This window comes from Serinus canaria, chromosome 24 (genome assembly GCF_022539315.1).
Source record: "Serinus canaria isolate serCan28SL12 chromosome 24, serCan2020, whole genome shotgun sequence".
NCBI lineage: Eukaryota > Metazoa > Chordata > Aves > Passeriformes > Fringillidae > Serinus > Serinus canaria.
This window is the reverse complement of record NC_066337.1, coordinates 6229823-6299464: the sequence shown is the minus strand read 5'-3', so window position 1 is coordinate 6299464 and position 69642 is coordinate 6229823. Positions and strand designations below refer to the sequence as shown.

The window sequence follows — 69642 nt, the reverse complement described above, 5'->3', positions numbered from 1 at the left end:
GAAGATGATTAAGCTTCCAAAGTTATATATTGAAAATTGAGGCAGCGCTGGGAGCGAGGGCTTGTTCCTCCCTCCCATGGCAGCCCAGAACAAAGGCTGCAATAATCCACCCAACGGCACTTGGTGCCTTCTGCTTTCCGTGGCCAGCTCTGGTGGCACAGCTCGGGTGTGCCAATGCCCCTGGGCACCTGTGGCATCACAGTTGTCACCTTCTTCTGCCAGGGAAAGCAGGAGCTGAAGGCAGAGCCCAGCTCTGAGTGCCTGGCTGCTCTCCCTCAGCCCCGGGCAGGAGCTGCAGATTTGCAGTGACAATAAAGGTGCAGTTTGGTGGGTAAATTCACCTGAAGGTCCCTGCAGGCGTTCCCTGCGTTAATTGTCATTGTTAATAATTGTCGCCGTTAATTGTCGTTGTTCTGTCGTTGTCGCAGCCCTGCAAGGCAGAGCCGGGCGCTCACAGCAGCAGCAGAGGCTGCAGAGCTCAGGGGATGCTGAGGGGCAGCGCTGGAGCAGCAGCCCCCAAAAGCTGCCCGGGGATGGAGTTTTGCTCCTCAGCTCTGCCCTGGCGCTCACTTTGCCAAGCTGGACAGAGCAGCTGGGTCTGCAGAGCATCACCGCCCCCAGAGAGCCCTTGGGCCCTGGTTTAGGACAAACCCAGCGTCTCCCGGGGCAGCCCAGCCTGCCGGAGCTGCGGGCTCCGCTCCCTCCCCAGCCCTGGAGCTGAGGCTGTGAAATGGCTCTATTGATCCCAGCGGGTCGTTACTGGTTAATGATGGCGTTCCTGTTAATTGCAGCTCCCGCAGCGCCTCTGTCACTTCTCTCCAGGTGAGGTTTGATAAATTGTCACCTCCTGCTTGACAGCCTAACAGGTTTGCAGTTCTTTCCTTTGGTTGTTTGTTCTTAAAGGATGGTGGAGGCATCAAAGGAGCAGAGTGAGTCTGTGGTGTTCCTGTGCCCTCCTCAGAAGTGCCACCTGTCCCTTTGGCAGCACTGGGGCACTTTGGGGTGACACTGCCCTGAGAGACTGCAGGACCCAGGGTGGCAAGAGAGCAACTGAGGTTTGGCAAATGAACGGTAAATAATTAAGGCTATGACTCCTACAGGGCTGATTTTTCACTGTCACATAAACAACAGCAACAGCAACAACAATAACAGGCCAATATTGCCAGATACCAGGGGGATTAAACATCAAATTAATACTTAGCAAGGTTAGGATTAAGGAGAAATAACAGCTTTATGATTAGAGCCTGAAACTGCCGCTGATAATGACTGATTATGCTCCTGCAGAGGAAGAATTACAAGTACTTAAGGACAAATAACCCTCCCGAAGTTGCTGGCAGCCTAAAGCTGAGAGGCACAGCCATAAATCGTCTGTGTAATGGGGCTGCAGCTCTGTGGACAGAGCAGGGAGGTGAGGGAGGATGTGAGTGCTTTCCAGGAGATAAAACACTCGCTTGTCTCCATGTCACCGCCACCAAAGTGCTGGGGAGGAGTTAAACTGAGCAAAAAGGGATAAAAAAAAAATCTTCTCAAGTCCTCTCTGCGTGGGATTTGGAGCCCTTGTGGCAGAGCCCTTGTTTCTGTGGAATGATTTTATCTGGAGCATGGCAGCGTCTGTCTGCAGTTTCCAGCCCATTAGGTTGGTGGTTCTGGAGCTCCTCTGCTCCTCTGGGCTCCTCTCCACGGGCTGGGCTCCCCTGGGCTTGATCCTCCCAGCCTGGGCACGGCAGCAAGGCAGGGACAGCACATCTGTGCCCTTGGGCAAAGCTGGGGATGGCACAGGGACAACCCTGGGGTGCCAGGGCAGTAACTGTGGTGCCAGGGCTGTAACTGGGGTGCCAGGGCAATAACTGTGGTACCTGGGCAATAACTGGGGTGCCAAGGCAATAACTGGGGTGCCAGGGCAGTAACTGTGGTGCCAGGGCTGTAACTGGGGCACCTGGGCAATAACTGGAGTGCCAGGGCAGTAACTGTGGTGCCAGGGCAGTAACTGTGGTGCCAAGGCCAGAAGGGAACTCTGTGCCAGGCTGGGGAGGAGGAGAAGCTCTTTCCCCACTTGCTGGTGGTTCCCAGCTCTGGATTTTCCAGCTTTCCTGCAGGCACGTTTCCTCTCCCCCTGCCTGCCTCTCCCTGATTTACTGCCCCCAGGACAGTCTGGCCATGCAGCTTGGCTCGTCTGGCTCCAGCTGGCTGCTGTCCCTTGGAGAGCTTCCCTCAGCCCTGTCCCTGTCCCCAGCTCCTGCCCAGCCCCTCCTGACCCTTCCCAGCCCCTCGGAGCTGCTGCTCCCTGCGCTGGGGAGGGAGGGCACAGGAGCTGGGAGGGCTGGGCTGTGTGCTCCAAAATCCCCTGAGCTGACACAAACCCAGCCTGGGGGCTCTGATTCCCCTGACTGATCCAATGAAAAGAGGAAGAATTAAGTCTTCAATTAATCTTCCCCTCTCCTCCCCGAGCAGCCTGTGCTGCTGAACTGATCCACAGCAATTTGCCAGGAGCCAGCAGGGACAGGGGAGCAGGCTGGGAGAAGAGGCAGCTCAGATGTTTGGCCTAAACATCAACAAGAAGCCAAGGAGAAAAAAGTCCAGGTTGGAACTAAACAGTTTTAATTTTAAAGTGATTTTTCCCTCCCCATAACATTAGTAGCTCTTAGGAGTTATTTTATAAGGATCAACAGCTCTGACCTCAAAATTTATTTTGGTCCTGAAGCTTGGCCAGCCCAAGCCCAGGTGAGGGTGAAGGAAGGTCGGTGGTGCCTGAGAGAACACCCAGATGTGCTGCCCAGAGAGGGCAGAAGGTTTGGCCAAAAAGCCAAACAGCACTTCCAGTGTGGGGGGAAAATGGTGCTGAGCCCCCTCACCTGAGACCATGGAGTATTCCTGTGCCTGCAGGTGGCTTCCCAGCTCAGGGCACTGGGGCTGGGCAGGGACACAGCAATGGGTTATCCTCCCTGTGAACCCACCAGGAACACAGCAAGGGTTATTCCCTCTGTGAACCCACCAGAGACACAGCAATGGGTTATCCTCCCTGTGAACCCACCAGGGACACAGCAATGGGTTATCCTCCCTGTGAACCCACCAGAGACACAGCAATGGGTTATCCTCCCTGTGAACCCACCAGAGACACAGCAATGGGTTATCCTCCATGAACCCACCAGAGACACAGCAATGGGTTATCCTCCCTGTGAACCCACCAGGGACACAGCAATGGGTTATTCCCTCTGTGAACCCACCAGGGACACAGCAATGGGTTATCCTCCCTGTGAACCCACCAGGGACACAGCAATGGGTTATCCTCCCTGTGAACCCACCAGAGACACAGCAATGGGTTATCCTCCCTGTGAACCCACCAGGGACACAGCAATGGGTTATCCTCCCTGTGAACCCACCAGGGACACAGCAATGGGTTATCCTCCCTGTGAACCCACCAGGGACACAGCAATGGGTTATTCCCTCTGTGAACCCACCAGGGACACAGCAATGGGTTATCCTCCATGAACCCACCAGAGACACAGCAATGGGTTATCCTCCCTGTGAACCCACCAGGGACACAGCAAGGGTTATTCCCTCTGTGAACCCACCAGAGACACAGCACTGGGTTATCCTCCCTGTGAACCCACCAGGGACACAGCAATGGGTTATCCTCCATGAACCCACCAGAGACACAGCAATGGGTTATCCTCCCTGTGAACCCACCAGGGACACAGCAAGGGTTATTCCCTCTGTGAACCCACCAGGGACACAATTTTGGGTTATTCTCAATGAATCCATCAGGGACACAATTTCGGCTTGTTCTCCATGAATCCATCAGGGACACAATTTCGGGTTGTTCTCCATGAACCCACCAGGGACACAATTTTGGGTTGTTCTCCATGAATCCATCAGGGCACTGGGTGTGCTCTGCTGGGGCCACCAAAGGCAGAGGAAAGGAATTTACAGGAAATACAGACTGGGCTGCTGTCAGCTGGGTTAATGAGGTTACAGGGAGCCTGGGGATGGGTGGTGCTGCCAGGGCCATGGGATGAGGGGAGTGGAATTAATCTGAGCCCACAGGGCCCTGTGTCTCCCACAGGGATTCGATTTCTCTGATCTTTGTCGAGAGCAAGGATCGATTTTATTAAAAATGATGCAGAGCAAAGCCCTTTTTCTCATTTACTGCAGCTGCACCCCACCAGTGAAAACAGCTCCCTGATCCCTGGAAAGTGCCCCGCTGGAACTCTGCTTTTGGTATTTGAACCAGTTTGGGCTGGATTAGCCAGAAACCCATGAAGGACAGTTTTCTCTCCCCACTCCTGGATTACCCTGGATAATCTGAATGTTTTCAAGCTGAGAACTAAAATGACCAAACCAAACGTCCCTGCACAAGCCTGAGAGCTGAGCTCTGCCTGGGGCTGGCTGCTGTTTAATTACTGGGCAGATGTAAAAGGTCTTTTCTTTATTTAATGACCTGTGTGTGCCAAGCAGGAGGGAGGACAGTCCTTGTGCCTTGAGAAGAGCTCTCCCAGAAGAGCTGCCAGCAATCCCTCCCCTGCCAAGAGCCAGCATCCCCATGCAGCTGGGTGAAGAGTTCTCCCTCCTGCCTACACAGCCAGGTAAACGTGGGCTGGCAATTAAAGTCCGGATTTCAAACTCTGAACGAGTTTGCCTTTGATTGCCGTGCGTCAGTCGCAGAGCACATCATGTTTATTCATGACTCTGCCTCCCAGCCTCAGGCAAGGGGAGCTGCTGCTCCCTCCACACCCCGAGGAGCTCCAGGGCACAGCCTGGCATCCCTTTGGGCAGCTGAGAGCAGCCAGCCCGGTCTGGCACAGCAGAGAGCCCTGGGTGGAGCAGGAAGGGGTGCAGCTGGGAATGTTTCATGTGCTTCCACCCCAAACCTGTCTGTGGTTCCACACTTCACAGAACCCCTTCCCTGTGCCCCTCCTGCCCGGGCCGTGGGGTGCAGCTCCTGCTCTCCTCACTCACTGCCCTCCATCCTCCCCAAAAGGGGAATCTGCCCAAGTGCCCAGGCAGAGGTGTTCCAAAGCCAGCCCAGCCCAGCTGGACATCTGCTCTGGGTTATGAAATGTGGTGGAACAGAAACCTGCACAACTGAACAGCCCTGGGCTCTCTTGTCCAGGCAATTTCCTTTCACAGGCTGCTGAAACAACTGCTGGTGGAAATTACCCAGGGCAGCCATGGGAAATCACAGCCTTGTCTTTCATTCATAGTTGTACATTTGGCTTCATTTCCTGGCTGCTTTTCCCTGTGTGTGTTTGCACCAAGGCCTGGGCACCCCACTTTAGGCATTTTCCACACCTCAATTCCCAGGGTGGCAGAGCCTTGCCTCACACTGGGATTTTTTTGCCTTCTTTGCACTTCCAGACACTAAAACAGCACCCAAGAGCCACCAGCACAGAGGAGAGGGTGGAGCACTGGCTGAGATCCATGGATTTCTCCAATATTCCTTTAGAGCTGGTGTAAAACAAAAACTAAAACCGGTTTGTGTGAAGGTCTGTGACAAGGCCTGAGTGTCAGAGGCAGTGGAACAAGCCTTGCTAGGAGTTTTCAGAGATCCCTCCTTTCATACAAATCTAAATTGTCAGAACATTTCTGAGCCATGGAAGCCAACAGAGGCTCCACTGGCAGGTTTAATCCTGGCCTTGGTGCAGCCACAGTCAGTCTGCCCTTGGATTTTTCCCCCCAATCAAGCCTTAGTCCTGATTCTCATTTGTGAAATATTCAGTATTTTGTGTGCAGGTCTGATGCAGTCCCTCACACCCGTGCATCACCCTCAAGCAATGCCCAGCAGAAAATCCACATTCTGCTCCATTTCCCTGCTGTTTTGGAGAGCCAGAGGAACAAAAGATGCATTTGAGGTTTTTATTTGCTGCAGGCCTGAATCCAAGATCCACAGAGCCCATAATGAGGAGATATCACCTCTTTTCCTCAAAAAATGAGGAAGGGATTTATCACTGGGGAGGTTTCTGATCTGTCTGGCAACACCTGGAGAGAGTGAGGAAGTTTTGTTTTGTTGTGGCACAGAGAGCCCCAGTCCTGGGTGGGAGGATCCTGAGGGCACAGCCCAAGGGGAAGCAGTGGACTGATCTGGGCAGTCCCAGAAAAGTCCTCTGCAAACCTCCCATGCCTTATTTTAATAACACACAAAAAAGTTATAATTTCTGTCATTTGAATTTCAAATCCAACAGAAAGATCTACCTGATGCTTCTATTTTAAAATGCAATTCTTTCTTCTCTTTTCTTTTCAACTCCTTTGCAGAACCAAACATCATGTTTCATCTCCAAGCACTGAGATTAAAAAAAGCCAAAACAATTAGTGGGGAGCTGATGAAGGTGACAGGGTCATAATTAGTGCTGTTCCTCTCCAGCATGTGTTTATCATGCTAACAGAACAAGTCACTCACAGTGCCAGAGTCATGAGCTGCAGGAGCACACATGCCTTGTGCAGCTCTCACACTGCTGGGGCTGCTCTGCAGGGGAAAAAAAGCCCAAATTTAATGTTCTAAAGGCAGCTGGAGAGGTAAATAAACAGGAGTGGTTGGGATGCTGCTGGTGGCTGAGTTCAACTGGCATTGCACAGCTTCCAGCTCGCCTCTCTCTGGTGTTCTGGTCCCTGCTGGGATGGGAGCAGCCCTGGGGACAATTCTGGGATGTTCCAAAAGGAATTGGGTTTGTACAGCAGAGACTCTGCAGCATCCTGCCCGGGGAGCACAGAGAGCAGGAGGAGCTGGAGCAAACCCCCAGGAGCCCCTCACCAAACTGGGGGAAATCTGTGCCATCAAACACCTTCAAAGAGCCTCTGGTAAATCCCTCCTTTGCACCCTCCCCGCTCAAACACTGCCTGCTCCTGGCAGGATTGTGCAGGGAATTGAACAATCTCCCCAAAACAATTTTGTCTTCCTGAATCCACAGCTGAGAATGAGCAGCAATTACCCGGGGAGGACATCCCTGTGAGAGTCCCTTGCTAATTAGTTCTTGAGTGATTAGTTCCCTTCTCTCCTGCCCTAAATCTCTGTGTTTTCCCCCTGGTGCTGGAAAGTCAACTGGAGAAAAAGCAACAATTGGTAACTATTGCTGAGGACAGGCAAACAAACGTCCAGGAGGAGCAGGGTGAGTGGGAAAAGGGAATTGTGGAAGCTGTGGGATGAACTTCCCATGGAACGGGAAATCTCGCTCCGAAATGGGATTAAAACCGGGATGATTTTGGATGATTTTGAAGAGATAGTGACACAAAATGGGATTAAAACTGGGATGATTTTGGATGATTTTGAAGAGATAGTGACACAAAATGGGATTAAAACTGGGATGATTTTGGATGATTTTGAAGAGATAGTGACATCTCTGCTTCAAGATCACCAGCCCTGCACTGAGAGGCCAAGGAAAAGCTCTCCCTGCACTTCAGTGCCACATCCCACTGGCACACCCCAGGGCCACCCCCAAACTGCATTTCCCGTGGCTGAATCCTTGCTCTTGCCCGGTGTTCCTGCATTTGTTTGGCCAAAATCTGCAGGAGAACGCCCTGAGCCACCAGAAACGGCTTCAAATCAGCCTGGCTCCTTCTGCCCCCCTGCAGGATGGCTCCACATCGTGGCAATCATAATTAACCCAGGACCATCATAATTAACCCCGGGCAATCATAATTAACCCAGGACTGCCTTGACGAGTGGGTGGCTGTCACTGCTGGCCCTGGTGAATGAAAGGTGCAGCTCTGGAGCCCTGATCTGAGAGGAAAGTGATTAATTGAGCTCTTGCTTCCCAAAGCCAGGGCACCCAGAGTTTGCATGGCTCAGCCTCATGGGGGTTTCTTGCTGTGATACCTGGGCAAATTGTAGTGCAAGAAAAGTGGGAATTGGGCAGCTCATCTTCCAGCAAATTCTGGCAGAGCTGGGGCAACCCCAGCTCCTCTGCCTGCCTGGTGTTTGCAGGGAGTTATTTGGAGCAGGAGCAGGGGATGCTCCAGGTTCTTGGAGCAGGAGTAGGGGATGCTCCAGGTTCTTGGAGCAGGAGTAGGGGATGCTCCAGGTTCTCCCTTGGAGCAGGAGTAGGGGATGCTCCAGGTTCTTGGAGCAGGAGCAGAGGATGCTCCACTCAAGGCAGGATCTGGTGCTGGGCATCCCAGAGCTGATCCCAGCCAGGAACAGGCAGATCCTGCTGGATTTGCTGGCCACAGACCCTCGTTTGCCGGAGCTCTGTTCCTGTCACCTGCCACGCTGGGAAGGCTCTTTGGAAATCCCATTGGGATGAGGATCAATACTGGGATCAATGCTGGGATCAATGCTGGGATGGATGGGGCTGTCTGACAGCCAGGGTGGGCTCAGGGTGACAGGAGAAAGCAGGGCTGGGGGTTTGGGTGACCAAGGGGAACATCAGGCAGCAGAGAGGTGGCAGGCAGGGAAAAGGCCTGGATAGATCCTGCAGAAGCATCTCCTGCTCCCTGAATTCCAGCCCAGCAGCCAGACAGGAGCCCTGCCAAGTCCCACAGCTTTGCCACCAGCTCCTAAAGACAGAGCTTTCCTGTCTGTTGGTTCAATAAGCAGCAGCCTGTTATCATATTTATTTGCTGATTGAATCTAAATTACACGGGAGCTGCGAGCTGCAGAATGGCTCTGTGGAATTAGCAGCTCAATCCTGCTCCTTTTAATAAGGATTCTGATTGCAGCAGTGATCCATGCTGCAGGCTCCACGGGCAAGCCTGAAATGAATTCAGAAGAAAAGGGAAAAACGAGAGTGGAGATAATCTCCAAGTATTAATTTGCCTTTTAAACCCGATTTACCAACTCCTGAACCAGCCCTTGGCTGGCAGCGAGCTGGAACGCTCTGGAGAAGAGGTTTTATCCCTAAATGAGCTGGGTTTAAACGTTTAACTGGGCAAAACTCTGGGAAAAGCCAGGCCTGGGGCTGTCAGAAGGCCGAGTCAGCTGCTGTCCCCTGGGCAGGGCTGCTCATCAGGCATGCAGAGCTGACCTTTGCTGCTGTTATTGCAGAGGGCTGAGCTGCTCCCCGGGGAGGGCTCTGGCAGCAGGTGAGCTCTGGGCAAACAGGTGAGGCTCCTCCTGAACTTTGCACAGCTTCCCAGAGGAGTGGTGAGCCAGGGATGAGCGTCCTGGCCCTGTAACCCCTTCAGGAGTGCCCTGGTGAGCAGAAAACGCTGCAAATCCAAGCCCATCCCCTGTTCCCTGTGGTTATTGGGAGGAGATTTCCTCTGGAAAAGCTCCTTCAAACACAGACCCACCAAAGGTGGCTTTCCTCTCCTCGAGGATGAAACAGGCAGGGAAAAAGGCACAATTTGTGGAATCTGCTTTGAATTTCCCACCCTCCATCCTGAGCACAGACTCTCCCCAGGCTGGCACAACAAGTGCCCCAAGGATACAAAGCCATCCCAATCCCAAGGAGAGGAGCTAGCAGGAGAGAAAGAAGTGCCAAGTTCACCTCCCTGCGTGTGACAATCCAAAGATGTCATTTCCATGACAGTTCTTCTCCCTAATTAGAAGTGTAATTAAAAATTACACTTGGGGAAAAAAAAAAAAAAAAAAAGGAAAAAAGAGCAGTTTGTGCTTTCCCACCCCACCCATTTAAGGGAACAAAATCCTTGGAGGATTGGGCTGAAAACAAAATTGAGTCCTTTGGAAACAGAGCGAGCTGAATGCTTGGGAATTCACCTCTCACTGTGCCCACTGCAGTTTGGGAGGGAGAGCAGTGGGTGGGCATTAACTCTGTGCCAAACCCTGCCCTTGTTTGCCCTTTTTCCTGCTGTTGTTGCCCAGAATCCCCAGGGCACAGGGGGATTCCTCCCAGAGCACAGCCCTCTGTGGACACTCCAAAACTCCACGGTGAGGGCACAAAGTGCAGGGAAGGAGGCAATTCCTGCTGCTCTTGGGCAGTCTGGGAGTCTCAGGACACTGAGCCTGGTGGGGTTGGTGTTGGTAAATGCAGGGAGGTTTTGGGCAGAAATGCAGGGAGGTTTTGGGCAGGCACCTGAAATGAAGCTGAAATCAAAAATCTGCACTGCAGGCAAATATCTGAAATTGAGGAGTTTGAATTGTCAAACCTAGCCTTCCTTCTCTCCATCCTGCATAAAACCCTCACTTTGGAACAGCCCTGGTGAGATGCCTCAGAATTTTTATTGATTTCTGCCTCCTGTGTGATGGTTTTACCAACAAACCAAGGGTGGAAATCTCAGACTTCAGGCAATAAAAGAGCCCGTGAGCGTTCACCCTTCCACGGGAGCAGCCCCATTCCTGTGATGACAGGCAGAGCTTCAGAACACTCAGCTAATTACAGGTGAGGGTAATTATTGGTATGAAACCGACGTTAGAGGCAGATGAAAAGTGCTGGTGTCGTTTTTAAGGCACAGAGTTGCAGGGCTCAGAAATGTCAAGTCAAAATTTCGGTTTGAAACACAATTCCCAGCCTCTTTTTGCATGTGAGGTGTTTGATCTAATGGCAAGCTGGAAGAGAAAATCACATTTCCAGAGGAAAGCTCTCAGGTTTTATGGATCCTGCTCCTTCCTCACGAGGGCACATCCAGCCCACCCCTCTGGTTTAAGGGAGGTTTTTGGGAATTATTTGGTTTAAAGGGGGAACCATCCTGTTGTGTGCAGGTGTCAGCCCTGCCCGGAGCAGCTGGGTCAGTGCAAGGAGTTCCTGCTTGGGAAATTGGAAGGAGATGATTTTTAATGTCCAAAACCAGCCTGGGATTCCCCACTTTTATGAAATCCTGCCTGTCCCAGCTCCTGTTCAGCCCCACAGGTGGCTCAGGGCTGCCTGTGCCTCCAGAGGCTGACACAAAGGACTCTCCATATTAATGCCAATTACACTTAATTAGTAAAAGGCAGTAAACTTTTGCTATAGGCAGAGAGATACAGGATGGGATGCAACCACACACACCAGGGCCATCTGCTGAGAGCCAGCCCTGCTCCAAACTCCATGCCTTGATTATGCAAATCAGGGCGATTATTCCATCCTCAAGTCTGCGGCAAGATAATTAGCCAGCAATAAATCACCCCGACTCCAGCGGCTGCAAGTGGATGCTGAGCTTTATGGCCATCACTGCGATTGGATGGGGGTGATGAACTGAGCACTGAGAGGACATCAGGCCCCAGAGATCCCCCCTGCTGCTGGGGAGGGGAATTGGAGTGGTTTGGCTTTGCTCAGCCTGCCAGCAGGCTGCAGAGGGCTCATTGGCAGGGAAAAAATATATATAAAATAATAGAAAATATTAAAAATAGAAATACATTAAAATATATTAAAACATATCATATATAAAATAATATAAAATATAAAATATAATACATTAAAATATAATAAAGTACATAATTTATAAATATATATTATATTACATATTATATATAATAATTATATATAATATATAATTATATAAAATATACAAAATACATATTATATTAAAATATATATTCGATGTACTATATAAAATATATCTAATAAATAATTATATATATTTTTTCTATCTATCAATCTATGGAAAATAGATAATTTTCTATAGATTCTCAGCTTCTCAGTAAATACAATTTTCACCTGCCCACCAGGCTGGTTTCTGCTGGGTCAGGCTCTCTCAAGGTCAGCAGTGAGGAGTGACCAGCAGGGGTTCAGCAAGTCCTGAGCCTGTTTTGTTCAAGTTATCAGCGTTTGGGAGGGAAAGCTCAGCCTGTCCCCTCAGCCTGGTTTGTTGGTGGTGACTCTCACCTGGCCGGAGCTCTCCAAGTTCCTGAGCATGAGAAAATAAACTCAGGTAAAATCTCAAACTCCAGCAAAGCCCAGCTCCTGCCACGAGCTCTGCAGAACAGAGGGAAATCCCCAAGGCACCTTTTACCATCCGAGTTAAGAATTGTCATTTTCGGCTGCTTCAGGCGGAGTTTTCTTTGGGAACAGCCGCATTCCAGGGGAGGAGGAGCCCGGCCCGGGGTTCCCTCTGTTCCTCGCTCCCCGTGGCTCCAACACACCAGCCAGCATTTCCTCCGAGGGTCATTTCATTTCCCTTCAAACAGAATCAATGGTATGGATTGAGGGCAGACATTTTAGGTGATAAAGGAGGAGATCAATTACAAACACGTTTACAAAGGAGGGAAATGCCTGTTGGCTCGGGAAATTTAGAGATATTGAAAGTATTTGACGTCTATATTAACTCCAAGCCCTAAATGGGCTGGGCTTGTTTACATTGCTGCAGTCTTATTACAGGGTGAATTTTACCAGCTGTCTTGCTGAGCAGTCATTTAGCCTTAAACTATAGTTAAAACTGTCATGGTTTTAAGCAAATTATCTTGCGTAAAGTAATTATTTCCCCAAGTGCAAAGAGGATCCAGGTAGCTGGTGAATCTCATTTCTGAAAAGGAGCTGGGGAAGCGCCCTGGGTGTGAGAGCCTGGACTGGGGAAGGGTTTTGTGCTCCAGGAAAGGCTGAGCCAGCTGGTTTGGGTGCAGGGCAGGCAGGAAGGGAACAGCTCCTGCTGGAGCAGCTGCTCCCTAAAGCCTTGGTCAGTGAGAGAGAAGGGAGGGATGTGGGACTCAGGCAGCTCTGCAGAATGCAGCTTATTGAAAAATGCAGCTTATTGCAGAATGCAGTTTGTTGTACCCAAGGTGTCACAGCAGCCCAGGGTGGTGGGTGACAGAGCTGTGCCCACAGCTGTCAGCTCCAGCTGCAGGCAGGCCTGGACACCCTGAGTTTAGGTTCCAGTGCATTCTGTACTTTTCTTTAGGTTCCATTGCATTCTGTCCTTTTCTTTGCTGAGCATCTTCACCCAGCAGACCCAATCTGTCCCTTCACTGTCACCTCCAGCCTCTCCTAACTCCTGTCATTCCCACACCCATGGCACTGCTCTCCAGTCACTCACAGTCAGTCCATCTCAGTTCCAGCCAGAAGTTGTTTTTCACTTTTCTTGCAGTGGGAAATTCTGAGCCCTTTTTTCTCCTTGCCACCTTTGTGCCTTGTTTGCCTGTGCTCTCTTTGTGCTGGGTACAAACACCTTCTGGTTTGGGGTGGGTTTGTCCTTTGCTCTGAGCCATAAAACCCCTTCTCACTCACACACCCTTTGCTCCTTGGTTACCCACTCAGGCTGGCTCAGCAATTCCTTTCTTCTCTATCAAAACTTGCTCCCATTTCTATTCCTTCTTCAGACTCCAAATTCAATAATCTTCCTGCCCAGCACTCATATCTGTGAGACTTTCTTGTCAAGCTCTCATCCTTCCCAACACTGGCCACTGACCCCAAAATTGCCAGGCAGAGCTGGATTCCTTCCCAAAGTGCTCCTGCAGCAATAAATTCATCCTGGTGATTAACACACACCTTGGGCCGGCTGTGGACGAGAAAAGCACCAAAGAGGAGTTTGGGGGGACAGAAATGACAGAAATAAAGGGCTGGGCAGGGTAAGGAGGGATATCCTTCGTGTTTGATCTGGCAGCAGCATGTGGAGCTTTCAGAGAACCCAAAAATCCCTTTCTATCCCAAATTAATGGGGTGAATCAGGCAACTTCCCTCAGAGAACCCCAAAAATTCCATTTCCAATCCATATTCCCTGTGTGCAACAGCCAGCTTTCCTCAGGGAACCCCAAAAATTCCCTTTGCAGCCCAAATTCCTGGAGTGGAACAGGCAAATTGCCCTGAGAGAACCCCAAAATTCCCTTTCCATCCCAAATTCCATGTGCAGCAGGCAGCAGTCCAGGATGTGCCGAGGGCCCCGGGAGCTGGGATGTGCTGGGATGTGCTGGGTATGCTGGGATGGGATGTGCTGGGATGTGCTGGGTGTGCTGGGATGTGCTGGGTGTGCTGGGATGTGCTGGGTGTGCTGGGATGTGCTGGGATGTGCTGGGTGTGCTGGGATGTGCTGGGTGTGCTGGGATGTGCTGGGATGTGCTGGGTGTGCTGGGTGTGCTGGGATGTGCTGGGATGGGATGTGCTGGGATGTGCTGGGTGTGCTGGGATGTGCTGGGTGTGCTGGGATGTGCTGGGATGTGCTGGGTGTGCTGGGATGTGCTGGGTGTGCTGGGATGTGCTGGGTGTGCTGGGTGTACTGGGATGTGCTGGGTGTGCTGGGTGTGCTGGGATGTGCTGGGTGTGCTGGGATGTGCTGGGTGTGCTGGGATGTGCTGGGTGTGCTGAGTTATTCTCTGTGATTATTCCAGGCTCTGTCTGGCAGCCTCGCAGCAGCAGCAGCAGCAGCAGCAGCAGACTGTGGCCCGTGGGTGGCTGTCCCTGGGGTTTTCACTCATCCCAGCAGTGCAGCTCTCCTGCCTGGCTCAGCAGCCGTCTTTCCCCGGGCTCTGAGCCTCCCCAGCTCCCGAAGTGCCCCCAGCCCCCACTCCCAGGAGCTGTTTGGTGTTTCCCTCCCACTCTGGAGATGTGTGTGTGGCACCAGGAAGGGCCCATCTGTTCCCCTCCTCTCTGCTCTTTTCCATCTCACAGTAAAAAAGGAGGATTCCAGCCCAGGATGGTCCCCTCCTGAGGCTGGGGCTGGAATTTGGGATTTGTGCTGCCCCAAATTCCAGCAGTTGAATCCCCATCAGCACAGAAGGGCAAAGCACCATCTACTGTCCAGAGTGGCCACGACAGCAGCCCACAATTATGTCAATTAGGGATTTTGAATGCTATTAAAATGCCTTTTTTCCACCCCCCCAGCAAGCCAGGCAGGTTATTTCTGCAGGTCCTTCTGAAATCCCAGCATGACAGAGGCACGAGGAGGCAAAATTCCCAGAGGCTGTGGATCCTAGAAAGGGCAGGAGTCAGCTCTGGCCTGGGTGTTTGGCAGTGAGATGTGACAAGAGTGGCTTTGATCATCTATCAAAGGGTTGTCAGCCTCCCCCTGGGCCCCGGGTAGGAAAAATTGCAGCTGGGGCATTGATCAGCTCCAGAGATCTGTCAGCACCAGCCTCAAAACCAGCAGAAAACAGAATGTACCTCACGAGGTGACACTGCCACCTCCCCCTGGGACCGGGCAGGGGAGCAGGACAAACTCTGCAGGGCTGTGGGGACTCTGTCCTGCTGGAATTTCCCATTCCCTGAAGCACCCTGAAGTCAGTGGGGGGCTGTTGCATCACCGAGCAATCACAATTAACTCTAATTACACGTCTTCACTGGCTGCCGAGCTCTGCGAGAATGACGAGGAGGCAAGAAAAGAAAACCAGCTCAGAGCAGGCAGAGGAGAGGCTCTTGCAACGCAGGTGAATTTTGCCGAGCTGATTGCAAACACTCAGGGCTCCCAAGGGCCTTTGTTAGCAGAGAGGAAGCACCAGACAAAGAGATGGAGGGAAGAGGAAGAGTCTTCTCCTTCTAGCTGGGAAAGTTAGGACCCAGCACCTGGGACACTCAGGTATTTTGGGGCCACCAGAGCCTGACATTTCTCTGCTTCCCTGGTGAGACACAGCTCTGACAGCACCTGAGCCACCCCACGGGTGCTGGAGCAGCAAGGAGCTGAATTCTCTTTGGTGAATCAGAATTAATAACCTGGGCTCAGCCAGGTGCTTTGAAATCCTCCTCCTCCTGTCCTTATCTGTCCTGCAAAATATTGCCTGTGGGGAGAAACAAAGGCCCTGCCACGGAATCCCTTTGAGCAGCACGTCCTTTATCCCTGTGCCCAAGAAGGAAATGAAGAGAGGATGGATTTCAGGCTCCACAGAGCTGCTCTGGGCAGGGGTGTGTGCTGTGCCACCCGGGGTGCCCAGCCCTGCCCTTCAGCACGGGTGAATCCTCACTGACCCTGCTCTGAGCTGGCTTTGCTCTCCAGAGAGCTCAGCCCGTGCTCTGTACACACCACCACAGCAAATTTTGGTTTATTTGAGTATGCACCGAGAGCATTTCCCCAGTCAGATCCTGTGGGGATTGCACAGGCCAATTCAGAGGATAAAAACAACCTGAGAAATGGCAATTGATTGAAAAATATCAAATATCTGTCAACCCCTCACCCATGGCAGTCCAAAACCCTGCCCTAACTTCAGGCTAAGACAGAGGAAAACCCAAAGTGTGCCCAGTGCTCCCCAGGAAACCAGGGCATGGGGAGGTCAGATCCATTTTCCAGCCCTCCCTCTCAGTTTAGAACTTTCTGCTGATTGCTTTTGGAAAAAAAGATAAATATTTTGAGCCCACTATTGACATTATTGATGGATGGGAGTAACAGCATCCTCCTGGCCCGTGCTGGGGAATGTGCAAGGAGAGGAGAATTCATTTCCTTCCCAGGGATATCAATACCAGCCTGGCCCTGCAGAGATCTCACACCAGCACTATTGATTTCCTGCACTTGGAATGAACTGGTGCAGGCAGCTCCAGGGCTGGTGGACAGGCTGGGCTGGGCTCAAACACACCGGGAATGCACTGGGAAAGACTGGGAATGCACTGGGGGTGTACTGGGAATGCACTGAAAATGCACTGGGAATGCACTGGGAACAACTGGCAGTGCACTGGGAATGCAGTGGGAATGACTGGGAATGTACTGGGAATGCACTGGGAACAACTGGGAATGCACTGGGAAAGACTGGGAATGCACTGGGGGTGCACTGGGAATGTACTGGGAATGCACTGGGAACACACTGGGAATGACTGGGAATGTTCTGGGAATGTACTGGGAACAACTGGGAATGCACTGGGAAAGACTGGGAATGCACTGGGGGTGCACTGGGAATGTACTGGGAATGCACTGGGAACACACTGGGAATGACTGGGAATGTTCTGGGAATGTACTGGGAGAGCACTGGGAATGACTGGGAGTTCTCTGGGAATGCACTGGGAACAGACTGGGAATGTACTGGGAATGCACTGGGAATGCACTGGGAGAGCACTGGGAGTGCAGCAGGTCTGGGGCACCAAATCCTCCCCGAGGGTCCTGGGGATGGGGTGAGGCTCGTTTGTGGGACACAATTAAAGCACAGCTCGTTTGTGGGACACAATTAAAGCACAGCTCCTTTGTGGGACACAATTAAAGCACAGCTCCTTTGTGGGACACTTCCTGACGGGCTCAGACACATCCAGAGCTGTGTCCAGAGCTGCATTTCCCAGGGCTGCATTTAACATCTGCAATTAGCAGCCAGCCTGTGCCAGGCCTGGGTGCTGCCTCTGGCAGCGCTGAGGAGCTGGGCACGGGCAGAGAACCATCCCAGAGGGAGAATCATCCCCCAGCAGCCAATTCTGCCCCAAATTCCCGGAGCCTGTTCTGCTGAGCAAGGCAAAGGCTCCCTCCCCACTCCAAGTGTGCACAGGGGGCTGGGAGTGCTGCTTGTTTTGGCAGAAGAGATGAGAAAACCGCAGAGCATTCGAGTTCAGAAGGCTCATTATGACTAATCTGCCTTCCTGAGCTGCAGGTCTTTTATTCCAGAGTCAGATATAGGCCTGCCCTGGGAGGGAACATCTGCAAGGGATGCTAATTTAGAGATTTGTGAGAAAGGTGGCACAAGCTGCAGCCAGATGAGTCTGCAGCAGGGCTGGGAGGGAGCACGGGGGGGAGAGGAGCTCTGCCAGCTCCCAGAGGGGTCTGCACCAGCATCCAGCTCCTGCTGCTGCTGCAGAGGCAGGCTGGGCTCTCACTGGGGAGCTGGGACTTGCATTTCCACCCTGAGTGGGATTTGGCATTTCAGATGCCACGTTTGGGCCGGGCTGTGGGTGCTGCAGGGAGGTTGGGCAGCCTGGGCTGGCTGCTGCATTCTCCCCACTCCCCTCCCCAGCTGCACAGCACTGACCCCTGACTTTGGGAGCCTGGAGAACTGGTGCTCTGGGGCATCTCCCATGAGATAACAGGCACCCTGCAGTGAGGCAGACCAAGCTCTGCACTGTTCTGAGATAGTTTTTGTGGGTTTCTGGCGTTTTTCACTTTCTGTGATACCTGAGCAACATTCAGGAGTGTGTGTGATGCTCTTGTACCAGTTAATCAGTGTTCAAGGGCTTGGGTGGGTCTGGTTTCTGCAGGAGGAGGAACTGAGTGCAAACTGAAGGGGCTTGCTCTGAAAATCTTCCCCATTTTTGTATTTGTTGAATGTTGGTGCCAGAAAGAGACAGGCCTGACACAGAGAGCAGCAAAGTTGTGATAAACTTGCAGGGAAATCAATTCTGCAGTTCAGGACTGGTCCTTAAAAGCCTCTGCCTTATCCCAGAGGTGTCAGAAATGTTTCCTCTTCAGCATTTGTGTCCAACTGCTCCTCTCATCAGAGGAGTCAAATCATCACTCAGGACCTCAGAGCTCTCTTCAAAGCTTTCCACACCAGCAGCCTGTGGCAGAGCAGCAAAAGAATGAATGATCTCACAGTCAGGGGCTGATATCCCACTGGCATTCCCCTTTTCTGTGGCGTGGGGCAGGGCAGGAGACCCCTGGTCCCCTCCAGTCCCCGTGCTGCTCGGAGTCTGCTGGTGCAGGAGCACAAAATGAACACAGGGTCAGGAAATCCTGAACAGTCAGGACATTGACCAATATTTGCCCCAGGAACAGCACTCCACCAACCAGAAAAGCCCCGAAAAGAAAAGATTTTGCTCCTTATGAGAAGGATGGACTCGTGGGTTTGAAGTTTCATTTTGTTTTGGCTTTGCTTTTCTTGTTATTGAGCTTTATTTTCTCCCGTGATTCATCTGACTCTAGGGCATTTATTGAAATCCTTGAATGCAAGGGAAATGAATCTCACTTTAAACTTCCTAAGGACATCTCCATCACCTGATTAAAGTCTCCTACAGTTTTTTCCAGCCCTTCCCATTCCAGACTCGGAGACAAGGTGCATTTCTGGCAGAGGCAGATGTGATTTGTGGCACACCTCCCATCAGACCAGCCATGATTTTAATCCATCGTTTTCCAGGGGAAAGAATAAATTCTTCTTTTCTTTAGTAGGGCTGAAAAAAACCCACACAGAGATGAGTTTTACAAGCAGTTAAATGCTGTAAATCAACAGGCTGAGGCAGATGGCAAGGAGTCAGTGAGACTCAGAGCTCGTCCATTAAACACCTCGCCCAGCTCTCAGTTATTAAATTGCTCCTCTCCCGACTCAGATTGGAGATGATTTTCTTATGGATAGCTGGATGGAAAACATTCTTGTGATCCAACTGGAAGCCCAAGGAGTCAAGGAGAGGACAGGTTCTTCTTGGCCTCAGAGAAGGAGTAAACATCCCAAAGAAGTCTTGGCCATCCATTAAATAAATATCTTTAGTTCGAGGCAAGCAAAGCATGTGAGAGCTTTTGCTGTCCTGCTCTCCAGAAGAAATAATTGTTCTATGCTGAGCTCATCTGGCTGCCTTGGCATTGCAATACTCACATAAATCGGAGAAAAAGGAAATTATTGCAGTAACACTTGGAAAGTTCAGGAGAATTCAGTCTGACTTTAGCACTGCAGATGACTCAGAAAGTCAAGAGAGTACACACAGCAGCTCAGGAATGCAACATCCCAGGAGATTTAGGGTTCCACCACCCAGAGAGGTCGAAAGCAGCATTTGAGATCCACTCATTTGGAGAAAACCCCCCAGAAACTGAATTTCTTTAAAGCCTCACCACAGAAGGGTTTCACTCTGTTCTCTCCTTGTCTGGGACTGTTTGGTGATACGAAAAATACATTCAGGAAAGGTTTGGAGCAATTACTGGAGAAATAGAGAGACCCTTCAGATGAGGGACTGCCAGTGCTCTGGAGGTGAGCTGCTGTTAGGGATATTAAACTATAAAAAGATATGAAAATATCGCAAGTGCGGCCACACGCTCAGGAAATGGTTTCTCTTGGTATTTGAATTGCAAAGAGATCTCTGTGCCAGCTCAGGGAGTGTTTAAACAAGGAGCGCAGCTGAGAATTCCAGCCGGGGTTTTTAGGGGCTGGGAAGGACGCGGTGCCCTGTTCCCTTACCCCGGGGCTTTACGAGCTGTGAACAGCGGCAAAAACAGCCCCAGCCCGCTTTTTACACAGAAACCCCCTCCTGCCGTGCTGGGGGCCACTCCGAGCTTTCCCTGCCGTGCTGGGGGGCCATTCTGTGCTTTCCCTGCCGTGCCACAGCTGTGCACACGCGGGGACAGCGCTAACCTTGGCGCTCAGAGGGTGCCAGCGCTCCGGGAGCACGGGAGCGTCCCTGGCCGAGCATCCCTGGCAGAGCATCCCTGGGCGAGCATCCCCGAGTGAGCATCCCGGGCCGAGCATCCCTTAGTGAGCATCCCTGGCAAAGAATTCCTGGCAGAGAATCTCTGACCGAACATCCCTGGCAGAGAATCTCTGACCCAGCATCCCTGGCAGAGAATCTCTGACCCAGCATCCCTGACCGAGCATCTCTGTCCGAGCACCCCCGGCGCTCACCTAGGAGCTCTGCGCGGGGCAGGGCAGCCCTCAGGGAAGGGCCGCTCCCCCCCGAGGGGTTCCTGGGGGTGGGAACCCATCTCGCTCCTCTCTCCGGGGCTGCGCTGGGGGCGGCTGAGCCCCCCCGCCCCCCCGGCCCCGGCCCCGCGCTCCGCCCGGCGCTGTCCCGGTGCCGGGGCCGGTGCCGGTGCCGCATCCCCGGGGCTGGAGCCGCCCATCCCCGCCGGGGTGAGTCCGTGGGATTCGGGGGAGGAAACTTCGCCCCCTCCCCTCCCCTTCCCTTCCCTTCCCTCCCCTCCCCTCCCCGCAGCAGCGGCAGCGGCAGCGGCGGGCGAGGCAGAGGGGGAAGCGCTGCGGGAATTCGCATCCCGCGGCCGGAGAAGGGAGCCGGAGTGGAAACAGGTTGTTGGGATCTGTCCGTGGGAGGAAGGGGCGGCTCTGCTCAGCCGCTAGCCAAGCCTGGGCTCCGGGAAATGGAGCCGGAGCTGCTGCCTCGCCAGCCGGCCGTGTGCTGAAGGGATGGACAGCGAATTGCTGCGGGGGAGCCTGGCCCCGGGGAGCTGAGGCATTCCCGGGGAGCCGAGGCATTCCCGGGGAGCCGAGGCATTCCCGGGGAGCCGAAGCGCTTCCCGAGCTCCTGAAGTTCCAGCAGTGCCCAGCCCGGGTTACCCACGGCGAGTTCCACCCGCCCCGCTCCCGGCTGGCAGGGTCAGGCAGGTGATTGCCTTTCTTTTTGCTCCTCTGCTCCTGCGTGGATGCTGAACACCGAGAAGTCTGCCCGAGAGCCTGGGAGAGCTTGGGAAAAGCCACGGTGGAGAGTTGTGGCGTTTTGGATTTATTTGGCACAAAGTACTCACACCTCTGCTCGAGGGATTCATATGGCTTGAAGGTAAGAGATTGGTGTTGTGCTTTTCTTCCAGAAATAGGGATGCTGTGAATGTCCTGGTGAGGGAACACAGACAGCGGCGGCTGCTGTGATCACCACAGCCGAGAGATGTAAATAAAGACAGGAGAAAAAGGAAAATATTTGTCATTACACCAAGAGGATCCATTAAGCTGTTCCCTTCCGCGAGACAAGAGGCGAGAGCGGGTTTTCAAACTGAAATTCAGGCTGTCTCATTTCTCATCTAAACCACTCACTGCAAAGCAACAAACAGTTGTTATTGTATGCTAAAGAGGCATTTGGAGTTGCTGGGAAGCTCGGCTCGTTTTTAGAAGTTTGATGTTAAACGTTGCTCTCGCACAGACACAATGGAGAGAGAGTGACAGGGAGAAGTGGAGGAGGAGGATGTGTGCAGAGGATACAATGTGGGTACATTCCAGCTCCCCAAGGAACGAGATTGTTCAGTCAAATTATTTGAGGGAAAACACTCTTTTTTCCTCTTACCACACTCATTCTTTTACATCTGGTAAAGCAAAGCTGGCATCCTTTCAGACTTCGTGCTCAGCTCCAATCCTGATGCAGAGCAATCCTCCCCAGTGGAGAACAGGGGATCTGTCGCCCTTTCCTGAAGAACCACTGGAGGGAAACCTCCAGAAATTCTTCTCTGAATGCTGCAAGCAGATTTTCTGTGAGGTTTTCAACCTTTGTCTCAATCTTAATTCTATTTTTCCCCATTCCCCCCCAGTTCTGAGTTCCATCCAAAGCAGTGCAAAGTGTGGCTTTAGGGCAGGGAACCCAGCTCCAGGCTGGTGCTGGGTCCTGTTCAGCCCTGGAGCATTTTTGGTCCAAGCTGTTGTCTGTAGGTTGATCACACATCCCCACTCTGTAATTCTCAAGTCTCTCTCCCATCCTGGCTTTCCCACATGCCAGGCGTGGAACTGCAGAGCTCCCAGCCTGTGTGTGGAGCATGAATCACTGCTGCTCGAGTGGAGCTCCAAGTTGAAAAGGAAAACAGCCTGGCTTGTTTTATAAATAACCAGGTGATAGTGGAGCTGGTCAGGTAGGTTACACACGCTGAGCAGCGTGGGCTGGCTCTCCTGTGTGCTCAGGCTTTCCTGGCATTATTGTTCTTACACTCAGTGGTATTCAAAACTCAAACCCCTGGGTTTATCTCTTTTGAAGTAATTGCTTGTAGTAATCTAGAAAAAAACTCTTGGCACTATTTCTGACTCCATCAAGTAAAGACTGCTGGAGTTTTTGTTATTCCCCCCTTTAACTTCTATTCCATGCTGCAGAAATTCTGTTACGTTCAAGCCTTCCTTCTTCACTTCTGAGCAGAGTTTTGTAAGAGAGTTTCCTACTGACTGATGAACCCTTGTGTGAAATCTGCTGTGCTTTCCACATTTCCACCCAACTTCAATGGGCACACACACTGTGTGTGGGGAAGAGCTTCCCTGCCCCACTGGAGAAGAAAATGTGCAAGCTTCAGGCTTTAGAGAGAAGCCTGTGACCCCACAAAAGCAGGAGAGCAGTCAGTGTGGGTTTAAGAGCTCCTTCCCTGTGACATTCTGCTCCTGTGTCACTGCCACCCTGCAGGAAAGGCTTGGCCAGGCTGAGGATGGGATCAGTGGCCACCCAGTGTCCCCTGTGCCCGTCCTGATGCTGCTCCCATGCCCCAAATCAGCCTGAACTGAGGGGGATCCCCCCCTGAGCCTGCCTGGCCGTGGGGATTGAGGGATTTGTCCCCACAGAGGTGCCAGCAGAGGCACAGGTGTCCCCTCTGTGCCCCCGTGCCAGGCAGCAAGACACAGGATGTTCAGAAACTCCTCCAACATATCCTTGGTGCCCTTGGTGTGCTCAGCCCTGCCTGGCAGGGACACAGCTCTGCCCTCCTGGCACCTCATGGATGTGCCTGGCATGGTCCCCTGCCCTGCCCTGGCTGCTCCAGGCTGCTCCAGGCTGCTCCAGGCTGCAGGCACCGGGCAGGGTTCACAGCAGGGACAAACCTGCTGGGGGATGCAGCTGCAGCAGCAGCAGAAGCTCAGTGAGCAGCTCAGAGCAGCTCAGAGCAGGCAGGACTGTGACAAAGCTGTTCCCCCTCTGGGGCAAGGCCTGGCACAGAAAGGGCCATTCCCTGGGTGCTCTTCTCCCAAACCCATCCTCTCCTCTAAACCAGCAAATCTCCACCCTCCCTCCTCTGGGTACTTCAGCTCTGGGGCTGCAAGTGAAGCTGATGGAACCAGGAATATCCTGAGCTGGAGGGGCCCACAAGGATCATTCTGAACAATCACCAGACACAAATTCCCTAAAACAGCAGCCAAAAAAAAAAAAAAAAAAACCCTTTGAAAAACATTCATCCTCAAGGTTTTGTAGCTCTCCAGTTGTGAGCAGGATGGATTTGGCTCACGCCCCTCACAATCCCTTCAGGATAACTCGTTTTCAATTTCACCCTCTGTGCACAAATTCCTTGTGAGCACCGAGGAAATCTGGGCCTCAGCTTTGGATTTCCCACGTGCCCAGAGCTGATATTCCATGCCAGGAGGTGCAGGACAGTGAACACTGAGCTGGAAAGCTCTGGCACTGATGTCTGGATGCAGAACGTTCCCAAGTGCTGGGGACCCTGGGGAATTGCAGTTCCAGGGAAAAGAAGTCCACAGATTGTTAATGCATGCACAGAAAGCAGGCTGGCACAGCACAGTTGGGTGATGGGGGAGTGTTTGCAGAAACACCACAAACATTTCTCCATTCTCACACTCCTGCCCAGGCAAAGGCAGAACGGGATAAAAAGATCCCAGACTGGAGGAACTTCGGCCTCCCAGGGGGATTTTTCTAAGGCCACAAGAGAAAATGCAGTGGGCTGAAGGTTAAAATGTATTGAGGATTGGAATATAGGTTTGGAAAGCTTTGTCTGGGATCAAACTTTTATAAATAAAAACTTTTAGCAGCAGCTCCTGAGGAGCAGGGGCACGGAGCAGTGAGTGCCAGGCTCTGCCAGCGAGATCCTCTGGGGAAGGGGGAGGCAATTGTTTAAGTCCTGTCAGATGCATCATCCCCTGTGCTGTTACAAAACCAACCTATATTCAATCTGAAGTGATTGCTAATAACTATTAACTCCTCTCCCAATTGTTCTGCTTCAATCATGTTTTCTCTTGCTGTCCTTCACCTGGGTATTTTTAGCATTGTAATTTTTTTATAATTTTTTTTTTTTGGAGATGTGACTGTGTGTTCAGTTGCTGCCTCTCTGTACATCCCTCCCAATTATCCTGGTGGGTATTTTTCTCTCAACCCCCCAGAATGGGTTTATTTCTGGTTTACTCTTCCCTGTTGGTTTCCATGTGGTTATGTGGGAGGCTGCACTTTCTTTATCAAAGCAGAGAGCCATGATTAGTCCATTCAGAAAATGTAAATGCAGCTTTATGTGTTCTGGAGCGCTGGGGAGAGGGAGAGGCTGCAAGGAGCAATAAAAGCTTCGATAACAGAGCACAGCACGAGCTCAGGCATGGCCACACTTCACACTTCACAGGGGCATAAATAAACCCACTGAGCTGCCTGGGGAAAGGTAATCACGGAGTCACCTGAATAAAACCCTCTGCAGCCTCTGCTGGGCATCCTCCCTCCTTTCCTTTATCCCAAATCTCTCTGCAGCCTCTGCTGGGCATCCTCCATCCTTCCCTTTATCCCAAATCTCTCTGCAGCCTCTGCTGGGCATCCTCCATCCTTTCCTTTATCCCAAATCTCTCTGCAGCCTCTGCTGGACATCCTCCATCCTTCCCTTTATCCCAAATCTCTCTGCAGCCTCTGCTGGGCATCCTCCCTCCTTTCCTTTATCCCAAATCTCTCTGCAGCCTCTGCTGGCATCCTCCATCCTTCCCTTATCCCAAATCTCTCTGCAGCCTCTGCTGGGCATCCTCCATCCTTTCCTTTATCCCAAATCTCTCTGCAGCCTCTGCTGGACATCCTCCATCCTTCCCTTTATCCCAAATCTCTCTGCAGCCTCTGCTGGGCATCCTCCCTCCTTTCCTTTATCCCAAATCTCTCTGCAGCCTCTGCTGGGCATCCTCCATCCTTCCCTTTATCCCAAATCTCTCTGCAGCCTCTGCTGGGCATCCTCCATCCTTTCCTTTATCCCAAATCTCTCTGCAGCCTCTGCTGGGCATCCTCCATCCTTCCCTTTATCCCAAATCTCTCTGCAGCCCCGGCTGTTCGATGTGCCAGGGTCTGCAGGCACTCAGGGGCTGATAAATGCACACAAAAATACAAACACTGGATCCTGCTCTCTGCCCCAGGCTGCCAACTGCTGGGGCTGGGGATGGATCAGCAAAATCAGCGTCACCGAGAGAGCTCTGTGCAATCTGCAGCTCCAGGGAGAGAAATGAACCCTTCACCAGCAGCTCAGGTTTTTCAATCAGCTCCCCTGAACGCTGCAGCTGCCACACTCCAGCAGAGAACTTGGAGCTATCACCTAAAATATGGCACCTTGCAAATGACTAGTCTAAACTCCCTCCTAGTTTGATATCTCAGGCAATCTGGAGCTCCAGCAAATTAGGATTCTCTGCAACAAGCACTCTCTGACCCCCAGCCCCTTCAGATCTGCTGATTTCCACCTTCTGCATGTTTGTATGACAGCTGAGAAAAATGTGATTATCTCTGGGATTACTGGAGTCTGCAATTAGGTGTCCAACACTTGATCTGTTCCCTCTGAACACCTTTTAGCTCCAGCCTTGTCTCCATCCTTGGGAGCCACCCCAGAGAGGGGCCAGGACACCTCCAGCCTCCTGAGACATCCCCACACAGATCTGGGAGGTGAATTTTAGTCACCCGGGCTTGAAAAGCCACAATTATAAAGAACTTGCTAATTTAAAAGCCCTTAAAAATAGAAACACCCCCCCACATTCACATCCATATTGTTGAACAGGAAGAATCACTCATGTCCCAGTACATGAATCATTCATCATCCCCATGAGGTTATGGATGCTCTAAAAATGTGTTTGTGAGAACTAAAGTGGGGATTCTAATAAATACTACAGGAACACTTCAGCCCACCATGTCCAGGCATGTGTAAAGCTCCTCATTTGCACTTTGGTGGCAAAACAGTGAGAATTAGAGGGAGTCTAACAAGGGAGTCAAAAGTCAACACCAGAATTTCCATGTGAGTGGAGTCCCACACCTTGGTTTATTTTATTTGTAAAGCAGGCTGTGATCCATGCCCGGGGCCTGTGCTGTAAAACAGGAGCTAATTAAAGCATGACAGTTATTACTATAAAGCATTGCCATTATTATTATTATTATTATTATTATTATTATTATTATTATTATTATTATTATTATTATTATTATTATTATTATTATTATTATTTAAATGGCACATAAGGTAGCAGTGAGATCCAGGCTGCTGCTTATCTTTCCTCTCTAGAGAACCTGACTGGAAGGGGAACCTTTCCCTCCAATTCAGCAATAGGATGCAGAGCAGGGTTTAATATTTCCAAGGATAGCAGGAAAAGGATCAGATCAGAGGGTCCCTGGCTCTGGGTTTGTTCCACACTGAAGCCAAGGGCTGAGAGTGAATTCCAGCCCATCTGGCCACAGCAGCTCCCACCACAGAGATTTCCACCCAGGAATTACTGCAGGGCTCCCTCCTGTCCTTACAGGAATAAATAAATCAAAATAAAACAATGTGGACACTCAACTTTCTAAGGTAAAAAAGAGAAAGTTTAATTTCTGATTCTGACATTTACAGATTTCCAAAAGTGACAGTGGATTGGAGGGTGACAGTGCCACCTCTCCAGTGACACTGGACAAACCAACAGCCCATCAGATTTCTCTTCTTCCATAAAAGAATGCAAACCAATGAGTTATTTACAGAAAGAACATCAACATCAGAAGGCTTAGAAAAACTTTAAAATCCCAGGGTGACACCATGCCTGCCTGCTGCTGCTCCCTGGATCATGGGAGAGGGTCAGTGTGGCTGAAACTGGGCAGGGCCAGGGCCAGGGCTGCCCGGGGCTGGCAGGGACCAGCACAGAGCTGTGCCCAGCAGGGAGGGGCTCAGGGCTGAGCTCCAGGCACACAAAGCCTTTCCCAGCCTGGCCTGGCCCCTTTTAGCTCCAGCCTTGTCTCCATCCTTGGGAGCCACCCCAGAGAGGGGCCAGGACACCTCCAGCCTCCTGAGACGTCCCCACACAGATCTGGGAGGTGAATTTTAGTCACCCGGGCTTGAAAAGCCACAATTATAAAGAACTTGCTAATTTAAAAGCCCTTAAAAATAGAAACACCCCCCACATTCACTCAGATATTGTGTCCCAGCACTGGGGTTCTACACAGGAGCATTTGGAGCTAAAAGGACTCTGAGAGCCCCAGGGCTGCAGCACGGCCAGGGCTCAGGTGGCACCAGCACCTCTGGAGCACAATCTGAGGAAATTGGGCAGATTTTCCTGTCCTTGCAGCCAGAGGAAGTGTGCACATGGAGCAAATGTGGTGGGATGAGGCAGCACTTTTTAAAATCCCTCTTTCTGAGAGCCCAGTGCTGGTTGTGGAGAGCTGACAGAGCCAGGCCTGGCCTGAGCTGCTCCCCTTGGAATCAAGCTAAACCAGCCTTTGCACCAAGTCTGCTTTTCTCAGGGTTCTCCTGCTTTCCTGCCCCTCAGCACCGAGCTGGGGGTGGCTCTACTCAGGGCAGGGTCAGGGTGCAGAGCTGCTGGCAGAGCTGCTGGCTGTCCCTGTCCAGCCCAGGGACATCCTGGCACTGCCCCTCTACCATGCCCTGCTGTGTCTGAGCGTCCCAGGATGAGATGAGAATCTTGGCTCCATGGTTCAGAGGGCTGATTTATTATTTTATAATAGACATTTCATTAAAAATGCTACACTAAACTATGCTATATAATAGTTTATAATAAGACGAAGGAGACATCAGCAGCTAGAAAGGAATGAATAATAAAATGTTGTGACTGACCAGAGAGTCTGACACAGGATTGGCCATTAATTTAAAACAATCCACATGGAACCCATCAAAGTTGGGGAGCAACCTCCAGACCCCATTCTGATCAATCAGATAATTATTGTTTCCATTTCCTTTTTGAGGCCTCTCAGCTTCTCAGGAGAAAAATCCCGGTGAAAGGATTTTCATAAAATGTGTCAGTGCACCCTGGTCCCCTGCCATCCTCCCTGGAGCCCAGCCTGCATTTCCTGGGAGATGCTTCACTAATGAGAGCAGAAATCCATGAGCAGGAACCCAGTTCTGGGGGAGGATGTTTGTCTACTTGTGATGTCTGGTGCTCTGCACTTGCCTTTGTCATCCTTTCCAAGGGGTATTTTTATTTATCTCAAGATTTCTTTTTTTTTTCCTCTTGGTGCAAAGGAAGAATCGATTAGGAAATCACAACCCTAACAGAAAATGACAAGGAGGGATAATAACAATAACTAACTAACTAACTAACTAACTAACTAACTAACTAACTAACTAACTAACAACAACAACAACAACAACAACAACAACAACAACAACAACAACAACAACAACAACAACAAATAATAATAATAATAATAATAATAATAATAATAATAATAATAATAATAATAATAATAATAATAATAATAATAATAATAATAATAATAATAATGCTGTTGTCATGTTTCTTTGGGTCTACACTTCGCAATTTAATTTTTACCATGGAATTTCTGATTCAGGAGGCCTCAGAATCACAACCATCAAAATTTAGCTGAAGAGGCATTGTTTGTAGAGAGAATAAACAGTTATTAGAAAAAACTAATAAAAAAACCAGGCAGAGCAGTTACTAAAGAGGGAGTTCAATAACTTGCACTTGTCCATCAGCTTGCAGTGTTCCCATGAAAATATTCTGTTTAATGGGTCAGGTGGGACAAGGCAGTGAGCCCTGGGAGTGGGTCTGACTCCTGCAACAAACAGAGTCACAGGTGCCTGAGCAGGTAAAGAGAATATTTACTGGAGGATGACCTGAGCAGTGCCTGCAGGAGGCTTTGCCTGGCCTTCTGTGCCTGTTTCAGCCACTTGGGCACCTGTCTTCAGGTCATGATTCCAGTCCCTGCAGCCTGGGATTTCTGTTGCTGATGAATTAAACAGTCCCGGGTTTGGTCCTGCCTTAACCTGCACAATAACTCGCACCCAGCACTTTAATTAAAAACATTAGAGCTCCTTGTCGTGCTTCATCTGAAAGGAAATCTGCTCCCTGCCAAGCAGGGGAGAATATTCATGGCTTTGTGGAGCCCTGCTAATGACTTTGTGGATTAAAGGGAAATGGAAATCACTGCAATTCACTGTCCCAGTCACTGGATTCAGGAATTGGGTTCATAATGGATGGAGTGTGCACTTCCCAGCAGGCTGGAAACTTTGCTGACTGTGTAAAAACCAAATAAAATTCAGGAGAGCAGCAGCTGAGCATGTGCAGTGATCCCAGGGACACAGAGAGAGAAATTCCTCCCATCAGCCAGAAAATGCAGCACTGCAGGTTCACGTTTTTCCCCTGGCAGGGGATTTGTCAGTGATGCTCCCAACAAGTTTTGTGGAATATGGGAAGAAAATATTTGTCTTTCCAAGGTGTTTTTTTGGGCAGGATCAGCCCAAAGCCATGAAGTGAGCAAGGGATGCTCTGTCAAGAGGTTGGGGACACCTGGAAAGTGCAATCTATTCTTGGGCTGAGCTCCACCCCTGAGCTGTGGCTCCACTGCAGCACCTCAAGGAGCCTGCCTGAATTTTAGTGAGGCCTCGGGGGGAGAAGTTCAGTTTAATATTCCTGCTCTGTGAAAACAAACAAGAGAAAACCTTAAACCACTTTTGTAACTGGCAAAAGGCAAAATAACCACAATTTCACCTAAAAATAGCCATGATTTCATCTTAAAATAGCCACGATTTCACATTGAAAATAGCCATGATTTCACATTGAAAATAGTCATGATTTCACATTGAAAATAGTCATGATTTCACGTTGAAAATAGCCACAATTTCACCTTAAAATAGCCATGATTTCATCTTCAAATAGCCATGATTTCACATTGAAAACAGGTGGTACCACACCTGATGGAAGCAAAATCCTTCCACTCCCAGAATTCTCTAAACATGAGAGAATTTCAAATGTGATGTGGGACTCCTCTGCTCCTGGGAAGTTTGATTGATCAGCCAAACAATTCCAGAGACCAGGCAGGGAGAAATATCCCCCAAAAATGCACAGAAACACCCTCGGGGTGCCCAGCTCAGCATCTTTCTCAGGGAAACTGAACACCCTGCCTGGGAGCAATGATTTTCAAGAATGTGAGGTTTTGTGGTAAAACAAGGAGCAGCAAAGAAGAGAATTTGTGGCTCTGTGGGTGGGGTAAGCTGAGCAGAGAGGGGACACGATGATGATGCAGCAGCACTGGGGTGGGAGGGATAAAATATTGCAGATTTCAAAGGCAATGAGCCCTTCTGTGCATCTGGGGAAGGTCAGAGCAGGAGGGCAGGCAGACCCTGGGGTGGAGAGGCACCAGGGCAGAGCAGGAGCTCCCCAGGAGAACAGATGCTGCTTTGCAGAGCTGCTGATCCAGCACAATTCCTGCATGGCTCGGTGCCCACAGCAGCTGGGAAAGGACAAATCCAGGAGAAGTGGCTTCTCCTTGGGAAAAAGGCCAGCCACTTGGTTTTAAAATGTTAAAGGTTTAATAGTAATAACATGGTTATAAAAATAGCAATATAATCAGAGTAATAAAATTTGGGACAATTAGGATGAGGACAATGTGAGACAATAAAAACAAAGAGTTACAGACAGTCCAGGTACCTTTTCTGGGCAAAACAAGCCCCAAAAGGCCCCAGGTTAACAGAGGATTAACCCTTAACAGCCACAGCCTGTTGCACATTTCCACACCTCATCCATGGTGCATCAATTCCAGTCCCACACAGGATTCTGGCTGGGCAGGGTCAGCTCCTTCCTCTCAATCCTGACAGCTCTGCAGGGCTGAGGGGCAGGAAGAAGTTCATTTCTTCTGATAAGGGAGCAGTCAATTCTCTTTCTCTGAAAGATTCAGGTGTCCTGTGGCTGCTGGCTCAGGGTCAGTACCTCATTCCTCTCTTTAGGAAAAGTATCCAACACAGCACAGTTTCTATTTTAACATTATAACTAAAACTATTTATAACCTAAAACTTATCACCTAATAATGCCTAATAACCTTCTAACCTTCTAACATTAACTTCTAACCTAAAACTACATTTAACACCCTGCTTGAGGGAATGAACACAGCAGCACTTTCTAACACAACACACATCATGTTCATTTGGATATTTGTGAAAAGCCAATGATAAAATGCCCATTTTTCACACCCTCCTCTCCTTTTGCCTGCAAAGACGACAGAGGTGGGTGCTGGAAGTCAGGGTCTGAATAGCTGAGCTGGTGCAGGCCAGGGATGAAATGCTTAAGGATGATTAGGATTTGACATTTGAGGAGAACTGGATGGAGGAATACTCAGAGATGGGAGCTGGCCCTGCTCTCTTGGCCACGAGGGACAGGCCAGAATTAATTGTGTTTTCTTGGGGTTTTGAATGCAGGGAAGGGGCACCTGGAGCAAGGGGGGTCGGTGAAGGCTGTGCTGATTGACACATCCCATCAGGGCTGCTCCAGGGGACTGGGGGCACAGCTCAGCCATGGAGGGTTTGGGGCAAACTCCCCGAAATCTGAGGAGAAGGGGGGAAGGGGAAACAAAGAGCTCTGCTCTGGAACTCGCTGCTTTTGGCAAACATTTTTGCAAACAAGCTCGGGGGGAGGAGTGGCAGTGCAAAGAGCAGATGTTCAACGAGTGCTCGCTGACATAAGTGGAGGGCAAATATTTGATGGCTTCAATCTGAATTATTATTATTTGCTTTTAATAAAGTGTGGCTGAAGGGCTCAAGAGCTGCAGTATCCCTGGGCCAGGTGCTGCATGAACAGGGGAAGTAAAAAGGGTTTATCCAGCCAGGGAATTAACACAACCTATTTCTGCAATTAAATTGTTTTACACTTCCAATGCCAAAATGTGAACATTAGCCAGACAAAAACAAATAATAATGAAAAAAAAGACCCAAAATATTTGCCACTTTTTATCCAGCACTTAAAAGTATTTTGTTCAAATTTCAGCCACTCCTGTACATAAATAAGGGCGTTGGGAAGTGAAGAGATTCAACCTTTCCAATTCCTCAGAATTAATACAATTGGCTGTGTGGCTGATTAAGAGTTATTTGCAGACACTGGTGGATGATCTCAAACACAGCCCAGATTCTAAAGGAATACAGATCCCAGGCACTCATGAAGCTGGGAATTTATTAGATTAGTCAGAGGCTCAGATCTCGTCAGAGAGATTTGGCATTAGGATACAGATAAAGGAATTATGAGGAGAAAAAAAGAGTTTTTGTGGAGAGCAGGATGTTGGGTCTATAGCAATGCAATGTTTAATAAGAACCAATATCTTCCAGGCTGCCTCTGACAGAGACCATCCCTCTGAGAGAGCAGAGGGGAGGAGGAAATCCTTCCCTTTAGCCACTGGAAATCGAGATGTGCCCCGTGTTTCTGGCTGTGTGGCCACAGCTGAAAGCACAGAGTCAGAAATGATTTTTAAAAAGCCATTTCTGCCCATCCTCTCCACCCAGCTGAGAAGGGCTCAAGTGGGCTGTGTCTGGAGCAGCTCCAGCTCGAAAAATTCATCTGCCAAATGTTGCAGAGATCAAAGCTTGCCCTGCACCCACAGATTCTGAAAGAACAGGAGGAACCCAAGGCTCTGCCAGCCGCCTGCCAGGCAGGACCCAAACCCCTCCAGAATTCCAGGTGGGCAGGGGCAGTGCTGGGCTCTTCTGGGAGCAGATTGTTGCTGCAGGGAGCTATTTATACCCCAAACTGGGCCTAAAAGGATTTCCTGTGGCAGGAGGGAAATGATGAATCTGACTCCCTGGTCTTAGAAGGCTGATAATATAATATAATAAATATAATATAATTGATATAATAAATATAATATAATAGATATAATAAATAAATATAATATAATACAATATATTAGAATATAATTATACAGTGTGATTATTTAATACAATGTTATATTATATTATATTATATTATATTATATTATATTATATTATATTATATTATATTATATTATAGTCTATATATTATATTATATTATATTATATTATATTATATTATATTATATTATATTCTATTATATATATTATATTATATTATATTATATTATATTATATTATATATGCTATACTAAACTATGCTATAGAATAGAGAAAGGATACAGACAGAAGGCTAAAAGATAATAATGAAAAACTCCTGAGTACCAACAGAGCTGGCATTCACATATTGGATAAACAATCTCCAACCACATTCCAAAGCAAAAAACGCAGGAGAAGCAAATGAGATAATTATTGTTTTCTTTTTTCTCTGAGGCTTCTCAGCTTCCCTGGGCAAAGAGGATTTTTCAGAGAATGTGATGGTGACAATTATGCAGAACCAGGAATGTTTCTGAATCAGAAGTGAGCAATAGCTGCAATTAATACAGCCTTGGTATCTTGGAGAGAAGAGGATCGGGGAATGGGGAGCCAGCAGAGGCAGAGGAGGGAGGTTTTCCAGAGGATTTTGGAAGGAGCTGATGGTAGAACTGTTGGCTTGAGAGATCTGAAGGCTGCAGTGTTGCAATTGAATTCAGCCCCTGAAAGTCCAGCCTGGGCAGGATTTTTGTAGGAACAGGTCCACAAAAGCTCACAAGAACTGGCTCGAGGAGATCCCTGTGGCAGATTTTTGTCTCTAATTCTGGGTGCAGAGGTGCCCAAACCTCCTGCTCAAGAGAGGCTCCTGGAGACCAGGGAGGGCACGGCAGTGTGGAGAGCAGAGCTGTGCCCCCTCCCAGCCGCGCTCAGAAGCACTCAGGTGCAATTACTGCCTGGCCTCAGTCACGGCTGTCACCTCCCCTGTCACCTCCCCGCTGCATTTCCCTCAGCCCCACAGTGCTGGGGAGCTGTGTTTATTTAAAGCCACCAGGACTGTGCTGGGTGCTCTGTGCCAGCTGCTCCCAGGGCAGGGCTTGGGCATTTTCAGCAGCACCAGCAGCACTCTCGAGTCAAGGCAGGATTTATGGTATTTTCCTCCTCCCTGGCCTCTCCTCCTCCTCCTCAGTGCCTGCAGACCTGTCCCCTGAGCAGAAAGGAGAAGGAAAAGGTTCTCGCTCAGTGCCAGCTGCTCCACACCTTCCCTGCTCTCCAGGGAACCTCGACCAGGAATCCACAGCAATTCTGGGCTTGCATGAAAAATAAAAACCAGTGAAACAACTCCAGAAGATGCTTTTATTCCCCTGACACAAAACCCCTGAACAGGGAAACAAAGCAGCTCCTCAAACACATTCCCCCTTCCCTTTTCTTCCACCTTCTCTCTGCTCCAAAGAAGTGATTTCCTTTGACTGGAAGATCCTTGTTGCACTCTCAGCAGAGCCCAGGGAACAGCTGGAGGACAGAGAGGATGTCAGTCTGGCAGTTTCCTCTGGCCCACTGCTCCCCAATTCCAGAGCAGAGGGACAGCACCCAGGGAGGCAGTGATCTGTGCAGATTCCACTCAGACACTGCTCAGAATCTGATCTGTGCAGATCCACTCAGACACTGCTCAGAATCTGATCTGTGCAGATCCACTCAGACACTGCTCAGAATCTGATCTGTGCAGATCCACTCAGACACTGCTCAGAATCTGATCTGTGCAGATCCACTCAGACACTGCTCAGAATCTGATCTGTGCAGATCCACTCAGACACTGCTCAGAATCTGATCTGTGCAGATCCACTCAGACACTGCTCAGAATCTGATCTGTGCAGATCCACTCAGACACTGCTCAGAATCTGATCTGTGCAGATCCACTCAGCACTGCTCAGAATCTGATCTGTGCAGATCCACTCAGACACTGCTCAGAATCTGATCTGTGCAGATCCACTCAGACACTGCTCAGAATCTGATCTGTGCAGATCCACTCAGACACTGCTCAGAATCTGATCTGTGCAGGATCCCCTCAGACACTGCTCAGAATCTGATCTGTGCAGATCCACTCAGACACTGCTCAGAATCTGATCTGTGCAGATCCCCTCAGACACTGCTCAGAATCTGATCTGTGCAGATCCCCTCAGACACTGCTCAGAATCTGATCTGTGCAGGATCCCCTCAGACACTGCTCAGAATCTGATCTGTGCAGATCTACTCAGACACTGCTCAGAATCTGATCTGTGCAGATCCCCTCAGACACTGCTCAGAATCTGATCTGTGCAGATCCACTCAGACACTGCTCAGAATCTGATCTGTGCAGATCCACTCAGACACTGCTCAGAATCTGATCTGTGCAGATCCACTCAGACACTGCTTTCTGTGCCAAGCCCTTGGAGAGGATCTGCTGGCAGTGATGGGCACCTCTGGGCAGCAGCAGGGAGCAGGGAATATCCCCCTGGCATCACCTGCAGGCCAGAGGCCTTGGGGACAGCAGCGGGGCCTGCTCTCAGTGGGACATGGCCTCAGGGTGCTGCCTCTGGGGACTTGGCTGCTCTGTCCCTCTTGGGTGCACCCTCAGTTAGGCCTCAAAATCGTGTCTGGAGTCCTGAGTAAAGCCTGGGCCCTGAAACTCACCCTGAACTCCACATTTCATCTTAAATGGGCCATGCCTGAGTCCAGAGGAAAGCTTGGGCCCTGAAACTCACCCCGAACCCCAGATTTCATCTTAAATGGGCCACGTCTGAGGCAAAACCCTCTGGGTTTCCATGCAGGAGCAAAGGCTGTTTGAAGTTTTGCTCCAAGGCCCCAGACCTTGCCCAGGATCAGCCCTGGCAGGGTTTTATTCCTGGAAGGGTTTGCAGGCAGGGTGAAAAGCAAAAAGGAGAGTTGCACCTTTGCTGTTTCTGAGAGGGAGAAGGTTCCAGAAGCTGCCAGAGACACGAGGGGATTTGCTGGGCTGTGCACAGCCCACATTCACTCTCTGGTGCTCTTTGCCACAATCCTGACCAGAGGATCCCTCAGGAGCAGCCAGGCAGGAATGCTGGCCCAGCACAGGAACATTTTTCAGTTTGATCTCTGAAGAAGCAGGGGCAGCTGCCGGCAGAGGAGGGCAAAGCCTGGCTCTGCCCTGCAGCCCCTCCTGGCTCCTGGTCCCTGTGGATTCCAGCAGGTTCCCCCTGCTCTCACACAAACACACAGGGCTCTCGGCTTTTTTAGCAGAAAAGCTGAATTTTTAATCACATATCTTATATTTTTATGGGGCTATCAGAAGGCACTGTGTTAAATCAAATTGGTCAATGATTTTTTTGCTACTTAATTTATTGGTTAGAAAATGTCTGTGTGTGTACGTGATAAGACTTTTTCTTTACTTAGGTGTTTACATTTTTTTTTTTGAAGATTCTTATGATTCAGACTCCTTGATTTTACAGGTGTGAACGGTTTTCTCACTAGAATAGATCTCTGTGTTAGCTAATTTTTATTTCCATTATCCTTTTACACAGGAACTTACCAGCTAGCTGCTAGCTCAGCCAGAGTGGCAGGGCTTAAACCAGTTTTTAGAAGGCTTTTTTTGTAAGGTATTAATGAGATGTCACAGCCTCCAGCTGCTGGAGAGCTGCGTGCAGGGAGGGTGCAGGGGGGATGAGCAGCAGGGTGCTGCTGCACTGCTGCCATCAAACACCAGGCTGCAACCTTGCAGCCCTGTCCTGCCCTTGACCCTGCAGCTAATCCATGGCTGGATCAGCTCAGCCACCCTGGAAATCTCTGGGGTGGGAATTAGAGTGGCTTTGCTGCCCTTAATTCTCCAGGGAATTTGTTCCTTTCTGGGCTCTTTCTCCCTCAGACCAAGGCTCTGCTTTATCTCTGCTCAGGAACTTGGACAAGGCCAGGGCCAGGTGCTGTTTGTGCCTTTTCCCTGTTGTTTTTGATCCTTTCCCTCTCCCTTCTCCCCAGGAAAATGCAGCTTTTGGACAGGGCAGGGAAGAGCCCTCCCTCTCCCAGGCAGCTCTTTAAGTGCTTCTTTCTTTATTTCTCCTTTCTCTCCTCTTTCTGAGGAGCTGTCAGCACTAAAATCAAAATTGCTCCTCAAAGCAGGACTGAGAGACTCAAACCTCCCTAATGGCCACGAGAATGCTGCCAGCTCTGGGGCTGGGGAAAAGAAGGTTCTTCTTAGCCCTGAAAACTCAACTGGAAGTTCTTTTTATCACTGAAAACTCCACTGGAAGTTCTTTTTAGCCCTGAAAACTCAATTGGAAGTTCTTTTTAGCCCTGAGAACTCCACTGGAAGTTCTTTTTAGCCCTGAAAACTCAGACTTTCCAAAGCTGGGAATTTCCAGAGTTGTCCATGGAACTGTAGTTTGTTCCACGAGGATGTGCACTGGATACAGCCTTTAATTGTGTGATCACAGTTTTAATTTCTGGGTTTTTGGTGTTTAAGTTTCCCTATTTTGTGCAAAATGTTTGGAACTTTTCTTCTGTTTCGTTTTCCCAACTTAAAACTTTATCTTTTTTTTTTTAATAGAAACACCAAATCTCTTCCTTTGTACAATATTCCAACTTTCACTTTCCCCATGATGCATATAAACACAAAAATATTACTGTGAAAATAGTTCTATTTACAGAAAAAAAAAATTAATCTTGAGGAAGACAGAGAAGGAAGTGAAAGGAAATGTTGATTTCTTTCTCCAGGGATTTTCACACACTCCCTAAGCACCACTGAGGAAACTCCTGATGAATGGGCAGAGATGAGCTGGAAATGACTCCTCCAATCCAGCAGGGAGCTGGAGCAGCCCGGGCAGGCTGGAATTGCTGAGCCCATCTCCCTCTCTGTGGCCTTTCCTTTCCAAAGCCAATTCTCTTCCTGCACAGAAAAACCAGCCCAGGCCCAAGGGGCTGATCCTGCCCACCTCAAACCCTCTTATACCTCAAAGACACTTCACCATGCCCCTGCTTTTTTTAAAATAATTTTTTTTATCCCACCCTGCATTTTCTGCACGGTTCTGCCTCCTCGAGATAGTTTTGCACTATGAAAGGGCAACAGGAGAGGAGAAAAACTGTTGCTGTATTTAGCATTGATTTTTCCCCTTCACTCTGAGTCACAGAAGCTAACATTTAATTAATTTCTGACACTTTGACAGCTCCTAAGAAGACATTTGTAGAGCTATCAAGTGCTGCTGATAGCACTGTCAGACAGACACTTTTTGAATTATCAGCTATTAAGGACCCATATGCAACAAATTTCCAAGGATTATTATCCAAATTGTTCTCTGAATGAGAAAAGCACACAAAAGCTCAGTGAAACATAAAGAAACCATTGTTCCCAGGTGAATTTGATATTTGCAAATGTTTTGCTATTTTGATCACTTACGTGGTTTAATAAATCGAAGTCACTTTGTCTTTTATTAAGGAAATTAAGTGGCCTTGGTTTGGGGTGTCTGAGAGCAGGGCCAGATCTGCCAGTGTGGTCTGGGTGGAGATGCAGCTTGGGAAATGTGGAATATCTGGTCCTTCCCTCAAATGGAATATCTGATCCTTCCCTCAAATGGAATATTTGATCCTTCCCTCAAACATGGAACATTTGGTCCTTCCCCCAAACATGGAATATTTGGTCCTTCCCTCAAATGGAATTTTTGATCCTTCCCTCAGATGGAATATTTGGTCCTTCCCTCAAACATGGAATATTTGATCCTAGGAAGGGCTGAGCAGGGAATGAGGCCCCAGAAATGTGGAATTGTTTAGGTGGGAAAGGCCTGGCCAAACCAGCACCACCAGCACTGACCCAGGAGCCACAGCCAGAGGATTCTGGGCCCTTCCAGGGATGGTGACTCCAGCACTGCCCTGTGCCAGTGCCTGACAATCCTTTCCATGGATTTTTTCCTCATAATTTCCAAATAAACCTCCCCTGGCACAACGTGAGGCCTCTGTGAAAGGCTCAGGAGCTCCCAGCCAGGTGTTGGCATTTCCTGCACCTCTGGCTGGGTCATGGAGAGGTCAGGGATGATTGATAAACCGAGGGGATTCTCAGGTTGGAGCCCAGATTTCCCAAGGAACACCAGGAAAGCCTGTTCCCAGTGCCAGGAGCGGCTGAGGGGTGGATCAGTGCTGTCCCCACTGTGTCCCCCTTCACTGTCACCTCACTGGGGCAATGACAGAGGCAGCACAGCCCAGCCCTGGCTGCAAAAGCTGCTGCTGTCAACTCCCATCATTGTCACTATTCAGGGTTTAAAATTTATTTATTTATTTCACTGCTGCAGGAAAAAAAAAAAAAAAGAGGAAAAGACAAAAGAAAAAAATGAAAGTAATAGAGCCCAAAGCCCCACGGAGCACATGGAAAATAAACAAAGTGGGTCATGGCAGTGCTGCCCTGAGGTGTGCACACCTAACAGGGAGCAGGGAATGGCAGGGGAACATCCCAGGCACCCTGCCTGAGCCAGCTGTAACACAGAGGATCTGCCACAGAAACCTGGGGCTGAGCTGGAAATAAAAACCAACTCCTGCAATCCCTGCCTGGGTCAGCAGCTCTGCATCCATCCATTTCCAGGCAGACGTTTCACCAGGGCAGGGACAACAGGCTCCAGGGAATTCACAGAATCACCAGGTTGGAAGAGAGCTCAAAGACCCAACCCATCCCCAACACCTCACCTACACCCTGGCAGCCAGTGCCACCTCCAGGCTGTGTTAAACACACCCAGGGATGGGGACTCCACCACCTCCTCGGGCCCTGGGAATTCCCTAAATTCCCAAAATTCACAGAATCACTGGGTGGGAAGAGAGCTCAAAGATCATTGAGTCCAACCCATCCCCAACACCTCACCTACACCCTGGCAGCCAGTGCCACCTCCAGGCTGTGTTAAACACACCCAGGGATGGGGACTCCACCATTTCCATTCCCTGGGAATTCCCAAAATTCCCAGAACCACAGAATCACAGATGACCAGGTTGGAAGAGATCTCAAAGACCACCAAGTCCAACCCATCCCAACATCCCAACCAAACCCTGGCACCCAGTGCCACCTCCAGGCTGTGTTAAACACCCCCAGGGTTGGTGACCCCACCTCCCCGGGCAGACCACGAGCGAGGCAGCAAAAACCTGATTTATTTTTTTCCACTTTCCTTTCCCACGCTGACCCAAGGGCCTGCCCAACACCTGTGTGGCAGGGTGGAGCTGGCAGCTGGCACTCGGGCCCCCATGGATCCCCTCAACCTCTCGTGGTACGACGGGGACAGGAACTGGAGCAGGGCCCTGAACGCCTCGGAGGCGGCGCAGAAGCCGCACTACAACTACTACGCCATGCTGCTGGCCCTCCTCATCTTCATCATCGTCTTTGGCAACGTGCTGGTGTGCATAGCAGTGTCCAGGGAGAGAGCCCTGCAGACCACCACCAACTACCTGATCGTCAGCCTGGCCGTGGCTGACCTGCTGGTGGCCACGCTCTGCATGCCCTGGGTGGTCTACATGGAGGTAAGGGCTCCAAACTGGCTGGAGGGAGGATGGGGAGGGTTTAGCAGCCTGGAAATCAGCCTCCTGAATTCCCTCACAGGTGATTTTCATGCCCTAAATACAGGGGGTTTTGTTCCCTGAAGTGCAGGATTTTTCGTTCCCAAAATTGCATTTTTTACTGTTCCTGAAATTGTAGCTCTCTCATTCCCAAAACTGCATTTTTTACTGTTCTTGAAATTGTAGCTCTCTCATTCCCAAAATTGCATTTTTAAAACTGTTCCTGAAATTGTAGCTTTTTCGTCCCTGAAATTGCTGGTTTTTTTTCCAGGAGAAGGATGGGAGAGCAGGTAGCTTGAAACCCCACTGCTGCTCAGTGGACTAAGTGACAGCCCAATTGCACCAGAAATTCGGGGTCAAGTGGGAAAGGACCCCAATTTTGTGTTCAAAACTCCACCATGGGCATCACACTGAAACCACAGGAAATTTGTGGAGGTGGAAGGAAGGGACCCACAAGGATCATTGAATCCAGCAATCAAAAAACAAAAGCAAAAGAAAAAAAGCTATAAAGGCCCTGTTTCTGAAGGGCTGCAGGAAGGCAATTGTGGAAGCAGGATGGGAATCCACAGTGTTATGTCACAATATAGGGGAAAAAAAATCACTTTTCAGAGCTCAAACCATGCTGAGTTCCCAGCCATCCCAGGCACTGACCCATGGGAGGGATGGTAGCACAGGAGGAGAGCAGGGGAAGGAGGGACCATCAGTGAGCCCAGCGAGTCCTGATGCAAAGCAAAACAAAGGCCCTGACTGGCAGGGCTGAGAGGGAGCACGATGCTAATTAGCGCTGGGTTAATGATTGTTTTGGTGGCACTGGAGAAGCGGAGCCTCTGCCGAAGTCATGAACGTGGCCACGGGCTGGGGGAGGCAGGCGCTGCCTCTGGGGCTCCATCTCCTGTTCCACCAGTTTGAAGCAGAGGCTGATGCTGGGAGAAGCTCCTGCTCCCTCAGGTCCAGCCAGAAGAATCTCTCAGACCCGTTTAATTTTAAGGCAGAAGAATAAACCACAAATGGTGCAAAATTCTCTCCCTTATCTGGGCTCAGGTGCAGGGGCTGGTGAGGAGCCACAGCTGCCTCCATCTACCAGGTGGGACAGTTTCCTCCAGGTTTTGTGTCACAAGCGTGGCCTAGAACTCAAAATGAAACTCTTGAAAAAACCCCAGCCTTGGTGCAAACAGATCTTTTACCCCCAAATTTCGGAGGTTTCCCCAGCACAAACTGAAACACCAAGAGAAAGAACGGCTGCGGTTCCCACCCAGCTTCCCCCAAACCATGCCCGCGGGAAATCGGTTTCAGGGAGGTTTGGATGTGGCTGGAAACCTTTGCCTTTGGGCAAATTCTCCTCAAAGTTCCTGATGTAACTGTCTCTTAAGTGCTTTTTTAATCACTGAGTATTCATCTGTCACTCAGGCTTCAATGCAGTCATTCTCCCTTCTTTATGCTGCCTATGGTTATGTATATCAGAGCAGAAATAACTGAAGAATAGATATCTTATTCATTCTATTTTCAAATGCGGTAGGGCTCTATTTTTGTTAGAGGGAAATATACTTTTTTTCATCACATGTCAAACACAGCAGTCCGAATAATTGCTATTAAACTTAATTGGCAAAGTTCAGCTTCAACAGCAAGAGAAGTGAAGAGAAGAAAGGCTACTGGTGCCTGGAAGTGTTATCATTAGTTCCTTGTCTTTAGCACTTCGTGTGGAGTGTTAACGGCTTTTCACTCTGAATTAAACTCATTTTGTTCACCAAAACTAAAAAAGATAAAGGTGAGGAATGCTTACCCTGATTTTTTAAATTAAGAAATGAAGGGAAGCTCTTGCTTGTCTGCTGCTGACCTTTGCTGGGTGTAATTGGAAAAATTGTCTGGGAAAAAGCTGTGAGTAAATCAGAGGTGCTTGGGAATTAAAATGGATGTTTCCCTCCTCATTCTGCCTTGAAATGCTCCAGGGAACTGTTAAAGCCTCTTTATCTCCCCTTGTGAGCTGGAGCAGCCTTGTGCTCCCTGGTGGCACTGGAATGTGAGCCCAGGTTTGTGCTGGGGCTGCCAAACCCACAGAGAGCAGCAGGGTGGGAGCACAACAGCCCCTTGGAAGGGGCAGAGCTCTGCCTTTGACCCAGCACAGCCCAAACCACCCACCAGCGTCTCCATCTTTGTGCCAAACTCTCCTTTTGTCCCCCACCAGCAGCCCAGCCCCGGGGAATTCTCTGCAGCCCCAGGAATTGCTCACTAACCCCAGGGATTGCCCACTAACCCCAGGAATTGCTCTCCAGCCCCAGGAATTGCTCACTAACCCCAGGGATTGCCCACTAACCCCAGGAATTGCTGACCACCCATCCTCTCTCTGCAGGTGGTGGGGGAGTGGCGGTTCAGCCGCATCCACTGCGATATCTTTGTCACCCTGGATGTCATGATGTGCACTGCCAGCATCCTCAACCTCTGTGCCATCAGCATTGACAGGTGAGGGCTCTGTGCCACCGGGCTGTGCCAAACCCAGGGTGGTGAGGCCCAGCCACCTCTGTGTGGTCACATTTACCTGGGACTCAGCCTGGAAAACTGTGGGAGTTTTTTTGAAGAGCAGCTTAGAGGATCCTGATGAGCTGTGAGCAGGGAGTTCTGTCAGGAGGCACAGAACCTCTGCTCCTGGGGGTGCAGATGGAATTGCTCTGTGCTCCATGGCTCTGGCCCTTCTCTTTGCACTCTGGGATGGTGCAGCAGGCGTTGGTGGGAAGGGTGGGAGGAGAACACCAGGAGCTGGCCCAGCCTCACCCCTCCTGCTGTGGCTGCAGCCCCCCTGGCACACGTGAGCTGTGCTGGCTGGGCAGGGGCCGGGCAGTGGCAGCCCTGGCAGGGTGACAGCAGCCTGGGGGGATGTGTCCCCTGCAGGTACACGGCCGTGGCCATGCCCATGCTCTACAACACCCGCTACAGCTCCAAGCGCCGCGTCACCGTCATGATCGCCGTGGTCTGGGTGCTCTCCTTTGCCATCTCCTGCCCACTCCTCTTCGGCCTCAACAACACAGGTGAGGGCTCTGCCACCTGCAGCTGGCTCCTGCTGTCCTCCCAGATAGCCAGGAGTAAAGATGGGATCCAGTCTGAGGTGTATTGGAAGTGTTCTTTCCCTCTGCCACCTGCAGCTGGCTCCCAGACAGGCAGGAATAAAGGTGGGATCAGGTCTGAGGTGTGCTGAAGTGTTCTCTCCCTCTGCCACCCCTCACTATTTGCTGATTCTGGTCTGTTCCATCTCCAGCTGTTCCAGAGCAGGGTTTCAGGCTCACCAGAACTCAGGTGATGTAGAAGTTCACACAACACCAATCTGTGTTTGCCCACTACAAATTCAAAATCCTCCTTCTATTAAAACACACAAAAAGGAAAGCCATGGGACAAAACCTTCTCTGAGGCAGCAGAGAAAAGGGCTGGCAGTTCAGGCAGCAGTTTCCTGGGAATATTGGTTGGATATGGCATGGGATCAGCAGTGCTGAGCTGCAAGGCAAGGAGCAGCCAGGAGTTTTGGGGTGATGTGACTCCCTCCGGGCCGGGGACAGCCAGCACGGTGACCCCCTGAGTGGGGACACCAACCCTGAAAGGCTTTCTCTTCCAGACGAGAAGGAGTGCATCATTGGCAACCCTGCCTTCGTGGTGTACTCCTCCATCGTGTCCTTCTACGTGCCCTTCATCGTCACGCTGCTGGTGTACGTGCAGATCTACATCGTGCTGCGGCGGCGCAGGAAGCGCGTCAGCACCAAGCGCAGCAGCCACGTGCTGGACTCGGACACGCAGGCCCCCCTGAAGGTAGCCAGCCTCACACCCTGCCCTGCCCTGCTCCCCCTGCCCCGCGCCGCCCTGCCTGGGCCAAACTCCCAAAGGTGGGTGCTGTGGTCAGTCTGGGGTCCCTGCTGCTCTCCCTGGGGTCCCAGCTGGCTGGCTGGGGCTCCTCGGGCCTGCCTGGATCTCAGGGCTGTTTCAGCAGCAGATCTGCACCAGGAGCTGCTGCAGTGACCCCCAGCATTGCCGTGGGCTGGGCTGGGGGAGCCAAGAACAGAGGCTGCACTGTTGTGTGAGTCAGTCCTATGGAATCACTGAATCAACCAAGGAATGGTTTGGGTCAGGAGGGACACTGAAGCCCACAGGCAGGGACACCTTCTACCATCCCACATGGCTCTAAGCCCCATCCTGCCTGGCCTTGGACACTCCCAGGGATCCAGGGAAAGCCACAGCTGCCCTGGGCACCCTGTGCCAGGGCCTCCCCACACTCCCAGGGAGGAATTTCTTCCTAATACCCAATCTAAACCCACTCTCCTTTAGCTCAAGGCCGTTCCCTTGTGCCCCACCACTGCAAACCCCTCTCCAGCTCTCCTGGAATCCCCCTTTAGGGTCTGTCAGGTGTCCCCAAATCTTGGTGGCAGTGCCTGAGGTGCACAGCTCCTCTCTGGGAAGGACAGCTCTGCAGGGACCAGCCTTGCTGCATGTGAGGGAGCCCAGCTGGGCAGGCTGGCTGTGCATCCACTTGTCAAAGCAGGGCTCTGGCACCACACAGAGCACAGCCTGGGGCATGCTCCAGCTCCAAACCGTGCTGCCTGCAGAGGAGGCAGCCAGACAGGGACACACAAACACAGCAGAGCTCCGTGGCCTCCTTCCTCTGGTGCACAGCACAGGGGGCAGCAGCTCCATCCCTGCTCCTCCACGGCAGTTCTCCATCCACGTCTCCATCCTGCTCAGCCTGAGCCGCGCTGATGAACTCCTGATTCATCCCTTTGTATTCCCACGTGCCTCCCTTACCAGCTTCCCTTCCCAACCCCTCTCTGCCTGTGTAACCTCTGAGCTGGTGCTTGCCCCTTAGGACAAATGCACTCATCCAGAAGACGTCAAGCTCTGCACAGTTATTGTGAAGTCCAATGGGAGCTTCCAAGTTAATAAGCGCAAAGTGGTGAGTGTTAAAGAGAAGTGGGAGCTTTCCAGAGCCTTCAGCCTTCCCCTTCTCCCTCAGGACACGAGGCTGATTTATGTAGGGTGGGAGAAAAGTAAACCTAAGAGCAAAGGTTACCATTCAATCTCAAAATTTAAATAGTCTTCCCATTCCTTGGAGTGAAGCAGGGGGTTTAAGCTCACAGAGCTCACAAAGCCAGATTAAGCTCACCGAAAGATCAGCTCTAAAAGCCACGGCATTTGAACACTTTTGTGCCTTTGCTTTCCTCCTCCTCTCTGTTATTTAAATCTTGGACCCCATTGGCTTTGTTGGGTTTTGGTTGCCGATTCCATTTTTATTTATTTGCATTCTGAAAACCTGAACAAAACCTGTAGAGAGTGGAGACAGCATCTCCCCCATTTCTGAGCCTCTTTGTGCCAAAAAGGAGAATCCTCCAGTGCAGCTCTGTCCATCCCATGTGCCCAGAGTACCCCAACACAGCACAGCCCTTTCTCCAGGCGCCACGCAGGGAGGGAGAAGAGGGACTGACTGCTCTCCAGCATCATCCAGCTTCACTCTGTAAGGAATGTTCGTTGCTCCTCTCTGTGTATTTACCTGTCATTATGTTGTGGACATTTGATTCTTGTCCAGGAGGCAGAGAGTCACATAGAAGAGATGGAAATGGAGATGGTGTCCAGTACCAGTCCCCCTGAGAAAACGGCCCTCAAACCCACAGCACCAAGTAACCACCAGTTGATTGTGCCAGTTGCTTCTAATCGGGGCAACAACTCTACCCTGCAGGCACCCCTGAGCAGCCCTGGGAAGGTGGAGAAGAATGGCCATGCCAAAGAATCCCACCACACAGCCAAGGTCTTCGAGATCCACTCCCTGCCCAACGGCAAGACGAGGAACTTGCTCAAGGCCGTCATCAGGAGGAAACTGTCCCAGCAGAAGGAGAAGAAAGCCACCCAGATGCTGGCCATCGTGCTCGGTGAGAGCGTGCCCTGGCTGCCCTGGGCTCCCTGCAGAAATCCCAGTGCCCCTGTCCCCTGCAGGCTGATTTTCCAACCCCCCCAGAACTCATTTCCCTTCATACATTAGAGGATGGCAGGCAAAGGGCTGCCCATGGGAGGGGTGCCTCCTTCCCAGCCACACACAGCTGGTAGGGCTGCCCTAAGGGTGCCCAAAGCTGCCCCTCCATGCACAGCTGGCAGGGCTGCAATAACAGTGCCCAAAGCTACCCCTCCATGCACAAGCTGGCATGACTGCCCTAAGGGTGCCCAAAGCTGCCCCTCTTGGGGCCATCTGAGCTCCCAAAACGGGGGAGAGCTCCTGAGCTTTCTGGAGCAAAAAGAGCTCAGCAGAGCTGGCACCTCTGAAGGGCAGAGTTTCTGCTGTGCCTGGGATCATTCCTTGAGCAGAGGAGTTCTTTAGTTGCAAGGCAGAACGCAGACCAGGACACTGAGCACACCAACACAAAGCTCATTGTTAAAACTCCCCTTCCACCAAAGAGAACCTTGCTGCTCTCCCAGCCCAGCTTTCAGCAATCAAAATCCTCCTCTCTCCTTTTCCCCCCCAGGTGTTTTCATCATCTGCTGGCTCCCCTTCTTCATCACTCACATCCTGAACATGCACTGCGACTGCAACATCCCGCCGGCCATGTACAGCGCCTTCACGTGGCTCGGCTACGTCAACAGCGCTGTCAACCCGATTATCTACACCACCTTCAACATCGAGTTCCGCAAGGCTTTCATGAAGATCCTCCACTGCTAAAGCCACAAACAGCGCCCGCATTTTTTTAGGAACGGAGGGGGAAGAGGAAGCGATGCCATCCATGCCGGGGAGGGGGCTGCAGCTCTTGAGCCGGGCGCCTCGTGGGGGTGGAACGAGGTGGGAGGGTCTCTCACCCCGCTGGGTGACCTCTGGACCGGCCCCAGGGGCGCTTTTCAGAGCCACCCTCACACTGTGTTGGAAGTGGAAGTGCCAGAGCCGAGGCGCTCTCGCTCGGTTCTCGCCCGTGGCCACCCGGCCTGGAGCGCGCTGGACACAGGGTGGCCACGGGGCCAGCAGGAGGTAGCGCTGGGCACAACTCTCACCAAAGACAAGGCCATCCTTCCCCTGGGCAGCAGGAGCCAGCCAGGGCCTCTGCAAGCTCCGTGCAATAGCTTTGCCTTCACCGCGAGCTGACTCACCCGGTGTTTGACTGCTGAAGCCTTCAGAAATTCCATCAAAACCAACCCAAGAACTTTCAGAGGTCCCCAGGCGGGTCGAGAAGGTTCTGCCACCTACAGACCCTGCAGCAGAGTGAGCCTGTGAGCCATGGGTGGAAGGGAGAAGGGGGCATCACATCAAACCATCGGTGTAAATAGGAATGAATAGGATGGATTTTGGAGCCCCGAGCCAAAAAAATAAAAAAGGAGATGGAGAGAGAGAAACTTAAGGAGTGGAACCTTGTCTTACATGGTGTACATCCAATGGGACCCCCTCACCTCCCATCAGTGATTTCTGCCCACCAGCAACTCATCTCCAAGCTCTGCCCAGGTGACAGCAGGGGAGGGGTGGCAGCGTGGTGAATGTACAGACACGAGGACACTGTGCCAGGGGAGCGCCCTGAGCATGCCAGCCAGGCCAGGGCTGCTGCTTCTCACCTGAATCAGGGGCCCCAAGGAGCACCTCGGGTCTGATTTGCCTCTGTCTCTCCCCAGAGAGTGCAGAATAACATTGTGCCTAATTTAAATCAACAGTCAAGGAGATAAAACTGTGCATTTTGGAAAAAGCCAGAATAAAAACCCAGGAAAGCTCCTACCTGGACCAGCTCCTGTGTCCAAGCTGGACTCTGGGAAGGTCTGGATGTTTCCAGCATCCCTTACTCTCTGCTATCTACTTTTCCATGGATTCTAGGAATGGAAACCCCACAAGAGCATCATCTCACCACGCTGAATCTGGCACTGCCAAACCCACGCTCTACGTGCTCTTTGTACTCAGTCCACATGATATTTTGCAATATCTCTGTAAATAAAACACAGCAAGGTGAATAAAACAAGGTGGAAATAGGTCTGGCTAGAAATTCCTGCAGGATGTGGAGCAGCAGAGGGTTGCAATAGCCATAAACAGGGGCAGACTCCCAGGGTGCAGTTTCCTGCTGTTTTCTAAAGGAGTAAAACCACAATTGGGAGAGCAATAGAATCCCTTTTTTTCTCTATGCAGTTTGTGGAATATTCACTCAGTTTCTGCTTCAGATGAGGTGAAGATGTGCCAAGGTTTCCTTTAATTCCCCGGATTTCCTGTGTTGTTAGCAGAGCCCTCTCCCATGCTGGCAGGATGTGTTTCAGCTCTGATTCAGGAGGAGATTACACCAAGCAGCTCTAGCCCATAATCTCACTGGTTTCTGAAAGGGAAGCAGCAGTCCCACATTAATCCCCAGGTTTCTGTTCCAAACCTGGCATTCCTGGATCGGGCTGGAATCCAGGGCTTTGATTTTCAGCCCACAGCCTTGTGTAAGGTTTGAACCTGGCTCTTCAGAGCTAAAAACTGCAAATCTGGGAACTCCAGCTCCAGGGATCTCAGGCACACATGAGCTGCTCTTTCTTTCCCTCAGTTTTAACCAAACAAATTCACTCAGTGATGGGAACCAACTCAGACTTGTACCCCAATATCCACAGAATGGTGCACAGGCAGGAGGTTTTGGGGAAGAAAAATAGCAACAGGCTACTGGTCCATCTTTTAATGTACTTACAAGCAGAAAGATCTGTTTGACTTGGGGAATGAACAGGTGAGGAGCTGAACAAAAATAGCAAAGATGAGATATAGAGACAAAAAAGCTCTAAAGCATTTGGAAGTTGCCATAGGTGATGTTTGCCCTGTACTAAAGGCTGGTGTGAGCCCTCAGGATAAGTGGAATAATAATATCCCTCAGGAGAATGTGGATTATATCTTCACTTTGGCCATAATTTTACTTTGTGTCCAGTTTTAACCCAAGGCAAATCCTCGTCTCCAGTGCTGTGTACCTCACTCCCGGATTTTTTTCTGAATCTAGAAGCAGAACCCACCTGAACCACTACCTGAAAAACTCTTCCACAATGCCATGGAGGGATGGAAGCTGCAGGAAAAGGCAGTGTCCTTCACGTGGAGCAAAGCCCAGGTGTGTTCCCAGAGCTGCAGTGTTGGCTGTGAGGAATCACCTGCAGCCCAGCCTTCATCCCCAGGACACTCTAGGCTGCTCCTTCCCAACACTCCAGGAGGAACTGTGGGAATGTCAGTGTCCCCAGTGCCCTTGGGAAGGTGGTAGTGCCAGCTCTGCCCATCTCTGCAGCAGCTTTTCCTTCCCCATCAAACTCCTGCACTTCCAGACAGCCAACAAAGCACTTTGAAACCTGGGACTGAGCCTTCCCCTTCTGGAGACAGCACCAAAGTCATCCTCACCCTGGCTTTCCAAGGAGTGAGGCAGTGCCAGGAGCACGGGCAGGGTGTGCTGGCACGAGGAGAGCGGTGGGAGCTGCTTGTGGGGGCTCCTCAGAGCCCACCCCAAGGGACTCAGGAGCCTCTCCCACAGCTCTGAGCCTGCCAAAGCCAGAGCTCTCTGTTCCTCCCACCCTGGGAAAGATCAACCCCTGCTCCCCCAAGGACCTCTGCTGGTGGGAAGGGCACTGAGCTGGTTTTCACAAACACCTTGGCGAGAAGATTTCATTTCTTTGTTCCTCCAGACCTTCAGAGCCTTGCTCTAGCCCCTCTTTTGGGATTCATTATTTATAACTGAAGCTTTTGTTCAGCTTATTGAGTCTTCCTGGTCCTGCTTTCCCTCCCTGTGATTCCCAGCTTGCTGAAGCCCCGGGTGGGGATCTCTGCACCCCCAAACAGGTTTGAATTAAAAGCCAGTGAATTCTGCCTGCACTGTATTTGCTGCTTGCCTGCTTGCTCCCACTCCACAGAACTGTTTATCTTCCTGGCTGAAGAGTAAATGAACTCCAGTAGGTCCAACCAGCTTATCCAATCCTGCTGAAATAAAACATAAAAAAAAGGAAAACAGGAAAAATAAAGCCACTACCTCTTGTGGTGAAAATCTCCAGTGCAACCACGGCTCCCCTGGGAGTCAGGAATGTAAAAATGCCCATCACAGGTACATGTGACACCAACCAATGTCTTCATGCAGCACTGTCATTAAATAGAGACTTGCACAAGCCACCCTGATGTTGATCTGGCTGTTTTGTTCTGCTTTTCTCTGGGCTCTGAGGGCTCAGGCTCCAGGGAGCCCTGGTTCTGCTGCCCAGCTCAAACACACAGAGCAGCAGCTGCCCCCACGTGGGATTGGCCTTCTCTGACTTGCTTCTCTGACTTTCCTTTTTCCTCCCTTTCCCCAGTCCATCCTTGAGAGTTCTGGTGTTTGCCTTGCCTGCAGCCATGAGAGTCAGGCAGGAGAAAGGAGAGATGCAGGAGGGCACAGACAGAGGGGAAATGGCCTGAAATGTCTCTCCTCTCCCAACAGGAGAGGGCTGGGGAGGATGGAGGAGGGAGGGGAGGAAGGCAGAGGTGCCCAGATGGATTCATGCTGGAGGACTTAATTATTTTCTTTTGGAATATTTCAATTTTTGTTGCACTGTTTTCTCAAGCTGCACACTCAGGTTTGGTGTTTGTGCAGGTGGAGCCTCAGCCAGGCTTAATCAGCACTTTAAAAATAAAGATTATTTTCTTTATATAAAAGAAGAAGAAAAAATAATACAAAGGGAATCCTTCCCACTGCTGGGAAAGAAAGCTGTCCATCTCCAAGAACTAACAAGCTAAAATTTCAGGTTAATGGCATTTCAGACCCAGAGGTTTATTCAGTTTTGAGCCAGCACAGAATAATCCCTGCCCCGAAGCCCTCAGTTGATGCAGGAACCAGAATCTCCAGAACTGCTGGGTTCAGATGAGGCTGAATTCTCCCTGCTGGATGATTCACCTCAGTGCCACCGTGACAGAGGGAAAATGAGGAGCTCCAAGCCCCTTCCCCTCCCAAACACAGCAGAATAAATGATATTTTCAGCTCAAACAGGACACACCAGGCTGTTTTCAGCCAGTCTGGCCTGAGCCTGGCAGGATCAAAGGCAGCTGCTCTGAGGTTCACCCTCACAGCCAAATTTCATTTCTAAGCCTGTGGACAAAAGGCATTCACAGCACCCAAAAGAGATAAAAGGAAGGATCTGCCCATCTCCTGGGGCTTCTGAGTGAGTCCTGCTGCTCCAGGTGAGCCCTGACACATCCCTGGGTGTGCTTTGTTCTGCACACCCAAGGAAAAAAAAAAAAGAGAAAACCAGTTACTCTTGTTAAATTAACTCCCTGTCTTTAATCAAAGCTTCTTTTAATAACTCCAACTGCTCCCCCAAGTCCTTCTGACATACCAGCCTGTCTGCTTCATAAAGAGCTTTTGACTCACAAATAACAACTTTCTTCACCAAAGAAAGAGCGATCACAGTGGACTAAACATAATTACGGCGTCATGAATAATTATCAGGCCCAGAAATGCCTTTAAAGAGACTTTAGAAGCGAAGCAAAACCCTTTTAAAGGAGAGGAAAACATCGTGCCTCCCCGAGCTGCCATGCTGGGCCCGGGAAGGAGGAGAGGGCTGATGAGAGTGAGTGAGCACATTTACCCAGAGCAGCTCTGCCTCCCTGCTGCCATCCTCCCTGGCACGCAATCAGCCCTGATGAGCCTGCCAGGGGCACTGCACCCCCGGCCCAGCTGCAGCACTGCTGCCAGCCTCGGGGAAGGGAGGGGACAGCCCAGCTTTGTCCTTGCCCTGTGAAAAGCAATTCTCCTGGTTTTATCCCAGCCCCTGCCTGCCAGGGAGGTGGTGGCACACGGAGAAAAACAATTTTTGGTGGTTTTACCCCAGCCCCTGCCTGCCAGGGAGGTGGTGGCACATGGCAGGGGCACGAGGGGTGGCACAGCAGCAGAACAGGCACCGAGTGCAGGGGGAGCTGGGGAAAATGGGCTCTGCAGGGGGATGGGCTCAGCTGCTACCCCTGCTCTGGGCAGGATCCTCAGTGGAACAGAGCAGGGAAATCAGCCCCCAGAGCTCCTGGCTGGGAGGGGACACACTCCTCTGTGTCTGCTGCCTCGGGCAGAGGGATGCTGACTGGAGGAACAGGAGCCTTCATCCCCTCCTCTCCCTCACCCCACACCCCATCCCAGAGAGTTCCCTGCTGCCAGGGCAGGCCTGAGCCCTCTGGGGCAGTGCCACCCTCAGCTCCTGCCCCAGAAGCCTGGGAGCCTTGGGATGGGGAATTTGTAAGGATATGAACTTTTAGGATATGAATTCTTATGGATATGAATTTTTAAGGATGTGAAGGGTGGCCAGTTCCTGACCACAGCCTGCCCCATCAGGCTCTGCCCCTGAGCTCAGGACAGCAGGACAGAGCAGCAGGCACCACCCAGATCCTCCTTCCATGGCTGGTGTTGTGGGGTTTTAATGCTGCACACGGGGAAAAACAAAGCAGCAGAATTCAGGGGTCCTCATGGCTGTCTGCTTCCTGTCTGTATCCAGCTGTTCCACAAATCCTCCTGAGCTGTGTGCAGGGCAGATGGGCAGGGCTGCAAAGCTCACCTGGCAGAACAGCAGGTCATGACCTCAGCCCTTGTCCCTGCAGCAAATGCTTGCTGAGAGCCATCGTTAACATTGACTGAGCAGGGCAGCCACAGAGCTGGTTGGTTTTTATTCAGGCCGTGTGAAAAAAAGCAAGAGAAGCCCAAACTGACATCAGCCAGAAATGCAATCTCGTCTCCAAGTGCTAACAGCAACACAGAGAGTCTCTGAGCAGCTCCTGAGTGTGAGTTCAGAGAGCTCTGTCAAATCACCAGCTGGAAAATGTACAAAGCTTCGAGGGGAAGCCGGGAGCTGCAAATCTGATTGAACAAGACAGGTTATGAGCAGGGAGCTCGTCTGTGTGGAGAAATGGGCAGTCAGTGCCAGGCTAAACAAACATGTACATCCCCTCTGAGCACCTCCCTCCCCCTGGGACTGCTCCTGTCAAACACAAAAGTGACTTTGAGCTGGCACCATCCTTTGGGGTTGCTGGGAAAACCCCAGCGAAGGTGGCAGAGCAGCTGCTGTGGGCCCTGCAGAGGGACGTGGCACGGGGGGCTGTGCTCACAGCAGGGCCAGCTCTGGGGTGGCAGCAGGTGTGTGACAAGTCTGGGGTGACAGCAGGTGTGTGACAAGTCTGGGGTGACAGCAGGTGTGTGACGAGTCTGGGGTGACAGCAGGTGTGTGACGAGTCTGGGGTGGCAGCAGGTGTGTGACAAGTCTGGGGTGGCAGCAGGTGTGTGACGAGTCTGGGGTGACAGCAGGTGTGTGACGAGTCTGGGGTGACAGCAGGTGTGTGACAAGTCCGGGGAGGGGTGAGCCCACCCTGGATCAAATCCACAGCATGAGACCATGCCATGGCATGAAACAGTGACAATCCTGTGACATTAAAGAGCTGAGCTCGTGCCTCTGCCTCCCTCTGGGCCGTGGGCTGCGTTCCCTGCCAGGGAACCTTGGGGGAATGATGAAAATGGGAGGGTTTGACCCAGAACTGAGCTGGGGAAGGGCCCCAGAACCTTCTGAAGGGGGCTGGCAGCAGAAACACAGATGTAAGAGCTGAAGTGAGGGATGTGGGACTCCAGGCAGCTCTTCAAAATGCACTTTATTACAAAATGTAATTTATTACAAAATGCAGTTTATTACAAAATGCAGTTTATTGTATCCAGGATGTCACAGCAGCCCAGGCTGGTGGGTGACAGAGCTGTGCCCACAGCTGTCAGCTCCAGCTGCAGGCAGGCCTGGACACCCTGAGTTTAGGTTCCAGTGCATTCTGTACTTTTCTTTAGGTTCCATTGCATTCTGTACTTTTCTTTGCTGAGCATCTTCACCCAGCAGACCCAATCTGTCTCTTCACTGTCACCTCCAGCCTCTCCTAACTCCTGTCATTCCCACACCCATGGCACTGCTCTCCAGTCACTCACAGTCAGTCCATCACACTTTCAGCCAGAAGTTGTTTTTCAGTTTTCTTGCACTGGGAAATTCTGAGCCCTTTTTTCTCCTTGCCACCTTTGTGCCTCGTTTGCCTGTGCTCTCTTTGTGCTGGGTACAAACACCTTCTGGTTTGGGGTGGGTTTGTCCTTTGCTCTGAGCCATAAAACCCCTTCTCACTCACACACCCTTTGCTCCTTGGTTACCCACTCAGGCTGGCTCAGCAATTCTTTTCTTCTCTATCAAAACTTGCTCCCATTTCTATTCCTTCATCAGATCACAGAATCCCAGAACGATGAGGTTGGAAGAGACCTCTGAGATCATGGAGTCCAACCTGTGCCCCTCAACCAGACCACAGCACCAAGATTCTCCATTCAAAAACCTTCCTGCCCAGCACACATCTCTGTGAGACTCCTGTCAAACTTCCACCCTCCCCAACCCCCGGAGGAAACCCTGGTGCCTTTGTGTCCCTGCCCGCCCAGCTGTCCCTGCCCTGCCCCACTGCCAGGCCAGCAGCAGGGGCTCAGCTCCTGGAGGCTGCAGCCCCAGCCAAAGTCACACCAAATTAACCTTGGGGATGCAGATTCATGCCTGAATTATCGGGGCTGGCAATTTCCTGCAGCAGCAGTGGAGTTTGTGCATGTTCCCAGCTGGGGGAGGATGCTCCAGGTCACATTCCTGCATCGTGTTTCCATTGAAATGCCCACCTGGGGCTGCTGGGAGGGCAGGACAGGCAGGCAGGGCTCAGGTGGTGCCTGGGAACCTGCTTAGCTCTGCTTTGTGTCTGAGCCCCCCAGCCAAGGGAGCATTCAGCATCCAGGGTGTCTGGGAAGGAGCATGTCTGATTGCCTTGTGATAAACAAGCCCTAAATCACTTCAAAGCTGAGGCCAGAGTGGCTGGGGAAGATTACAGGCAGTGAAATAGGAGGGCCTGGCCTGTGATTCAGAGACAGCAGGGAAAACCACAGTAAATTCTGCCTCCTTCTTAATTACAAAAATAAAAAAACAAAAGGAAATGTTCCATGAGCAGAGTGACTGAGACACTGCTTCACCCAGCCTGGTGGCAGAGCTGGAAGGGGGATTTAAAGCCCCAAGGCCTGGGGTGACATCCCAGGGGCTGCAGGGGCTGCACCAGCTCACTGGCAGCTCTAACTCGTTGGCCAAAGGCTCTTTCTGCAGCCACACTCGCCCTCCAGCTGCCCAAGCCTCCCACATTCCCAGTTCCTCCCCAATCCATGCTTGTGTTTCAGGCACAATTTGGATTTCCCCCTCAGCCTGCAAACCCAGGGAGGCCAGGCCCTGGCCCAGATTTTCCAGGTGAATCCCAGGGCTGGGCAAGCCCTTCCCTGCTGTCCTGACTGGGATGGAAAAAAAGGTTGGAAAATATGAACTTGGAGGCCTTTTCCAGCATCAGGGATTCTGTGGGGCCAAGGAGATGCAGCAGGAACCCCACAAGCTGCTCCAGACTCCCAAAATGACCTCACAAGCAGCATTTTCCAAGCTCCTGGGATTTCAGCTCAATTCCACCTTTTCTCTGGTTTTGTCTCTCTCTCTCACAGCAATTGTTGATTTTTTCCTTGCCACTTTTTAATGTCTGAGTCGGCTCATGGGTCTGTGGCATTTTCCAGCATTCCCTGGAGCAGAACCTGACCTGCTCAGCCAAAAGGAGCAGCACATTGGGCAGCAAAGAGCCCAGCTCAGCTCTCCTGGGAGAAATCCTGGGAGAAATCCTCACAAAACAAAGACTTCAACAAAATAAAGGCAGGGCAGCCTCAGCAAAACCTCTTGGTGAACTGCAGCCTTTTCCAAGGCGAGGAAATTAATTCCCTGAATGCCTTGTAAGGATTTTTTTTCTGCTTGGAGCAGATATTAGGGGTTTGCCCAAAGAATAGCAGTAAAACCTTGCTGCTGATAGGAAGGCAGCTGTGCCCTGCTGAGAGCAGGCTGGGGCTGGAGGGCAGGGGCAGTGCCAAGGAGCCAGGCCAGAAATGCCCCAGGGCTCAGCTCTGCCCAGGCTGAGTTTCTGTAAATTTCCCTTTTCCTTCTGCAGCCACGGCCTTGCAGCCCAAACAAAGGCTCCTTTTAGCCCTTGCTGCAGCTAATTTCTGCACCTCCTGATTGCTGACCTGGCCTAATGCTCCTCTCTCTAATTGCTCCAGATGGACTTGGAGTCTTTCTGGAGTCATTTGCTACCCAGCAAGGCTGGTGGGCATTATTTATTTCTTTATTTATATTCAGAAGAAATTCCCTCCAGGATGGGGAGCTCAGTTGTGCTCTCTGGATTTTTTCCTGGACCATTTGGAGGTGATCCCTGTACCTGCTATTTTTTAAAGGGAAATTCAGCTCCAAGGTGGTTTTCTGCTCCTCCCAGCACGCTGCTGTGGGCAGCACCAATCCTTGCCTCAGGAAGAGCTGTCTGGACTCACAGATTCCGTGGTTCCCTGACCCCCAGAGCCAGGCTGGGCAGCAGATTGAGGGCTCTGCACCTCTGAGGTGCCCTCAGAGGGACAGAAATCTTTTCCTGGGCTTTGTTTGGGTACAAAAGATTTCTCCCAAGGCCACAGAGGGTGTGAGGAGCTCTGAACTGCCAAAATGAGAGCCTGAACTGTGATATCTCCCCCCCAAACTGTCCCCACCGAGCTGAACTCCACCTCTCACTGCCAAGAACCTCAGGCCTTACAAACAATCACTCCTGGGCTCGGGCTTGTGTGTTTTGGTTTTTTTCCCCACAGAAGAGAAGGAGGCCAGCAGCAAATTGCACAGGAGAAGGGTTCCCTGCTGTGCTCAGAGCCACAGGAGAGGAAAGCAGCAGCTGATCAAAAGATGTTGAACTTGCTGGGGATGAGCTGCCTGCTAGGAGCAAACAGCAAGAGCCCCTTGAGTCCCAGCCAGGCCCTTTCCCATTATTCTAATGGAAGTGCAGCTCACACCTGCACTGATGGAGCTGGGTGGGAGCAGCTCTAGGAGGGGATAACGTGGTTTTATTGCAGAGGAAGGGACAAAGCCCCTCCCTGGGGCTGGGGAGAGCACAGGGACGGGCTGGATGGCCCGGGGAGGGGGCAGGAGGAATCCTGGCAGGCCAGGGAGAGGCTGAGCAGGAGCCTGGCACGTCTCACACTGACGTCTGCCACAGCACAGAGCCTACAACCACCTCCTTGCAAGAAAAAGAAACACAGAGAATTCACTATTCCTTCTTACATTAAAATCACTGCCTCCTACATTCACATCACTGCTGTCAGAAACATCTTGATTTTCCACACCTAAGGGGCTATGGAAAAAAACAAGCATTTCTGCTAAAAATAAGGGTTCCCCCCCCCCCAAGCTGTATTTATTCAGATCTCTTTTCCTCTAAAATGCAGCATTATTTTAATTTTAATTTAATCCCATATCTGCATAATTGCAGCACTGCCAAACAAACAAATCACAGTCACTGGGAAGCAGGAGCAATGCAAAACGTGGATTTATCCAAATTCAGTTCCAAGCATTTTCCTGCGAGCATTCCCCCCAGAAGAGCCACACTTCTCACTGGAACGGCCACGTTTTCATCACAACAAGCTTCTCCCCTTCAGAGGGGCTCGGCAGCAGAGGATTTGTATTACAGTCAGAGCCAGCACTGAGAGCACTCAGGAAATCAGTGCCAGCCCCTCCTGAAGCATCCCCTGCTCTGCTGATGGATTTGCTCTGAGTTTCTTGGTGTGCTGCTTGTGGGGAGCACGGGGTGCTGCACGTCCCTTCCCTTTCCCCAGGGATGTCCTGGGTGGAGGGGATGCAGAGGGAGGGCAGGCAGCCTGGTAGGAAATGAACCCACAAACACCAGAGGTTTGTGTCCAAACAGGAGACAGAGGAGTCCTTTGGCTTATTCCAATCAAGGCAGAGGCCATGGGGCATCCCCTGGGGTCTCTCCCATTTCTGGAGGATGCAGCCTCCTTTTTATCCCAATTTCCAGCCACATTTCCCTTCTCTCTTTCCCCATTTCTGAGGGACTTGAGAGGTTCAGACTCCCCAGAACACCTGATCCCAGAGATTCCCCTCCAATGTACAACCCTCCCTTTTCACTTTTAATTCTTATGGAATTTAGGGGTTTTTCTTCCCCATTGTTTCTTTCACCTTTCAATGTCCAATTTAATTTCTCAACAAACCTACAGTTTATTTGTGAAAGCAAATCTCTTTTTCCATTCATCACTCAGTGGAATCCTTCCCACTGTTTCTTCTCTCTCCCAGTGCTGGTTTGATCCCCCAGCAGCTCCAGAGCTGCTTTGGAAAGACAAATCCCCTGTTCCTCTCAAGGCCAAAGCACACCCAGGACTGACAGAGCTCCAGCAGGGAGCGGGGCTGCAGCAAGATCAGCTTTAAGGGACCTTGCATTTCCCCCCTCTGCTTTTCTGTCCGTGCTGGGATTCTGTGAGGGGTGTGAGGAGCAATTGGTGTGGAAATCTCCCGTGGTTCAGGTGTCAGGGCTGCTGCAGCACAGGGTGCTCAGGGCAGCACTCAGAGCCACCCCACAGCTCCCTGCCAACATCAGCAGCACCACCCTGCTCACCCAGGCAGCTCTGGGCACCCCAAAACCACAAATTCTGAGGCATGAGGGCAAACAATTTTGATCTTTTGCAATCTAAATCTTTTAGGAGGTTTGTGCCCCGCTGCTGCTGCCGTGCCCTGCCAGGAGCTGCCTGGGCTGGGAACTTTGGGTAAGAACGTGAGAGAATCAGCAGCAGATTTATCAGCAGGGACAAAAGACTGAAATGGAGTTGAAAAAGGGGAAAGGGGAAAAAAAAAAAAAAGAGGGGGTATGGAGATCCACGAATAATTTTAGAAATAAGCTGCAAGTTGCACAGTCACAAAGCGGAGGCTGGAATGCACTTTTCCAGAGTTTGTAAAGACTCATTTAATTTCTATAGAAACTGAGCAGCAAACAGGTAATTTTCTCTGCAAATTGCTTCTATCACCTCTGGAATGCTCTGCGAGAGCAATGTATTTCCCTCGTGTCTTCTTAATCCCCTGTTATTTTCATTATAAATTTAATTAAGCTCTTGTAGAGAACATTCCATGACATAGGAGCTGAGTTTTGTTTTTCTGCCGGAGTGGGGACAGAAAGGAGCTGCTGAATTGTGTGGCAATTGGATTTCTGTTTTTCTGGGTAAATATTTCAAATGACACCGAGCAGGGGAGACATTTGCTGAATCAATACATCTGCAGCTGAGGGAAGGAGCTGCACAGCAAGGTCTGAGCTTCCCAAGAATTCCTTCAGCCAGGCCTTTCCTCCTCGGATGAAATTAGGGAATATCAAGAGCAGGTAAATCAGGAAATGCCAAGCATTTTGGGGTGATTTTTTTGGTGGTTGCAATAAAAAAACGTCAATTTTTTACACTCCCTGCAACCCAAAATGTCACCACATTTCATAACCTGCCCAGCTCCCCACTTCACCAATGGCAAATGTTAAAAATGAATCATTTCATTACAATTTATTTCAAACGAAATCTAAAGGCTCTGGTGCCAAAGCACGGTGAAAAACTGGGTTTGAATACAATACACATCAATACCTTAAGTTAATAGAAAATGAAACCTGCATCAGTAGAGGTTGGGCATTTTAACCCTGTTTTTAACCCATTTAATCTCACGTTTTCAGGCAGTAACACTCCCCTGCAGAGCTGGGGTTGTTTGTTTCTATTTCAGCCTCTTCCAGCTCGAGGCCATGACAAGTCACCCTCCCAGCAGGCACGTTTGGGGACTCAGGAGTCACAGCAGGGCTGTCAGAGCTGCACACCAGGGCTCTCGCTGTCACCAGGGAATCAAATCCAAGATGATGTTTTTCACAGGACTGATCGAGCTCTGCAACATCTTCCTGAAGGAAACCAGGAGTTATTTCCCCCCAGAGACACGACTCAAACCTTGACCTGCAAGCAGCCAGATCTCCTGTGTGATTATTCTGGAATTTCTGTTCCCCGTGCATCCATTTCAATACTCACAGTGATTTTTCCTCCCTGCCTTGTTTTATTTCAGTCTTGTTACAGAAAGGAGATGTCAGGGAGTCTGACACATTGCTGTGCCAGCAGCAGGTGAGAATCTCACGATTCAATTCCCACCTGTGCCAGGGCCATTTTACACCAATTTTCTCTGTAGGAAAACATGGAATGAAAGCAATAAAAGCTGTGTGTGCTGTGCACAGCTTCAGCACTGCCTGCGTGAACAGGGGGTGCATAAATCCCTGCTCAGGAAGGATTCAGGAGCAAAGCACTGCCTAAAGGATCACCGAGCCAAAACGTTCTACAAGCTTGGAAAAGAACTTGTCATCAAATAACTTCATTTTCTTTTACTCGCTGAGTGTTCACGCTTAAAAACTTCCATTTAAAAAGGGCAAATATTTTCCTGCAATCAGCAGGGGACAGGACAAGGTGCTTTGAGGCATCACAGCTGATGTGGGAAAGCTCAAGCTGCAGATTCCAGAGCAGGTGAATTTACAGATCTGTCCTTCCTGGGATAAGCCTGGGTATCTTCACCTCGTTCAGAGTCCTGTTCCCAGCTTTGCTCCCCGAGGCCTCCTTGCCCTGCAGCAGGGTGACGATGTTGTCCCGCTGGTGCCTCACGGCCAGCTGCAGTGCCGTGCACCCCGTGATGTCCTCCACGTCCAGCAGGGCCCCCGCCTTCAGCAGGGTCTTGATGATGGCCATGTTGCCCTTGAGCACGGCCAGGTGCAGCGGGGTCCGGCCCACCTTGTTCCTGGCGTTGACGTCGGCCTGGCACTCCAGGAGGTTGATGACGCTGAGGAAGGAGCCCCTGAGCACGGCGAAGTGCAGGGGGGCCCAGCGGGACCTCTCGGCCGTGTTGGGGTCGGCCCCGCAGCGCAGCAGCTCGCCGACCACGGGCTCGTCCCCGTAGCGCGTGGCCAGGTGCAGCGGCGTCCAGTCCATGCCGCCCTTGGCGTCCAGCCGGGCGCGGCTGCCCTTCAGCAGCCGGATGATCTCGATGTGCCCCTTGAAGGCGGCCAGGTGCAGGGGGGTCCAGCCTTTGTCCGTCCTCAGCTCCACGTTGGCCCCGTATTTGATGAGCTTCTCGCAGATCAGGTACTTGCCCCTGACCACGGCCAGGTGCAGGGCGCTGTAGTGGTTCTGGTCCAGGCTGTTGACGGAGATGCCGTTCTTCAGCAGGTACTGCACCACCCTGAACTTGCCCCTCTCCACGGCCACGTGCAGCGGCGTCCTGAGGTTCTTCTGCTTCCTCTCCAGGTCGGCGCCCTGGCTGGCCAGCAGTTTGACCAGGCCGACGTGCCCGAAGCAGGCGGCCACGTGCAGGGCGGTCTTGCCGTCCACCTCCTGCGCGTTGGGGTCGGCCTGGCGGGACAGCAGCACCCGCGCCACGTTCTCAAAGTTGTTCTGCGCCGCCAGGTGCAGCGGCGTCCACCCGTCGCGCTCCTGGGCGTCGGCGCGGGCCCGGTGGTCCAGCAGCAGCCGCGCGGTGCGGTCGTCGCCGTGCTGGGCCGCGAAGTGCAGCGGGCTCCAGCCGTCCTCGTCGGCCGCGTCGACGTCGGCGCCGTGCTCGATGAGGAGGGCGCAGAGCTCGGGCAGCCGGCGCTGCACGGCCAGCAGCAGCGGGGTGCAGCCGCCGCCCGCCGCGCCGTTGACGCCGGCCCCGCGGCCCAGCAGCGAGCGCACCCTGCCCGCGTGGCCCTGCAGCACCAGCAGGTGCAGCAGGGTCAGGCCGTTCTCCTGCACCCTGCCCAGCTCCTCGGGGCCCAGCTCCTCGGGGCTGCCAGCCTCCCCGTGTGGAGGTGGGAGAGGAACCTCCTGGGGGTCCTTCCCTAAAGGGAGAAAAAGAGTGAAAAACTCCCAGGAAGGGAGGGAGAGCTTGTGATTCTCTGTAGGACGACATGGAATGGAGTCATTTAAGAGATAAGGAATGTAAAATAAGGCCAGACATGCCCCAGGACATTTGGCCTCTCTCTCATAGTATCTATTTCCTGAATAGTTCATTTTCCTTAACTTAAAATTTTCCTAACTTTATAATGTCCCCCACGTGGAAAACCTTATGAGCCACATCCCTCTACAACAAACCAAACAACTTTTATAGCTTCCCTTCTTTCATTTTCAATTCTAAAGCCAGTCCCCTACTTACCCCCACTCCTGGTGTCTCGGGGGAAGGCCAACTCCTCTTTGTCGCCCTTGTTTTCAGAAAGGAGGAAAGGAAAAGGATAAAACACAATGTTTATTTGCATTCTGTAACATTTGCACAAAGTCCTTTGCTGCTGCTCTGCAGTTTTGTGTTATCATTTGAGAGTTTTTTATCCAATCCTGGTTTTGCACCCAAAACTCAGCTAAGCCAATCACGACAGAGCAGGAATGGGGAAGCCTGAAGATGATCTCTGGATATCCATGAGCTTTTCCTCCTTGTGCTCATTTGCTCCCAAACACACCCATATTCTGCTTCCTGATTGCATGGCAGCATCCCAAAATGATTTCCTTGTTGTTTAGGGACCCCCAAGCCCCTTCTTCTTCAGGCCTCGGGTTTCTTGCACAGCTTGGCAAAACCCTCTAAACGCCAATAATTCCCATCTCCCATCTCTCCCTGTTTTCTAGGCATAATTACTCCAGTACCCGGGATTACATCGTGACTATCCAGAAGCTGATTTTTTTCTCAGCCAGAGAAACATGGGGATTTCAAAGTATTAAAAAAAAAAAATTCTGTAAGAGTTGTTCAAAGTGGAACATCCTCGGATTTGTGCCGTGAACAGAAGCCTGTGATTTTGTGTTTGCTTGAGTTTCTTTTAGTGACTGAGGCCACCAGGATAAACCAAATTCATCTGGGCAGGTCCAGAAAAGGGTTTTCTTCTCTGACTATTTATAATTTAGTGCATTTGTTAATTAATTTGCAGGTGTCTCATCCCCATAAATGAATTACAGAGGCACAGCCTGTGCAGACACCCTGTGAAGGTGCTGAGGTGCTCCTGTGGGAGGGGAAGGAGCATCAAGGTCTGGTCAGAGCAAGGGGCAGGCTCAGAGGAGGTTCCTGAGAGGCGCAGGGGGTTCTGCTCACCTGCTGGCTCCTGGAGAGGGCCGGTTTGTGGGACATCTTCCTGACCAGGCGCTCGTTCTCCGGGTCCTGCACCAGGCTCTGGATCAGAGCCAGCAGCACGTCTGTCTCCACGGGGATATCTGCCAGGGCAGAGCAGTTCAGCTGTGCAGGCTGCCCCAGCTCCAGAGCCAGGCAGGACCCCGGTGGGAAGGGAGGGAGGCGGGCTGAGGGGATGTGTGACAGCAGAAGGGCACTCGGCTGCTAAACCTCGCTGGTGGCACTGGGAAAATGGGACACAAACCCTGCTTACCAACCCACGGGGCTGACCCTTGGCTGACCCACACCCCAGTCCCACCTGCAAAGCTGGGCCTTTGCTTGGGGTCCTGGTCCCAGCACCTCTTCATCAGGTCCACCATCTGGTGGCACTCCCCGGGCCAGTCGTCCCTGACGAGCTCCAGCCCCGGCCTCTTCCCCGCTGCCACCTTCACGATGATGGCCATCATGTTGGCCCCTGGAAAAATCCAGCACCCTCTGGGTGTTGTGCCTGGGAAGAGGGCTGGGACAGGCATCCCACGGGTGCAGGGTTTGTGTTTACCTGTGTAAGGCTTTTTCTGCATGAGCACCTCCCAGATGACGATGCCGAAGCTGCGGGAGAGGAGAGACTGTGAGCACTTGGACATGAGATGCACCTACTGCTTCTGCCTTCTGGAGGAATGGGGAGATCAGCAAGGAGGTTCTTCAGGAGGGAAGGATTTCATCCCCCTGGCCAAAAGGATCATGCCCTGTGGTTCTGCCTCATGCATCTCCCTTAAGCGTGGGGTCATCACCCTCCAAGGGTGTGAGCAGTGAATGAGTGACCTGGAGCCTTTCCTGGCAAAGTCAGGCTCTCAGTGCCTTTTTCCACTTTATTCACATTGGGGTTTTGAGCCCTTGGCTCCTGCAAGTTCCTGTGGCCCTGCAAATCCTCCTTTCCCTCTTCCCTCTACCCTCTGTGCTGCAAAGGCCAAGGAGCTGAGGAATTTCCAGACATGGACATGGAGCTCGTGTGAATGTGCTGCAAAGCTGCTCGCCCAAAAGGGCAAAAGCCAAGCTGAAATCTCTTCCCTGCCTGTTCCTGACCAAAATGAAGCTGAACACTGAGGCAGATAAGCCAATATTGGAATTGTTTTAGAAGCAATCTCAGCAGGGACTGTGCTGAGAGAGCAGCACTGGCTGTTTGGGCTCTGCTCTCACTCCTTTCCATGGGAACAGGGTGTGATGGCTCCTGGGGCAGTGCAGCCTGGGAGGGTGCATTGGGATGATGATTATCCACAGAGAACCCCCTCCCTCAGCCTCACCACTGAGCTCGGGGCACCCCAGTGTGTTCCCCACGTTCTAGGAGGCAGAAAAGCAGAACTTAAACAAACTGAAGCAGTGTCCAGCTCCCCTTGCTGTGTGTCACAGCCTGGGGACACCCCTGGGTGCCCAGGGCCAGCCCTCACCTGTACACATCGTACTTGATCCCCGGGGGTTTGCTGTTCTGCAGGAACATTTCGGGGGGGATGTAGCTCAGGGTGCCCCTCAGAGCTGAGCTCTCGATGTACTGCATCCTGCTGGACTGCTCCATCCACTTGGACAGCCCAAAGTCGGAGATCTGCAAGCAGGAACAGGGAAGCTGCCCCAAACTGCTCACACTCTCCCTCCTGCTGTCACCCAGACATTCCCCATCTCAGGGATCAGGGGCAGGAGAGGGTGAGAGCAGCTGGAGCGTGACAAAACCCTGACAACCTGCAGCCCCCGAGTCCAGCTGGAGCCCTAAATTCCCAGTGCTGGCCCAGAGTCCCTGTGTGGTGCTGAGAACAGCGTGGGGGTTGCTCAGCAGCTGCTGGGTGAGCACCCCCAGGTCACTCTTTCATGGGCTGCTCCTGCAGAACCTGATTTACTGGGGCCCTGGCAGAAATGGCCTGGCTCTGATGAGAGCCATGGCCCTACCTTGACATGCATGTTCCCATCCAGGAGGACATTCCCTGGCTTCAGGTCCAAGTGCAGCAGAGGAGGGCTCATGCTGTGCAGGAAATTCATGGCCAAGCCCATCTCATGGATCACCCTGAATTTCAGCTGCCAGGACATCCTGTGGGTGGGGAGGATTCTCTCCAAGGAGCCCCTGGCCATGTACTCCATCACTATCCCCAGAGGGCTGTTGCACACCCCGTAGATGGTGACAATGTGCTGGAATTTGATTTTCTCCATCTTGCTGGCCTCCTCCATTAGACAGTTCATGCTGGTCCTGGAAAATTGAAAGTAAAAAATAAAGAATACAGTGGGAGCAAGAAATTTCATCAGTTAATTCACAGGCCCAGTAACTCTGCAGTAACTTAGTGACACCCAGCCTTTCCGAGCACTGCCTACCCCAGAAAGATTCACCCCAAATTCCCCCTGGAGCTGATGATGATGCTGCCACACAGGGATTTCTTGCAGATTAAAATCTGACATTGATGGTGTTGTGACTTCTCAAGGTGAGCTGAGGTTTATTTGGTGCTTCATTCAGCCACCAGAGGGAAAGAGATGAAATCTTGCCCTTGTTTCAGTCCTTAGCAGTGAGGACAGAGACCCTGTGCTTGTGGCACTGCTGAAATGGCTTTAAACTGCCCCAGGGCAGGGTTAGATGGGGAGGGATCCTTCCCTGTGAGAGTGGGGAGGGGCTGGCATGGAATTCCCAGCGGCTGCCCCATCCCTGGAAGTGTCCAAGGCCAGGCTGGAGCAGCCTTGGACTGTGGAAGGTGCCCCTGGCTTGGGCAGGGAGGACTGAGAGGAGCTTTAAGGCTGCTCCCAGCCCAGAGCACCCCGTGGTGCCATGGAATTCCCGGTGTTCCCTGGCAGCAGGATGCCAGGAGCGGGCACAGCTCCGTGCCACCCCTTGGCCGCTCCTGCAGCTCCTCCTGTGCCTGCAGCTCTGTCCCTGGGCACGCTGACTCTGCTCCCAGGGGAAGCCTGGCACAGCTGCTGGCTGCCAGCTCTGGCAGACCTGTTTCTCCAAATTCTCCAAAGGCTCACCCCTCCCGACCTGCTCGACGGGTTTGGGGGAGCAGCCAAGCAGCAAAGGGCCAGGAGTGCCTCTAAAAAGCACACCCTGGGAACGCAGCTGAGCTGCCAGCAATTAGGCCAGGCCATTAATTGATCTAAAATGGTTCAGCCAAGCAAAATCTTCTGCCAGGCTCCTCACAGTGAGACCTACCTGTGGGTTGAGGAATCTCGGGTATTTCACTACAATTGATAAGATACAGAATTAAAATTGATTATTTGACTCTTTTCCCCCCAAAAACAAGAACAAAGTGCAAATGTAGAATCTGCAGAGCAAACTGAGGACAGTCAGTGCTCAGTCTGAACTCAGCTGTCGCCTATAACAAGAAATCACAAGAGTGAGATTTTTATCCAGGCAGGATCCTTCCAAATTGAAGGGAATAAACTTTAAATTAAATGAGTCCATCAACTCTGCTGTTTTTCCATCAGCTCTGCCTGTATTGGATGTGTTATCAGCAGTGGTTGTGATTGCCTGGCCTTGCTCCATCTCCAGACTCAAGGTGGGCCCCAGAAGAGACAGAGCAAGAGGCAGAGAGGAGCTGCAGGTGCCCCACGGAGAGGAAAGAGATGTCTGGAGGCTACGGGAGCAGGACAGCAAAACCAGCTGTAAATCCTCTGCCCCTCATCTCTAAACCTGGTGATTAATTCAGTTTGATGGCTACACCTCAGCCCCACTGCCCAGTGGCAGCTGTAAATCACCCACCAGGTGCTTTAATCCGTGTGTAAGGTGCTGACCTCAGCCCCAGGCTCAGCCCTGCTCTATTCCCCGTGTCCCTTTGCACATCCACACCAGACAGGGAAAGGCAGAACTCCAATTCCCCACTCCCTCTGGGTACTCAGCCCTTCCCAAGGAGCAGAAGCTCCTTCCTGACGAGTTTTATCCCCCAATCCCTCCAGCTGGGATGGCCAGAGCTGAGCAGGGGTTACCTGTCCACGCTGGAGTCCTGCAGCAGGTACGGGGAGCACTTCACGGCATAGACCGTCCTCCACCTCCTGTGCTTCACCTGGTACACGTGGCCGAAGCCCCCGCTGGCCACTCGCAGCCACTCATCCTCAAAATCCTCCTTGCTGAACACGGTCAGGCTGCCCAGCCCGCCCCGCTCCGTGCCCATGGCACAGCTGGCTCTGCCCGCTGCTGGGGAGGCACCCGAGCTCCTCCTGCCCTGCCCTGCCCTGCCCTGCCCGGGGAGGTGGGATCCACCCCAGGGCAGCCCTGGCAGCTCCTGCCAAGGGGTGGATCCTCAGTGTGGCTGCTCACATATTCTGCTTTTCACACCTGGCTCAGCTCCAGCCTGGCTGTGTGGCTCTGCCCTCTCAAATCCAGCACTGGGTGGGCAAAACCTCCAAGAATTCCGGGTGGGAAATGGTGCAAAGGGAAAGCTTTCAGTGAATTCAAACCTGTGTGAATTCTACATATTCACACCTGGCTCAGCTCCAGCCTGGCTGTGCAGCTCTGCCCTCTCAAATCCAGCACTGGGTGGGCAAATCCTCCAAGAATTCCAGGTGCAAAGGACTTCAGTGAGGGTGGGATTCCTCAGCTGGGGAACTGGCACAGCCTGGGGGAAAGGGAGGTGGGGACTGGGGCAGGGTGAGGCTCAGAGGGAACAGAGAAATCCACCAGGCAGAATTGTACCTGAGAGATGTGGAAAACACTCCAGAGAGAACAGAGGAAAACTGCCCCCAGAAACAGCTGGATGGAGAGGTAGAAAACATTCCAGAAAGAACAGAGGGGAAAAAAACCCAGAAGTAGCTGGATGGAGATGTGGAAGACACTCTAGAAAGATGAAAAACTGAGTTAAAAAAACCCCAGAAGCAGCGGGATGGAGAGGTAGAAAAAAACCACTCTAGAAAGATAAAGAACAGGAAAAACCCCAAACAACCAGAACTGGCACATGAGTGCATGAGGCTGAGAACAAACCTCAGCAGAAATACCAGAAATGTGGCAAACCAGAGCAGTTCCCTGGGGGTTAAAATAAAATCTCCCTGGGAGTGGGTGTTTGGAGGAGCACAGGCTGGTCAGAGCAGTTTGAGCCTCACCATGTGAGCACAGGAGCAGCACACACACCTTCAGCTGAGCAGGGGTTAAAAGCTCGTCTGGGCCTTGTGCATTTGTGTCTTTAATGCCCCAGCTCTCTCTGGAGGTAGCTCGGTGTCAAATACAAGGTGGTGCCATTTCCTCAGCCTACTGCAATACAAATAATAATTAGCACTGCTGCAGGGTAATTGTCCCGCTGCCAGCAAGCCTTGACCTGGCAGTTTTAGTTCTGTGGCAGAATGGTGAGGAAATCCTGGGAGGAAGCCTGACCCGGGTGAAATGTGAGTTACTTGTGTTACACTGAGGGGTCCTGGCAGTGCACTCCCTTCTTTTAAGGAAAGAAGGGGGGGAAAAGGGAAAAAAGGCTCTGCAGCATTTAGAGAGGAAAAACCCCAATTGGAAGGGGATTGCTGCCGATTCCCAGGCACTGCCAGGAGTGCCCACCTGGAGTGATGCCCTGCTCCCCTCCCCTCCCAGCTGCCCACACAGTTCTGGAGCTGGGGACAAGGACAGGGCCCCATTCCCTCCCGTGCAGGCACAGAGCAGACAAACACGGCAGGCTCAGGTTTATTGCAGAGCTCAGGAGGAGGGGAACGCTCAGCCCACGGCTGCAGAGGGGCAGCAGCTGCTGCTTCTCTCCCTCCCCTCACCTTCCAGGGCCATTTCTGGGCCAACAGCTCAGGAGTTCCAGCTCTGAGGGCAGGAGGTGAGGTCCTGCTGGTTGTGCCCAGCTCAGGCACATCCCTCCCTCCCTCCCTCCCTCCCTCCCTCCTTCCCTCCCTCCCCAGAGGTGCTGTCCTCACTCACGGTCCCGCTGCTGCAGCTGCTGCAGGAGGTCCTGCACAGGATGGGGCAGCCCCAGCTCCTCTGGGACAGGGGGATGTGGAGCTGGAGCCTGGAGGGGGCTCTCCACAGCTGCCCTCCCACAGCCACCCCCTCAGGCCCCCAGGAGAGCCCTGTTTGTGTCCCCACCCCATGGATGCCTTTCCTCAGTGCATTCCAGCAGGTTCTGGAGCTCTCTGACCATTCGTGGGCACTCGGAGCAA

General features: G+C 51.4%; 2 protein-coding genes across 3 annotated transcripts; one reads left to right on the top strand and one right to left on the bottom strand.

Annotated features, from left to right (window-relative positions):
• Positions 1 to 40296: 40296 nt before the first annotated feature.
• On the top strand, positions 40297 to 47285 carry DRD2 (dopamine receptor D2). Of its 2 annotated transcripts, XM_030233706.2 has the most exons (7): positions 40297 to 40569; positions 42953 to 43062; positions 43489 to 43625; positions 44204 to 44394; positions 45443 to 45529; positions 46160 to 46499; positions 47088 to 47285. In XM_030233706.2, exons 1-7 carry the CDS (start codon positions 40297 to 40299, stop codon positions 47279 to 47281), a joined length of 1332 nt encoding a protein of 443 aa, XP_030089566.1. In that variant the 3' UTR covers positions 47282 to 47285. The 2 variants fall into 2 exon arrangements, with proteins under 2 accessions (XP_030089566.1, XP_050839482.1); XM_050983525.1 differs by lacking the exon at positions 45443 to 45529.
• A 10571-nt stretch (positions 47286 to 57856) lies between these two features.
• Positions 57857 to 67735, bottom strand: ANKK1 (ankyrin repeat and kinase domain containing 1). Its single transcript, XM_018923053.3, has 8 exons — positions 67489 to 67735; positions 65473 to 65767; positions 64983 to 65134; positions 64097 to 64146; positions 63857 to 64012; positions 63523 to 63641; positions 62605 to 62650; positions 57857 to 62290 (listed from the first exon to the last, which is right to left on the bottom strand). The coding sequence occupies exons 1-8, from the start codon at positions 67671 to 67673 to the stop codon at positions 60951 to 60953; spliced, it is 2343 nt and encodes a 780-aa protein (XP_018778598.1). The 5' UTR covers positions 67674 to 67735; the 3' UTR covers positions 57857 to 60950.
• Between the last annotated feature and the right edge of the window lie 1907 nt (positions 67736 to 69642).

Coding starts and splice junctions, on each gene's coding strand:
- DRD2 (XM_030233706.2), top strand. CDS start 40,297: ATGGATCCCCTCAACCTCTCGTGGTACGACGGGGACAGGAACTGGAGC. Junction 43,626..44,203: donor CTTCGGCCTCAACAACACAG/GTGAGGGCTCTG, acceptor TTTCTCTTCCAG/ACGAGAAGGAGTGCATCATT. Junction 46,500..47,087: donor GATGCTGGCCATCGTGCTCG/GTGAGAGCGTGC, acceptor TTTCCCCCCCAG/GTGTTTTCATCATCTGCTGG.
- ANKK1 (XM_018923053.3), bottom strand. CDS start 67,673: ATGGGCACGGAGCGGGGCGGGCTGGGCAGCCTGACCGTGTTCAGCAAG. Junction 64,147..64,982: donor ATCAAGTACGATGTGTACAG/GTGAGGGCTGGC, acceptor CCTCTCCCGCAG/CTTCGGCATCGTCATCTGGG. Junction 63,642..63,856: donor GCAAAGGCCCAGCTTTGCAG/GTGGGACTGGGG, acceptor CTGCCCTGGCAG/ATATCCCCGTGGAGACAGAC.